General features: G+C 46.5%; 2 long non-coding RNA genes across 2 annotated transcripts; both read left to right on the forward strand.

Annotated features, from left to right (window-relative positions):
* Positions 1 to 7766: 7766 nt before the first annotated feature.
* Positions 7767 to 9252, forward strand: LOC118935838 (uncharacterized). The gene is made up of 2 exons (XR_005034018.2): positions 7767 to 8352; positions 8991 to 9252. It is a non-coding gene; the product is annotated as an uncharacterized LOC118935838 (long non-coding RNA).
* A 14983-nt stretch (positions 9253 to 24235) lies between these two features.
* LOC130680707 (uncharacterized) lies at positions 24236 to 44089 on the forward strand. Its single transcript, XR_008993771.1, has 2 exons — positions 24236 to 24442; positions 43857 to 44089. It is a non-coding gene; the product is annotated as an uncharacterized LOC130680707 (long non-coding RNA).
* Positions 44090 to 72089: the final 28000 nt, after the last annotated feature.

Below are 72089 nucleotides of genomic sequence, written 5' to 3' on the forward strand. Positions count from 1 at the left end.
AGTGACAGTTTAACTTCTTTTTTACCAATCTGGATTCCTTGTATTTCTTTGCTTTGTCTAATTGCTGTGGCTAGGACCTCCAGTACTATGTTAAATAACAGTGGGGAGAGTGGGCATCCCTGTCTTGTTCCCAATCTCAGAGGAAAAGCTTTCAGCTTCTCACTGTTCAGTATGATGTTAGCTGTGGGTTTATCATATATGGCCTTCATTATGTTGAGGTACCTGCCCTCTATACCCATTTTGCTGAGAGTTTTTATCATGAATGGATGTTGAATTTTGTCGAATGCTTTTTCAGCATCTATGGAGATGATCATGTGGTTTTTGTCCTTCTTTTTGTTGATGTGGTGGATGATGTTGATGGATTTTCGAATGTTGTACCATCCTTGCATCCCTGGGATGAATCCCACTTGGTCATGGTGTATGATCGTTTTGATGTATTTTTGAATTTGGTTTGCTAATATTTTGTTGAGTATTTTTGCATCTATGTTCATCAAGGATATTGGTCCATAATTATCTTTTTTGGTGGGGTCTTTTCCTGGTTCTGGTATTAGGGTGATGTTGACTTCATAGAATGAGTTTGGGAGTATTCCCTCCTCTTCTATGTTTTGGAAAACTTTAAGGAGAATGGGTATTATGTCTTCTCTGTATGTCTGATAAATTCCGAGGTAAATCCATCTGGCCCCGGGGTTTTGTTCTTGGGTAGTTTTTTGATTACCACTTCAATTTCTTTGCTTGTTATTGGTTTGTTTAAATTTTGTGTTTCTTCCTTGGTCAGTCTTGGAAGGTTGTATTTTTCTAGGAAGTTGTCCATTTCTTCTAGGTTTTCCAGCTTGTTAGCATATAGGTTTTCATAGTAGTCTCTAATAATTCTTTGTATTTCTGTGGGGTCTGTCGTGATTTTTCCTTTCTCGTTTCTGATTCTGTTGATGTGTGTTGATTCTCTTTTTCTCTTAATAAGTTTGGCTAGAGGCTTATCTACTTTGTTTATTTTCTCAATGAACCAGCTCGTGGTTTCATTTATTTTTTCTATTGATTTATTCTTCTCAATTTTGTTTATTTCTTCTCTGATCTTTATTATGTCCCTCCTTCTGCTGACTTTAGGCCTCATTTGTTCTTCTTTTTCCAATTTCGATAGTTGTGACATTAGACTATTCATTTGGGATTGTTCTTCCTTCTTTAAATAGGCCTTGATTGCTATACACTTTCCTCTTAGGACTGCTTTCGCTGCGTCCCACAGAAGTTAGGGCTTTGTGCTGTTGTCATTTGTTTCCATATATTCCTTGATCTTTATTTTAATTTGTTCATTGATCCATTGATTATTTAGGAGCATGTTGTTAAGTCTCCATATGTTTGTGAGCCTTTTTGTTTTCTTTGTACAATTTATTTCTAGTTTTATACCTTGGTGGTCTGAAAAGTTGGTTGGTAGACTTTCAATTTTTTGGAATTTATTGAGGCTCTTTTTGTGGCCTAGTATGTGGTTTATTCTGGAGAATGTTCCATGTGCACTTGAGAAGAATGTGTATCCTGTTGCTTTTGGATGTAGAATTCTATAGATGTCTATTAGGTCCATCTGTTCTACTGTGTTGTTTAGTGCCTCCATGTTCTTACTTATTTTCTGTCCAGTGGATCTATCCTTTGGTGTGAGTGGCATGTTGAAGTCTCTTAAAATGAATGCATTGCATTCTATTTCCTCCTTTAGTTCTGTTAGTATTTATTTCACATATGCTGGTGCTCCTGTGTTGGGTGTATATATATTTATAATGGTTATATCCTCTTGTTGTACTGCCTGCTTTATCATTATGTAATGTCCTTCTTTATCTCTTGTTACTTTCTTTGTTTTGAAGTCTATTTTGTTTGATACTAGTACTACAACACTTGCTTTTTTTCTCCCTGTTGTTTGCATGAAATATATTTTTCCATCCCTTGACTTTTAGTCTGTGCATGTCTTTGGGTTTGAGATGAGTTTCTTGTAAGCAGCATATATAGATGGGTCTTGCTTTTTTACCCATTCTAATACTCTGTGTCTTTTGATTGGTGCATTCAGTCCATTTCCATTTAGGGTGATTATTGAAAGATGTGTTCTTATTGCCATTGCAGGCTTTAGATTCGTGATTACCAAAGGTTCAAGTTTAGTTTCTTTGGTATCTTACTGTCTAACTTAACTCACTTATTGAGTTGTTATGAACACTGTCTGGTGATTCTTTATTTCTCTCCCTTCTTATTCCTCCTCCTCCATTCTTTATATGTTGGGTGTTTTATTCTGTGCTCATTTGTGTTTCCTTTGACTGCTTTTGTGGGTAGTTGATTTTATTTTTTGCCTTTAGTTAGTATTTGGTTGGTCTGCTTTCTTTGCTGTGATTTTATTTTCTCTGGTGACATCTATTTAGTCTTAGGAGTGCTCCCATCTAGAGCAGTCCCTCTAAAATGCCCTGTAGAGGTGGTTTGTGGGAGGCAAATTCCCTCAACTTTTGTTTATCTGGGAATTGTTTAATCCCTCCTTCATATTTAAATGATAATCGTGCTGGATACAGTATCCTTGGTTCAAGGCCCTTCTGTTTCATTGTGTTAAATATATCATGCCATTCTCTTCTGGCCTGTAAGGTTTCTGTTGAGAAGTCTGATGATAGCCTCATGGGTTTTCCTTTATAGGTGACCTTTTTTCTCTCTTTGGCTGCCTTTAAAACTCTGTCCTTGTCCTTGATCTTTGCCATTTTAATTGTTGTGTGTCTTGGTGTTGTCCTCCTTGGGTCCCTTCTGTTGGGAGTTCTGTGTGCTTCTGTGGTCTGAGCAACTATTTCCTCCCCCAGTTTGGGGAAGTTTTCAGCCATTATTTGTTCAAAGACATTTTCTATCCCTTTTTCTCTCTTCTTCTTCTGGTACCCCTATAATGCGGTATTGTTCCTTTTGGATTGGTCACAGAGTTTTCTTAATATTGTTTCATTCCTTGAGATCCTTTTATCTGTCTCTGCGTCAGCTTCTATGTGTTCCTGTTCTCTGGTTTCTATTCCATCAATGGCCTCTTGCATCTTATCCATTCTCCTTATGACATCTTCCAGAGATTGTTTCATTTCTGTAATCTCCCTCCGGATGTCATCCCTTAGCTCTTGCATATTTCTCTGCAGCTCCATCAGCATGGTTATGACCTTTATTTTGAATTCTTTTTCAGGAAGATTGGTTAGGTCTATCTCCTTCTCAGGGGTTGACTCTGTGATTCTGGTCTATATCAAATTCTTCTGCCTTTTCATGGCGATAGAGGTAGTTGTGTGGAGCTGGCGCGTGTTGTCGGCTGGAAGAACGTCCCTTCTTGCTGGTTTGTCACCTTCCTCTCCTGGGAGAATGGCAACCTCTAGCGGCTTGTGCTGGGCAGCTGCTCACAGACAGGGCCTCTGATTCTTGCCCAGCTACTGTGGAGTTACACTCTGTGGTTGCTGTGGGCGTGGCCGGCCTCAGTCTGCTGCTCCGATATGGCGGAGCTGTGTTGGAGGGGAAACAGGAAGGAGGCTATTTATCGCCGGGAGGGGCCTCTGAGCTGCACTGCCACCCAGAGGGTTAGGGTGCCCGGAGTTCCCTGGGATTCCCAGCTGCTGGGCTAAGTGTCCCGGAATGCTTCCATCCAACTGTGGTGTCCCTGTCCCTTTAAGACTTTCAAAAAGCACTTGGTTTTCTTTGTCCCCGGGGCGCCGGCTGCAGGGACCCGCTCACAGGTCTCACTGTCCTATTCCCCTAGTATCCAGCACCTCACGCACTGTGTCTGCGCTTCAGTGTGGATGGCTAGGGCTGGGTGTTTAGCAGTCCTGGGCCCCCTCTCCCTCCCCTCTCTGACTCCTCTCCTCCCACTGGGAGCTGGGGTGAGGGGCGCTCGGGTCCTGCCGGGCTGCGGCTTGTATCTTACCCTCTTCACGAGGTGCTGGGTTCTCGCAGGTGTGGATGTAGTCTGGCTGTTGTCCTGTGTCTTCTGGTCTCTCTTTTAGGAATAGTTGTATCTGTTGTATTTTCAAAAATATATATGGTTTTGGGAGGAGATTTCCGCTGCTCTACCCATGCCGCAATCTTGGCTCTGCCCCCAGTTAGATGGCATTTTTATGGCTCCTTTTTAAAGCCTGAACTTGGAGTTCAGGGCAGAACTCAATGCTTCCTGTTAGCTGCTCCCCCTACAGACCCAGCAGAATTCTCACTTTTCTTCTCTGTCTTAGAAGGGATCATCCTAAACATAATCACCCTCTATAGTACTTTTCAACAGCAACAGCCTGATTTGTGTGTCACCAGATAACTGCGTACTGGTGCCATTTACATCCATCTCATCCCCATCATCAACAGCCCTGTGACAAAAGTCCTGGTGTCCCTATTTTGTAGATGAAGAAACCAAAGCACAGATAGGTTAAGTGACTTGCTCAAGGTTACACAAGGAATGCAAAGGGCTGGAACTGAAATGTAGGCAGTTTGGTTCCAGAGTCTTTCTTAGCTAATGCATAATACTGGCCCTGCAAGATACTTTTCCTCCTCTTATTGGAGCTTGACAGCCCACCCATAAGCAAGGTAACACAGGTTTATTGTTACTGTTCCTATTAGTAGATGGGAAATTAAAGCTCAGAAAGGCCCTGAGCTCAAAACACCTCTTTTCAATGACAAAGCTGGAGTGATTACTAGAGATTTCTAACCAGACCCCATACCCATGGGCACTCTTCAAAAGGCCAGCAATAGCCCCTCTTCATCTGCGTTGAAGGTGACTGGGGAAGCCCCTCTGTGGAGACCATTTTCCAATTTCCAATTTCTACCTTTTCTCACCCACTCCCAGAATCAAAGGATTCACTCAGAGGAGGCTGAGCAAATGCTCATGATGCCAGACCAAGTCTGGAAAAGGTCAGCCCTGGCTTTATCATGGAAGGGTGGAAAGAGGCTTCCTTCTTCCCAGAGTCTTTCCTGATCACACCTAACTCAAGCCAGTCACACCTTCCTTCCAACTCCCAGGCATGCTTTGCTTTTTTGTGTTTTTTTGGGGGGTCCTCCCAGGTCCCACATTTTCTTTTTTCTTTTATAAAGGTATCACTGATATACACTCTTATGAAGTTGTCGCATGAGAAAATCATTGTGGTTACTATGTTCACCCATATTATCAAGTCCCCACCACATACCCCATTACAGTCACTGTCCATCAGCGTAGTAAGATGCCACAGAGTCACTACTTGTCCAGGTTTTCTTGTAGTTATTTGTGCCGTCCCTCTACCTAAGCATGCCCCTCCTGAGCACAGGGACAGGATCTCACTGTGGCACAGCATGGTGTAAAACAATGGGCACAAACTGCTGCAGCGGAACCCCCCCCCACCTGCTGGGCTGTTCTGCAGCTTTTGGTCTTGACATGCATCTGTGAAAACTGGGTGCACAGGCTGGGAATTGAGGAGACACTACCCTAACTCAGTCCCCCCAGAAAGAGAGACACTTAAGGTGTCTCCAGACACTGATACCCAGCCTGCCCTCTTGCCTGTGGGCAATTTGCAATGTTCCTTCTTGAGCTCTCTTCTCTATTTCCTAGGAAATAATTAAGTAAACTCAGTCACCCTGACTGAGTGATAGAATTTTGAAGTTGGAAGGAGGCTTATCAAAGTACAGTCAAGGAAATTGAGGCTGTGGAGTTTAAGCAGTAGCCCTTATGTGGTGGGAAGCAGTCCCTGCTGTGTCCCCTGCTGCTGCAGAGAGGCCCTCACCTGTGCTCCGCACTGGCCCAGAAATCCCCACGGAGAACACTTTGGGGTGATTTAGAGCCTCAAAGGTCACCCGCCCCAGGCCCCCTCCCAGCAGCGCAGGGGTGCTCTTCCTGCTGCCGGCCTTGGGAAGATGGGATTCAGTTTTAGTATTTCAAGAAGAAATTGTGTATTTACCTGAGATAAGGCTACAAATGTTATGAATACATTTTATTTAGTAGACAAATCCTTCCAAAGCACAGGTTGACAGGAGCAATAAAAAATGGCCATTTGTATTAAAAAGGCCAGAAACCACTGATGGAGTATTTCTGTCCCAAGTCATTTACAGAAGTAGGATTTGGGGTCAGCAGCCCTGACTAAGGTGTCTGGGCAGTGGCAGGGAGTGAGAACGGCTAGAGGACTCCCGGGAATCTTCACCTGACACCTTGTCCGGGTGAGCGCAGTGAGAAAGCCAAGGCATGGATGACGCCGAAGAAGCCAGAGGGCAGGCCTTCTGTCCTGGCAATGCTCAGTCAACCCCATGACTGGGCGTCTGACAGCCTGCAGTAAAACAAACATTTGCCAACACTGCCCCATGTATCCAGGGCATAAAAGAAATAAAGTAGTAAGTATAAAATAAATAAAGGGAACTGCTTTCTGCCTTTGTGTTTGATGGTTGTTCTTGGACTGTGACTTCAAGGGCACCTTGGTGTCCCCGTGGCCACCTGGCGCCGTGCCCACAGGCACTCTGACCTGCTCAATACCTGCTTCTGGAGTGGAGGGAAGAACACCACCAGATGGAACACCAAAAAGTTAGTGAGTAAGGAAAACAGGTGTCTAAGCATAGTTTTTAACCAATGACACTTCCATTCATTTCAAAAATTGGTAAGGACTATTCAGCCAAGCTCCAATCCCTGGTTGTAAAGGCTCTTTCTCTGCACATCAGTCTGTTGAGGGAAAATTACCCTTCCTGGGGTTCACACGGGCGGGCAACCCTGGGAGGGGCTGCTCACCCTGAGTCTATGTGACTGGTGTTCCCTGGCGCTGTGCAGCTGTACAAACTACAAGGCCTGACGTGGCAGCCCTCTTTGTTCCTGGCCCCACATTCACATGGGCTTTGCTCGATGCTGAAGTCTGAAGGCATTCAATCCTGTCTGGGGACAGTGTCAGTTGTTTGGGGCAACTGGAAAGAGCTTGCCCTCCCCTCAAGCCCCAGGTCTTTTGTCCTCAGTGGAGATGGGAGGCCCAACAGACAAGCTGCCTCTACACTTGTGTGGACCTGCCTGTGGGACGTCCTCTGGGAAGGAGATTATGGTGAACGGTAAGCATGCTGACCACCCTTCTATCTCATGTCCCTCTGGGAAGCAAGTTTGTTCTTTGTTGTCTGGCTCTGAAAGCAGACAGTGGAGGTAGATTCCAGGTAGGCTCGCCCCACCCTCCCCACAGTCCCTCAGGACAGAAGGTGGACCCCTGGACGGCACCAGCAGGTGGGGTCGCAGTTCCCTCTGGCAGCCTGAGTCCAAGGGCCTGGAAGAACAGAGGTGGAAGAACAGGAATCATGTGTCAGCACAGCAAACGCAGCACTCTGTGCACACCGGCGAGGGCCACAGCTGCCAAATCATGACAGTCTCTGAAACAGACAAGGTGAAAGGCCGTCTCCTCTCCCTCCGGAGCCATCTTGGGTGGGGGGCTCCAGTCCCCTCTGACTTTCCTTTTTTTTGTTTTTGTTTTTTGTGCCCTGTGACTTTTCTTCTCAGGCGTTTGTCATGATTTTCACAAGCTAGTCTTTGTTGCTGTCAACTCCATTTTCTGCACCTAAAAAAGTATTCTCTGGTGGCAAAGGGCCACCATGTGGTGCCTCCCCGTGTTCAGAACCTGCAGTCTGGTTATTCCATATCTGATTTTTCCTGTTTGTCTTTTAACATTTTTGTTTAAATGATACGTTAGAGTAGAAGTAATCCAAACAAGACAGAAAAGTACAAGAGAATAATAATCTTCTAATTCCCACCATCCATAACATTGCGATGAACATCCTTCCATAAACACAACAGTAATTATGTATAATTATAATAATTTTGCTGCCCTGTAACCTGACTTTTCCACTCCCAGTATGTCATGGGATTCCTTTTTATTCTTCAGCCGGATATTGGTGTTACCCACAACCTTAAACAAGAGACAGAGTCCTGCTGTTGTGGGGCAGTCTACCTCATGATGGGCCCTCTAGCTGAGAGCAGTACACATCCCCGACCCCATGCAACCTGGACGCTGGAAGGAGAACTCTGGGAGTCCAGCTTCTTCCACAGTGTGCTTAATTCTAATCGTCCCTTGCACTGATGTAGTACTTTACAACTTAAAGAACACCTTTATTTTATTTGATCACCACAAGTGAGATGATCAAAAGTGATATGATGATCAAGAGCTGGAAACAGAAAGCAAGCCTCCTAATAGCACCTTTCCATCCCACTGGGTGCAGAGGGCCCTGAGAAAGCCCAGCTCTCTTGCTGGCTGGAGAAAAGAAGACGTCATTCACCGGGAACTACAGCTCCCAGCAGACACCAAGGGGAAACAGGTCCGTGCCCCCAGTGCCCATTCCAGATTCCCAAATATGGAGAAGGACTGGGTTTTGGAAGAGGAACAGAATGCTCACCCTTGAAAGACAGCGAAGGAGGGTGAGGTAAGTGTGGAGTATTTGACTCTATCACCGACGCCTGGTCTTTGAAACATAGCAAAGTCATGATCTTTTAATAAGTCTTTCTAGAAGATTTCACTTTGTAGGTCAAGCAACTAATTCAGCAGCAGCCTGTTTTCTTCTAAGATCAGGTGTGTGTTGGTGGGCGATTGCCCTTCTAGGAGATCAGACACGTTTTCTCTGAGGCTGGCCGGCTTGTAAACGACGAGGACGGTGGTGAGAAGGGAACCGCGAGGGCAGAAGAGGCTGCTGCTGCCGGAGCGCACGTTCCCGGGCAGGGCTGGAGGCGTTCCGGAGCCCGGGAGGGGCGGCCCTGGAAGGACAAGGGTTACTCAGCCTGGGAGGCTGCTGAGCCCCCTAGTGGGAAAGGCAGGAAGGAGCGCTTGCCCCCGGTCAGTCTTCATTCTGTCAACAAATACTTCTTAAAACACCCATGCTCAAGGCCCTGAGCTAGATCCTGAGAGGGGTAAAAATCAGGAGACCAGATCGAGGTCCTCAGGACACTTATGACCGGGGGTGGGCAGGCACGAAAGGGCAGATGGGGTAAAGGGAAGAAAGGAACGAACGCAAGACAGTATTATTTATGCTCTTCACCCGACATTTAGTTACGCATCCCCCAACAGGACGCTTCAGCCCCGGGACGCGGTGGTGAGCACAGCAGACGCGCAAACCCGCCCCATCGGGCGTACGCGCCGGTCGCCCCTGACGCCCGGGAAAGAGTCCTCCGTGTCGAGGGGCAGCAGGGGCAGAGCCTTGAGATGGCTGTGGACTTGGTGGTTCGAGGGTATCCAGTGCAGCTAAAGGCAGGTGGATGAGGGCCGGGGCAGGAAGGAATGAAGGCCCAGAGCGAGGCTGGGCCTTCCAAGGATGGAAGTATGAATTTCATCCGAATGAAAACCATCGTTTTAAAGCAGTATCTCCCTGTGATCTGATGTAAAGTGCCAGCGAGGGGAACAGATTCCTAAAGCAGTCTGGAGAACAGAGGAGTGGTGTCACTGAGCTGGGATTCCCAGCAGAAGGGGATGCCAGCTGAGTGTCGGCGATCAGACAGGACTCCCCATGAGAGGGAAGACCTCCCGCCTGGGAGCCACTGCGCAAGGCCCGGAGACGGTGGGCGGTGGTCTGGATGAGCTCCCTGCGGCACAGGCGGCCACGTGGGGAGGCGCGGGGGGGGGACGGGGAGGTCTGCGGTCACTGTGTCAGAAGGTTTTGAGTCACAGGCTAACGGCAGAGGGGGACTCAAATGCACACTGGCGTTACTCACAGCAGAACCTGGTCTCCACCAGCCGGCTAGTGTTTCCCCTTGTTGCTTTGAAGGCTTTTGAATCCTACGTTGAAATCAAGGCAACCAAGCCACACAGCTCCTGGGGCCACCTTCTACATCGCACCATATGTGGGAGGTGCCCCATCCAATGGCATGAACCACCCGGTGCGTGGTGACGGCAGAGCCACTGATGAGCACAGAGGATAAGGTACCACCCTGCCGACAGGCGACACGGTGTACGGGGCGCTTCCACCACCCCTCAGCTCGAAGCCCAGCTGGACTGGCTGCCAAGCAAACGGAGGAATGGGGATGAGAAGAACAGGTTCAGAAAGAACCAGGAGGGGATGGAAGAGGAGGGACTGAAGGAAGAGGCAAGGGGAGGAGCCTCGTTCCGGTCAACCCGTGCCCGTGGGCCTGAGAGGCGCGGAGGACCAGGGAGAGAAGCTGCGCAGAGGCCTGCCCGAGGGCTGTGATGGTCCTCCTGCAGGAAGTGCCTCTCGTGGGACTGGTGGTCTGCGGGTCTCACAAGGCTGTCAAACTGAGGTGAGCAGTAATTTTGGGGGGGCTAATGAAGACCCTGCCTGAGGCAGACAGTCAGCCTGGCCACCCAGTCACTGGGCATGCAGACCACGCTGTTCGTCTGCACTAATCACCCTAGCTGCTTCTTTTCTACGTGAATCTGGAGGAACTGAAGTGCTGTCCCAGTAGGTCAAAGCAGAATAAACTCAAAGTGGGTGACATTCCCCTCTGCACCTACTCCCCCAGCCCTCAGCAGCCAAACAACAAGAGCATTTCAAGAAGAGAGAGCAGTAAAACGTGGCGTTTGTGCCATGCTTCGCCAGGAAAGGGCGGGGTGATGCGTTTGGGGTTATGTTCTGTGCCCAGTCTGATTCATTTTAAATTCTCGGTGATAGAAAGTAGCCATAAAACTGCCTTGGCTTGTCACGCTGAGGTCCCGCAGTCCCTGAGACGTGACAGGCCTGGCAGATCCTCACGTGAACATGTGCCCAGGTCCCAACAGCCTCACACGGCCAGCTGCTCCCGCACGGCCGCTGCATTTGGGGCACTATTGCTCCTTACTTGCTGCACTAACTCAGCCGCCCTGACCTGCCCGTGCCCGTTTTCAAGAGCCAGTGAAGAAATTCCTGACTCCAGCGTGGCAGCCTCAGACCCTTGGCTGCCCAAGCATCCAAGAATCCCGCAGCTCTGCCTCACGGTGATGCCCGCGGCCTGGCCTGGGCGGGGCTAGGGGCTGCCGGGGAGCACAGCCGAGAAGACTCCTCTGGGCAGAGGGCTTGACCGCCTCCTGGGAGTGCTTGCCCTGGGCCTCTGGGACCAGCCCCTGCCCTGTCCCAGCTGGGTTCCTCACGCCTGTCAGGCGGTCTGCCGCTTCCCTGGCCACCTGCTCTCCTAGCCTAGGGCTCTGGGAAATGCTTAAATCTTCTCGGAGGCCTGTCCTCCTCGTTGGATGGGTAACTCCTTTTAACTCTCCAGAGAGCAACGCAATTATCACCTCCTCTGGGAAGATGTCCCTGAATCCCTCCCCACGGATCCCAGGCAGACTAAGCCCCTTTCCGTGTTCTTGGAGGGTGGGGGGTACCCTCTACTTACCATGTTGTAGCTCACAGACCTTTGGTTTACTTAAGTGAAGCCCACACTAATCACTAACCCCTTCACGGTAGAGAGCTATGTGTTTTGTTTCTGTATTTCTGCCTCCGAACCCAGTGAAGGGGTTGTGATCACGTGCTGAATGAATGAACGGCCAGGATTCCTGCCTAATGAGTACAGGTCTCCACCAGTGAGGCAGAGTAAGACGCATCCCCTCCCGGAGACCTTCCCCACTCACAAGCGTTCTCCTGCCCCCAGGCATCACCCCCACATTTGCCGCCCTCTACCCTGAGGCTCCCCTTCAGTACCTGTCTGAGAAAATCCTGGTGTCTTTTTGGATCACCAAAAAGAGAGCCCATTGTGTCCTTGGACATTGACCTCCCTTTCCTTTCCCTCTTCCTCTTCTTCAATCAGGAAAACGTCAGCTGCTGACACCTTTCCGAATGGCATTGGACCGGCCTCCACCCCGTCCATGCCAGCTCCCAAGGGGGGATTCAAAGCCTCAAAGAGGGGCTATCAGAGAGGAGTGAATTCAGTTTGAAAAGTAAGATTTGTGCAAGCAAACACAGGCTGAAGTTATCAGCATCAAGCAAGGAGCTCTGGGGGAGGCTTGGTGGGCTGCCTTCCCATCTTAGCTCTTCCCAGCAGGATGGGGAAGTGGGCTGGACAGAAAGGGAAGTCAGACCTCAGCAGGTCTTCCTGGATGTGCGTGGAGGGTTTCTGCCTGGAGTGGGGTGCAGAGTGAGTGTGAGTGCCCAGGAGCCCCTCCTGCCCTGGGATTCCATCCTCAGGGCTGGCTGTGGCCTTCCCGGGACCCAAGTCCCATTCATGTGGGTATTTTTGATCTGCAGTAAATTAGCTAGTCAGGGGGGTGATGGGAAGCACCACTCCTAAAAGAGGCAATTCACTGGATCAGGATGCCCTGAGGCAACACTATGAGCCTACTGGGCCCCCAAACAATGGTCTCCAGTGTTAGGGATGCCCTGGGTTAAGTGGATAATCAATGCAGAGCCTGACCCTCCAGCAGACTGGGTGGGCCAGATCCTCAGTCCACTGCGCCCGTCACACTCATGTACGCAGCAGTGCCGCTGAGCACCAGCATGTGTGGAGCCCAAAGGGTCCTTTGTAGCTGGGCTGTTCATCCCAGCAAAACTGGAACTCCAAGGGCAGTGCAGGGAAAGCATTTTGGAGGACAGTTTGCACCTTGTGAGGTGTCTAGGCGGAGCAGAGGGAGTCCCAGCCTGGGTCAGAACATCCAGTTCTTTTTCTGGATAACAGAGAACAGGTTCCTTACCCTCCAATCCCCAGTTCCTCTACCAAGGAAGTGGGGAGGGGGCGAGCCTAGAGGGATTAGGAGAGTAAAGCCCACTCTACTGACCTCTCCAAGTTATAAAGGTAAAATGCAGTCATTGATGTAACAGAACATTGAGTGAATAAAGTACCACGAACAGTCATGTTTTATAAAAACCCTAAGTTCTACACTTGGAAGCCACCTGAAACTGAGGTATAACAGTAAACTTCAGGGGAGCACGTGCCTATGCCCAGGTGCACAAGCTCACCTCAGCCTCTGCGGCAGTCCTGTGGCAGCGGGTGGTGGGGAAGCTGGCCGCTGACTTCCTGCGGCTGGGCGGGTGCAGCATCACCGCACCCTCCCCTGGGAGAGCCACCTCCTAACTCTCATGTGTCCTCTTACCCACCACTACCTGACTACATAGCATTTTGTCTGTTCTCCACGGTGGCCATGGGCCTCTGTCCTTACTTCTGATAGTTAATATTAGTTGTGACTTGGATATACAACATGTAATTATCTGTTCATTAAAGCAATGTGTTCAAAAAAAAAAAAAAAAAGACCCTAAGTTCTTGTATAGTCAACTCTTCAGCTCAAAATATTTTATAGATATTCTTCAGGTATATTTTTTGGTGTCAAATGGCTCAACCTAAGGATTGAAGCATACTAGGGTTCTCTGTGATTCTCATTCGCCACCCAACCTCAGCCAAATCTTGGCAAGATCTGTCCCTACCTAGCTATCTCCCAACATGAACACTCTTGATTCCACTTTTCTGAACAAGTCAAGCTCTTTCTCATCACTGACCTTTGCAAATTCCATGCCCTTAACTTAGGATACTTGGTCTAATCACCCCCACCCCCACATCTTAGGTCAACATCCAAAAAGAGAGACCGTGTCTTGTTCGCACGGCCTGCTCGGCAGTTAGTGCAGGGCACAGCACACAGTGGGCAGTCAGAGAATGTTTGGAGAAAATATGGATTCATATACTATTCACATCCCACAGACTTCCCTCCCCATCCCTGCTTAGTTCTACATTGTTACCGAGATGGTGATCTGTATGATCTCATCCTGTGGAAATACCAGAGAGATCACTGATTCCCAGGGGCAAAGCTCTCCTGACACTGAGTTGATGTTTGACAGCAATAGCTGGGAGTGCAGGGACCCAGGGCAACAGTGGGGATGCCGTTCTCGTGCGGTCCTGACACCCAGCTGCCCCTGTTCCCCCCTCTGCACAGACACCAGCATCTGACCCTCGGTCATCACTGCTCCCTGGGCCCTGCTTTCTTGTCTTGGGAAGGCACATCTCAGGCTCTCAGGCATCCAGCCTGGAGGCTGACCCCCACCCCACCATCTCCTGGCTGCCTCTCCCTCTAGGGGCTCCTCTTGCAGCTCTGAAACCACTGAAGCCCTTGGAAGCCTGGCGGGATCTGGAGACTACAGTCCCCTGCTGCCAAGGTCCCCACCTCCTTGCCCTTTCCCTGATCAGATTGTGGGGGTCCAGGAATAGGAAGAAGGGCAATTTACTTACTTATTCTGTCTGACAGAAAAATGGAGTGGAATGGTCACTGGAAGGAAATAAGGCAAAGCGAAAGACCCACACCAGCTGGAGGCCACTGGGAAAACCAACGACTCCATTAATTATCCTGCTTATACCAGAAATAATACCCTGACAGTTTGTGCCTTTACTTAACAGACTGTGCCAGAATTACAGACCATTCATGAAGACAAATGCAGGAGGCTGCATCTGAGCCCCTCATCACTCAGTAAGGACTTTGGCACCAAGCACTGTCTTTTGCTACATGCCAAGTCTTTGTTATCATCCTGGGTAACTTCAATGTCAGAACAATTGTTTATAAACTAGGGGTCACATCTATAAGTGTGCATGAAATTAAGAGGGTTGCAACTAGATTTTTTTTTAAAGAAACAGAACAAATTAAAATATTCAGAGTACTTTACACATAGGAAGGGTGGTTTGGGGTAAAATACTTATTTTACTGATATGTATATTATTGTATGATAACATACTGGTAATATGTTATTTCAATAACATAATACATAAATACATGTGCACTAGATCATGACATAAAATAGAATTTCTTATTGTGAGCCATAATCAAAGGGTTACAAGGGATGGGAGTACCTGCAATAGAATATTATTAAGCCTTAAAAGGGGAGGAAATTCCAATGCATAAGCTACAACATAGATGAACCCTGAGGACTTATGCTAAGTGGAAGAAGCCAGTCACAAAAGGACAAATACTGTGTGATTCCACTTATTGAGGTCCCTCAAATAGTCACATCCATAGAGACAGAAAGTAGATGGGGGTCGCCAGGGGTCGGGAAGGGACCAGGGAGGGGGAGCCCCCTGGGGATGGAGCTTCAGTTCTGCCAGTGAGAGGTCCTGTGGGTGGGGTGGGAGCACAGCAAGATGTGTGTTTGCTGGCTCTCAGTACGCGTGCTGCTCGTAGCACAGCACACTTCACGCTCTTATAATGATTCAGAGAGTAAATTCACATTTTGTGCATTTTACCATAATTTTTTTTTAAAGCTGTAGGGAAAACAACCTTGACCTCCCTTTCAGTGGCCTGTGCCTGCCCGCATCCCCAGGGCCACGCCCTGGCCCCAGCATCCTCAGGCACAGGCCGTCTCCCAACCTCTGATCTCACCCCTGTCTTTCCTGCTTTTTTGTGCTTCTTACTCCCATTGTACCAAAGGCTCTTCCCAACTGCATCGCCTAAGTTCCGAGTCGCCCCGCCTTCCCCAGAGACCCCCTTCATCCCTTCCTGAGTTAGGGCTGCAGCCTCCTCGCTGTCTCCCTTTCAGGCCACCCCTTCCTTGAATTAGGCATGGCATCTCTGACATTCCCCTCTGATCTCACCGCCCTGTCCAAAGCCCTCCGCTGCACAGACAAGGCAGCTGCGACAAGGCACCCGTCAGCACGCCTCACTTGGTCCCTGTCCTCCTGCTGGTGGTGTGTAGCCATGACTTCACTTGGAGTTCTCCAAATTCACTATTTTTGCTTGCTTCCAAGCATTTATAACCACTGCTCCCTTGCCCCAACGTCTCCCCACCTCTCTCATCCTGCACTTGCCTAATTCCAGGACTGGGATAGCTATCACACCCCCTGAGAAGTTCCCTCCACCCTCATAAGGCTGGATAGGTGCTGGGGTGAGGTCCGGGAGCACCTTGCCTGAGCAGCTCAGAGCACTTGCCAGGCTGCACTGCAGTCACCTACCTGCCTCCCACCTGCCCACTGGCCGGTCCTCTGCCCAAAGTCTGGCCCAGTGTCTGGCTTGTGCCCATGCCCCCATGACACCTGTGGACTGGTGGGTACTCTCTCTGAGTGACGAGCAGGTGGGCAGACAGGAGGATGCTTGAGTGGATGGATTTCACAGGTTCAGTCAAAATTTTCAGCTGTAAACAACTTTGGTTAAGGCCTAAAGAATGGTTTGTCCAAATTAATAACAGTTACTATATTTGTATAGCATTCACCAGTTTATAGAACACTGTCATATTTTTTATCTTATTTGGCACACTTAACTTATGAAGTAGACAGGAAAACCATTGTTATAATCACATTATAACTGAGGAAACTACATGTTGTCCAACATTGGAAAGTCAGTAAGTAGCAAAAAGGACAAGTGCTTATATATATTCACTCCACTGCCGTCACCACGATGCATCCGCCTTCTGGGATGAGGAGGCAGAGTGATTAATCCTAGAATCAGGACCTTTCAGAAAACAAGAGTATATGTTTTCTGACTTTCACAGGGCCCTCCTGAGGTCATGGGCGCTGGGTGCCCCTGAGCCAGCTCCCCCACAACAAGACCTCCCTTGGGCGTCTTCTTGTGCCACATTTCCCAGCAGGAGAAAAGCCAGAGCTCCAAGGACCCGGTCTCACAGCGAGCTGGGAGTCTCCCTTACATCCACCCTACGACTGTGTGGCAAACCCACCCCAATCTTTTTGTTTCTCTGCAGAGAGAAATAAATAAAGCATGAGTGTTATTTATATTCCATCTGCAACCAAAAAGGGAGAAAACAGTGTGTTACTACTCCCCATATAAACACCCTCTTCTTCTGCCCTCTCCAGGCCCCATTAAACTGCTCTAAATCCATTGGCATGGGGTCTATTTCCCAAGCATTCAGTCATTTTACTTGTATTTATAGGGACCCTGTCCATTTGTTCCCAGTCTCTTTTTAATTTTAAAGGCAACGCTGGATGTGGTCACCAGTACGATTGTGGTTAAATTCAAGAATGACAGCAGGATGATTCCATGGGCTGTGGGCTTCGACCCCCATCTGCATTTTCATGCACCTCAGGCACACAAAATCCAGCCAGGAGCGTCCACAGCAGGGTGAGCACATGAGGCTCAGGGCTGCCGCCTTTCTCCCAGGGAAAGTACAGCAAGGTCATCCAGACTGCAGAGAGTTCTCTTCCTGCACACACCCCACAGGCACGGCTTCTCTGCAGCACGCTGATAACTGTCTTTTGCAGAGGAAAGCTGACCAAAGCCTAATACTCTAACTTCAGGGACACTGACAAGGCCCCACACGTATGTAATCACACATCCTGCCACGTGCAGAATTATCCAGACTTCAAAAAATCTATTTTGATTTGCCATAAACCATCAAATTATCCTAGAAGTTCCAACATTTCCTCTTCTAAATACACCTAAGAAGAAGCTTCAGGCATCTAAAATAAATTTTTTAATTTATTTTGGCAGATAATGTGTCCAAATTTTTTATTTAGAAAGGTGTGGCCAATGACTCCAAGTTTCTCAAAATGCATCCCCTTCTTGCTCTACCTACGGCTAGGGCTTCATTCCTCTTTATCTTACGGTGCTGTCAGGGTTATTTGTGAATTGATGTCCCTGTCTGTGAGAGATGTTATTTAAAAAAATTTTTTTCTTTTGGTATCATTAATATACAATCACATGAGCAACACTGTGTTTACTAGACTCCCCCCATTATCAAGTCCCCACCACATACCCCATTACAGTCACTGTCCATCAGCATAGTAAGATGCTGTAGAGTCACTACTTGTTTTCTCTGTGCTATATTTTCTTCCCTGTGCCCAATCCCCTTCATTATGTCTGCTAATCATAAAGCGCCTTATTCCCCTTCTCCCTCCTTTCCCACCCACCTTCCCCAGTCCCTTTCCCTTTGGTAACTGTTAGTCCATTCTTGGGTTCTGTGATTCTGCTGCTGTTTTGTTCCTTCAGTTTTTTTCTTTGTTCTTATACTCCACAGTTGAGTGAAATCATTTGGTACTTATCTTTCTCTGCCTGGCTTATTTCACTGAGCATAATACCCTCTAGCTCCATCCATATTGTTGCAAATGGTAGGATTTGTTTTCTTCTTATGGCTGAATAATATTCCATTGTGTATATGTACCACCTCTTCTTTATCCATTCATCTACTGATGGACACTTAGGTTGCTTTCATTTCTTGGCTATTATAAATAGTGCTGCAATAAACATAGGGGTGCATATGTCTCTTTGAAATTGGAATCCTGCATTCTTAGGGTAAATTCCTAGGAGTGAAATTCCTGGGTCAAATGGTATTTCTATTTTGAGTTTTTTGAGGAACCCTCCATATTGCTTTCCACAATGGTTGAACTAGTTTACATCCCCACGAGCAGTGTAGGAAGGGTTCCCCTTTCTCCACATCCTTGCCAGCATTTGTTGTTCCTAGTCTTTTCGATGTTGGCCATCCTAACTTGTGTGAGGTGATACCTCATTGTGGTTTTAATTTGCATTTCCCTGATAAATAGCAATGTAGAGCACCTTTTCATGTGCCTGTTGGACATCTGAATTTCTTCTTTGGAGAAGTGTCTGTTCATATCCTCCACCCACTTTTTAATCGGGTTATTTGCTTTTTGGGTGTTGAAGCATGTGAGTTCTTTATATATCTTGGATGTTAACCCCTTGCCAGATATTTCATTTACAAATATATTCTCCCATAGTGTAGGATGCCTTTTTGTTCTGCTGATGGTGCCCTTTGCTGTACAGAAGCTTTTTAGTTTGATGTAGTCCCATTTGTTCATTTTTGCTTTTTGTTTCCCTTGCCCAAAGAGATGCATTCAGGAAAATGTTGCCCATGTTTATATTTAAGAGATTTTTGCCTATGTTTTCTTTTAAGAGTTTTATGGTTTCATGACTTACATTCAGGTCTTTGATCCATTTTGAGTTTACTTTTGTGTATGGGGTTAGACAGTAATCCAGTTTCATTCTCTTACATGCAGCTGTCCAGTTTTGTCAACACCAGCTGTTGAAGAGGCTGTCATTTCCCCATTGTATGTCCATGGCTCCTTTACTGTATATTAATTGACCATGTATGCTTGGGTTTATATCAGGGCTCTCTAGTTTGTTCCACTGGTCTGTGGGTCTGTTCTTATGCCAGTACCAAATTGTCTTGATTACTATGGCTTTGTAGTAGAGCTTGAAGTTGGGGAGCGTAATCCCCCCCACTTTATTCTTCCTTCTCAGGATTGCTTTGGCTATTCAGGATCTTTTATGTTTCCATATGAATTTTAGAACTATTTGCTCTAGTTCATTGGAGAAAGCTATTTAAAATTTTTATCAGTCATTTGTAACTTGGAATGTGTTTTAAATTCTTTGCTGAAAGCAAAGTTTGATCAGGAGAGAGGGAGACAGAGCATGAGTCTAGGAATGTGTTTCTCAGCCTTTTGTAATAATCACACCTTAAAAACATGTTTTTAAACATCTTTTTCTTGATCATTACCCCTCTCCATGAGACTGTAATACCACAGATACATTGTGTGTCTGTTTGTGTGCTGTATATAATAAGTGTTTTATATATAAAAAGAGTACCTTTTTCTTCAGTCCCAAGAACCAATCCCCCTACTTCTGGGGAGTATTGCCCCACTGAGAAAGCACAGCTGAGAAGCCGCCATCCAGGGGAGATAGCGATGTAACTAAGAAGTTGAGGGGCTCTCAAAATGAACTCTTTGTGTGGCCCTGCTCTGCTTGGCAGGGCCAGGCTACCTCTGCATCCACACCAACCATCCCCAGCCATGAGAGCAGACGTTAGCCTCACACAGTCACTCCCCAGCTTGCAAGGTTCTTTTGTGGGGGCCCTGACAGGCCCCAGGTTAATGGGCCTCAGAAAGAGACGCTGCTAGCAAGTAGATGCACCAACAGTGCTTGTGACTCCTGGTAGGGCCCCAGGAGGTGGTCAGGTGTTAGGCCAGAGGTCTGCATGAACCATCTGCATGTTTCAGCCTTTGGTGGATGAGGAGAGAGCCTGGTATCAGAAGCACATGACTGTCAGAAAAGGGGAAGGAATACTGCACTCTACCCCCCTGGGGGAGCAGAGGCTACCGGGAAAAACCATCGCAAAGTGCCTATCTGCAGCCAAGATTGTCTATTTTTTAAATCAATACTAGTTACTGCCTTGGTAACTAGAAAAGGCAAACTGTCTGATTGTAAAAGTGCCCCACAGATGAAAGCTAAGAGAAGAAAAACAGAGGAGTTAGAAATCCAAGGCAGCAGAGAACAGCAGATAAAAAGCTGTCCCACAAATGCAAATCCAGAGGAAGAGAAGGTAAACAAGATAATGCCAGTATGGTTGTCCAAGGAAACAAGAAAGGGTTCCACAAATACAAACAGAAAAAAATATTTGTCATAGTTGATGAGATCACCACACATGGTTCATGACTGGAATCTTCTGTTGCTCCCTTAATTGAAGCTTGGAAGAAAACAGAAAAGAGAGCAGAAATCAGACTGGCCCACACATCTGTATTCCAATAAGCCATTCCATTTTTAATCAAATGCAGCTGAAGTTATTCAGACTCCACACCATCAATCTGGATCATGGCCTATGTTTTCACTGACATGCTGGCCCCCACCTTTTCCACCCATACCCACCCCAGCAACAAACTGGCTAGCAGTTTACCCACAAAAGCAAATGGGGACAAAAGCAGGAAGAGGCAGATGGCTGTGAGTCAGACACAGGCCTGGGGCAGGGAAGACGGAACAAAGCCTCAGCCTCCACTCCCCATTGGGCTTCATCTTCCTCTAACAGACGCGCACCATGTGAGCAGGAGTGGACAGGGGCTGGAGTCCTCCCCGGTGTCAGTCACTGCTCTGTGCCAAGTAGAGTTCTAGGCATTGGGAACATGGCAGTGAGCAAAGTCCTCTGCCTTCAGGAGCTTACGTTTGGAGCTGGGCTGGGAGACAGTGGGCAGCTGGAGAAAGAGCACAGATAGAGATTATATGAGCTGACTCCACATGCTAGTAAGTGCTCTAAAGAACATAAAGTGGAGACAGAGTGGCTTGAGGGGTTCTTCAGCTCAGGAGGTTGGGGCAGGCCTGTCTGAGTAGGTGTTGCAACCTGAAAGACAAGGAGGCAGTCATGTGCAGGGAACAGGGTTCCCAGCAGAAGGAACATAGTGTGCAGAGCCACCAAGCCGGAAAGAACCTGCCATGTTCAGAGGACAAACGAAGGCCAGACAGGCAGAAGCACAGCTAAGAAAGGGACAAGAGAGGTAGGTGCCTGCGGAAGTTAGCAGGCCTCCCAGGTAGGGCTTCCCAAGCCGTGCAGAGGAGTTTGGATTCTGAGAATAGTTTTAAGGAGGACACTGCTATGATGCAGTGTCCATTTTAGAAAGAGCATTCAGGCTGCTGTGCAGTGGATGGGCCAGGCCAGAGTGAGCCACAGTAGGGCAGGAAAGCCAGGTAGGGGCCACAGCCAAGGCAGAGAAATGCATTTTGAAAGGCAAAATGGAGGGGAAGAGCCCCGTGAGATACAAGAGAAAACAGAGAGTTGAGGATACTCCTCGGCTTCTGTCCTGAGCAACAGGGTGAAGAGTGGGTTCACTTAATAAGAAGGAGAAGACTAGGACATAAATGGGTCTGTAGTGGGAAGGAATCATTGTTCAGTGTCAGGCCCATGAAGTCTGAGATGCTTGCTCTGTATTCTTTTAGACACCAGGAGGGCTTGGTGAACTTCACGTCTCCATTTCCTCATCTTTATAATATAACAGTGCCTCTAACTTATAGGGCTGATGTGAAGATTAAATAAGTTAATATGTATAAGGCAGTTAGGATGGTTCTTGGCACAGAGGAGGAGCATGATATAAGGGTTGGGTATTAATAGAAAGATAATTTTGTTGGTTTAATTGCAAATGATGACGGGGAGGAAAGAGAGAAAGAAAAATAGAAAATTAGGCATAGAAAGGCAAGAAGCAGATGAAGCCTTTGCAGAGACAAGAAATGATGCCAGAGTCCAAGTGGAAGGTTCACCTCAGGTAGGAACAGGGACATGTCTGTGCAAATGAGGAGGCGACAGGCCTACGCAGGACAGATGTGGGAGGGCTGAGGGCATGAGGGGAGGGAGTCCTCTGAGCACACCGATTTTTCCCCATGCAAAGCTAGGTCATCATCCAATGTGAAGGGCACAGAAAGGTGGCAGTGAGCTCACTGGGAAAAACTGGCAGAAAGGTAACTAGTAAGGTCAGGCTGAAATCCATCCACAACTCTACCCTGACAGTGGGGCCCACATTCTTGTTCCTTGCATGGTACAACAGTCTATTTTGTTATCAATAATTAGCAGCCTTGTCTAGTTCTGGGGACAGACTTCCTCTGAGGCCCTTGGGACAAACCCCAGCAAAGGGTCATAAAGGACTCCACTGCCTTCCACACATGGCAAATGTACAGACTCATGGCTATACCCCGACATTGTGTTACTCACAGTATTCCAGGCAGAAAGAGTCAAGACCATCTGTGCTTGCAAAGTTATTTTTTAAACTGGAATTGCTGGTAAGGCTGCTTCCCTAAAAGGCAACTCGAATCCCATCTTCTGCTTGCCCTTCCCTGGAGCACTGGCTCTCTGCCATCAGGCTGCTGCTGGGCCTTCTCCAGACTCTCTAAGGGACAGGATTGGTCTGGCCCAATCTCTCCCATCTCAATCCCTGAACCTCCCACTCAGCCACCCTCAGCCCATCCAGGACAAAATGAAACATTTGGACAGCTTTTCCAATAATGAAAAGTAAAGTGAAGTAAAACACCAGCAGTCCCATGTGGTGCAGGCTGTAGCCCATACCTTCAGACTCTGAACAGCACAGGTCCAGGCCCCTCAGAGACCCTGAAGCTGCTCTGCCTTCATACCCCTGTGTCATGTCCAGGATGCCACTGGCCTCCCAGAGCACTCAGAAGTCAGATGCATGTGGTCATCTTCCCTGCATCCTCCAAATGGGTGTGACCCAGGGAATTAGAGAGGGTACACAGCCTAAAAGAAAGATGGGTGCCCAGGGGGCTGTGGACACCGTCTGCCCTGCCCTCTGGAAACTGGACTGGTGAGACATGCAGGATAGGTAGGGGAGGTGCTGCCGCCCGAGCCCCCCAGGTTCTCTGGGGAGAATGATCACACACTCTCAGGTTCTGGAGAAAGGATTCTTTTATGTACTCTCATTAGCTCATTTAGATTTCAGGACACCTACAGTTCCTCTTCAAAGACATCGATTCAAGATGCAACTCTGGGTAGAGCATGCACTGGGCCCAGAGAACGTGAGTCAAGGCTTTAGGAAAATATAAGAGGTCTTTTATGAGCTACTAGTACCATTTTTAAGTCAGTGCTCTGCTGGAAAGTGCTATAAAGATTAATAAAGACGTAATCAGACAGACCATGGGTCTCCTGGGCATTGTTGTCTGTGGGGAGTCGGCAGAATAGCCAATCTTCTGCAGAAACATTAGTTTTAGCTCAATGATTTGGCCCTTCAAGCTGATCTGACTGTAACTTCTTCCTTCTACAAATGATTTTCTGATTTTGACCCAACTGCAGGCTCTCCTAAATGCTACCTTGATAACACCTTAAGTTCAATAAGTGAAGGCAAATTGCCATCTTACAGAAAAATGGCATCAGTGTAGGTTTTCAACAGCATAACTCGGTATATCAAAAGAAAGGCTTACCGATCATTAGTTTATGGATTTGTAGACTGTCGGGGCCTCAGGAGCCTTAAACATCACATAACAGATGAGGGAATCAGGTCGCCTGCCCAAGAGCACACAGCAGGGTGCAAGGCAAGGTTGAGGTCTTTTTTGCCACTCGATACCATAGCATTCCAGGTTCACTAGAAGATACCATGATAACATTAAAGAGCTGAGAGATTATGACCAATTCTAATGCTGTATAAAGCACATAAAAATAATTTTCATATTGGTTCAGCTTATTATCCAGAAAAAAAATGACAGCCAAACAGAAATGTCAATAAAAGCCTGACTCTTTGGGGGTGTTAGTGGCACCTGACAAGTAGCAAAGGCTGGCAAGTAATGTCTTAAAAGCTCAGTCTGCCACCTTAAAAATAAATTGAATACTGCCAGTATTTTTAATAGTTAACTGTTCTTTTCATACACATCAGCAGGATGTGTGACATCTGTCCCTTTATTTATGTAATAATATTTTTATAGTGCTTTGTTTTTGTATTTTTCATTAGCCACTTTTTTAACTCCATTTTATCCCTGAGAGAAAGGGGACGTGGAAGCAAGTGTTGTTACAAAATCAAGCCCAGGAAAGTCAAAACGACTGATTTACATTCCACAGGGACTGAGCTGTGGATCTGTTGGATCTAGAACCTGGGGTAGAACCGAAACTTCAGAAGGAAGTAAAGGGTGTACAGGGGGTGAGTCTGGAGAAGTAAGAGGGGGGGGGAGGGGCTTGGTGCTACTTGCCCTGGAGTCCTCCCAGCCAAGCGTGGAAGAGCATCGTGTGCAGAAAGGGGCCACACCAGGCTGCGATATTCAGCCCTGGGCCCGCCCTGCATCTAAGAGTGTTCTGGGCTAGTCCTGAGGTCAAGTCATGCGGCCTTATTCACCTTCCAGGCCTCACCCCCACCAAAGGGCCTCCTGTCCCCCGTCTCCCCAAAGCGTGAGCTCTCCTGGAATTCAGCCTGTCGGTAAGAGCAGCCCTCAATCCCTCCGGGACAGCAGGAAGGGCACTGGCCTCCTGAGCTGCGGGGAGGAGTGGAGAGGGTAAGGAGGGCAGGGGGGTACGTTCACCTCCGGGGTTCCTTCCTGCGCCCCTGCGGGGTTGGGGGCCCCTGCCCTGGCTCTGGCCTGGCTTTGGCCTTTGTATCCCTGCTGCTTCTCCTGGCACAGTGGGAGGCTTTCAGTGCTGTGCTTTCAGAGTCACGTGGCTTTGCACAGCTGCCTGGGGAGGAGAGAATGAGGGGGAGACTGGGAGAGAGGGCGCGCCTGCGCCATCTGGACCGTAGGTGAGGCTGTAGTTGCTATTGGCATGTCTGAAAGCCCATCGACCCTCAGCCCCAGTTAGACAACAAACCACCTCTCACTCCACACGGCTCGCACCCACATCATCCTCTGCCCGCTGCACACGTGCCCCTATCCACCCCTGAGCGCGCGCGCACACACACACACACACACACACACACCATGAAGGACATCTACTGAAAGAAAAGCCAACATTTTATAAACAACCCAATAACTTCTGCACCTGATGTTGGATAGTTTGAATTTTTTTTTAGAAAGGATATGTGGCTCTGTCTGTTTATACACGGACATGACAACACAACCGGCCTTTCCATACTACCTCCAAGTTTCACAGTCTATGTCCTTAACCCCTCTTCAATATGAACTCGTGAGCTCCCGCTGCCTGTCTCCCACTAATGCCGAACTTTCCCCATCTGAAAAGCTCCCTGCTGTGACCAGACTTAACACAGACCCACACTCAGGTCGCTCCAGCCCCCAGGAGGAATCTTTCCCCAAGGCCCTGGCCACTGCTGTACTGTTCCTGTGAATCTGTACCACTCTTGAGGCCCTTGTCAGTCACCCAAAGCAGCAGCAGTGAGGACCCTGCCACTCAGCCTTCCTCAAGATGCTCTTCACTAGCTTCATACACTGGGCAGTCAACAGGAAACGTGGTCCTACAAAGTATGGTTACGAAGTAAGATGGTTGATTTTTTTTTTTTTTTGTATTTTCTCCCTTCTCCACAGATTTTTTTTTTGGTATCATTAATCTACAATTACATGAAGACCATTATGTTTACTAGAGAACCCCATTCACCAAATCCCCCCACATACCCCATTACAGTCACTGTCCATCAGCGTAGTAAGATACTGTAGTATCACTACTTGTCTTCTCTGTGTTGCACAGCCCTCCCCGTGCCCCCCACACACATTATACATGCTAATTGTAAGGCCCCCTTTCTTCGCCCCACCCTCTTATCCCTCCCTTCCCACCAATTCTCCCCAGTCCCTTTCCCTTTGGTAACTGTTAGTCCATTCTTGGGTTCTGTGTTTCTGCTGCTGTTTTCTTCCTTCAGTTTTCTCTTTGTTCTTATACCCCACAAATGAGGGAAATCATTTGATACTTGTCTTTCTCTGCCTGGCTTATTTCACTGAGCATAATACCCTCTAGCTCCATCCATGTTACTGCAAATGGTAGGTTTTGTTTTCTTCTTATGGCTGAATAATATTCCATTGTGTAAATGTACCACATCTTCTTTATCCATTCATCTACTGATGGGCATTTAGGTTGCTTCCATTTCTTGGCTATTGTAAATAGTGCTGCAATAAACATAGGGGTGCATCTGTCTTTTTCAAACTGGGCTGCTGCATTCTTAGGGTAAATTCCTAGAAGTAGGATTCCTGGGTTAATGGTATTTCTATTTTGAGATTTTTGAGGAACCTCCATATTGCTTACCACAATGGTTGAACTAATTTACATTCCCATCAGCAGTATAGGAGGTTTCCCCTTTCTCCACATCCTCGCCAACATTTGTTGTTGTTTGTCTTTTGGATGGTGTCCATCCTTACTGGTGTGAGGTGATACCTCATTGTGGTTTTAATTTACATTTCTCTGATGACTAGCAATGTGGAGCATCTTTTCATGTGTCTCTTGGCCATCTGAATTTCTTCCTTGGAGAACTGTCTGTTCAGCTCCTATACCCATTTTTCAATTGGATTGTTTGCTTTTTGTTTGTTGAGGTGTGTGAGTTCTTTATATATTATGGATGTCAACCCTTTATCGGATCTGTCATTTATGAATATATTCTCCCATACTGTAGGGTACCTTTTTGTTCTATTGATGGTGTCCTTTGCTGTACAGAAGCTTTTCAGCTTGATACAGTCCCACTTGTTCATTTTTGCTTTTGTTTCCCTCACCTGGGGAGATATGTTCATGAAGAAGTCACTCATGTTTATGTCCAAGAGATTTTTGCCTAGGTTTTTTTCTAAGAGTTTTATGGTTTCATGACTTACATTCAGGTCTTTGATCCATTTCGAATTTGCTTTTGTGTATGGGGTTAGACAGTGATCCAGTTTCATTCTCTTACATGTAGCTGTCCAGTTTTGCCAGCACCAACTATTGAAGAGACTGTCATTTCCCCATTGTATGTCCATGACTCCTTTATCATATATTAATTGACCATATATGTTTGCATTAATGTCTGGTGTCTCTACTCTGTTCCACTGGTCTGTGGGTCTGTTCTTGTGCCAGTACCAAATTGTCTTGATTACTGTGGCTTTGTAGTAGAGCTTGAAGTTGGGGAGCAAGACACTGCCCACTTTATTCTTCCTTCTCAGGGTTACTTTGGCTATTCAGGGTGTTTGGTGTTTCTACGTGAATTTTTGAACAATTTGTTCCAGTCCATTGAAGAATGTTGTTGGTAATTTGATAAGGATTGCATCCAATCCGTATATCGCTTTGAGCAGGATGGCCATTTTGACAACATTAATTCTTCCTAGTTTCCATTGTTAGTGTCCTCTTTAATTTCTCTTAAGAGTGTCTTATAGTTTTCAGGATATAGGTCTTTCACTTCCTTGGTTAGGTTCATTCCTAGGTATTTTATTCTTTTGATGCATTTATGAATGGAATTATTTTCCTGATTTCTCTTTCTATTAGTTCATTGTCAGTGTATAGGAAAGCCACAGATTTCTGTGTATTAATTTTGTATCCTGCAACATTGCTGAATTCCGATATAAGTTCTAATAGTTTTGGAGTGGACTCTTTAGGGCTTTTTATGTACAATATTATGTCATCTGCAAATAGTGACAGTTTAACTTCTTCTTTACCAATTTGGATTGGTTGTATTTCTTTGTTTTGTCTAATCCTGTGGCTAGGACCTCTAGTACTATGTTGAATAACAGTGGGGAGAGTGGGCATCCCGGTCTTGTTCCCGATCTCAGAGGTAAAGCTTTCAGCTTCTCACTGTTCAATATGATGTTGGCTGTGGGTTTATCATATATGGCCTTTATTATGTTGAGGTACCTGCCCTCTATACCCATTTTGCTGAGAGTTTTTATCATGAATAGATGTTGAATTTTGTTGAATGCTTTTTCAGCATCTATGGAAATAATCATGTGGTTTTTGTCCTTCTTTTTGTTGATGTGGTGGATGATGTTGATGGATTTTCAAATGTTGTACCATCCTTACATCCCTGGGATGAATCTCACTTGGTCATGGTGTATGATCGTTTTGATGTGTTTTTGAATTCGGTTTGCTAATATTTTGTTGAGTATTTTTGCATCTACGTTCATCAGGGATATTGGTCTGTAATTTTCCTTTTTGGTGGGGTCTTTGCCTGGTCTTGGTATTAGGGTGATGTTGGCTTCATAGAATGAGTTTGGGAGTATTCCCTCCTTTTCTATTTTTTGGAAAACTTTAAGAAGAATGGGTATTATGTCTTCTCTGTATGTCTGATAAAATTCTGAGGTAAATCCGTCTGGCCCTGGGGTTTTGTTCTTGGGTAGTTTTTTGATTACTGCTTCAATTTCATTGCTGGTAATTAGTCTGTTTAGATTTTCTGTTTCTTCCTTAGTCAGTCTTGGAAGGTTGTATTTTTCTAGGAAGTTGTCCATTTCTTCTAGGTTTTCCAGCTTGTTAGCATATAGGTTTTCATAGTAGTCTCTAAAAATCCTTTGTATTTCTGTGGAGTAAATCGTAATTTTTCTTTTCTCATTTCTGATTCTGTTGGTGTGTGTTGATTCTCTTTTTCTCTTAATAAGTCTGGATAGAGGCTTATCTATTTTGTTTATTTTCTCAATGAACCAGCTCTTGGTTTATTGATTTTTTTTCTATTGTTTTATTCTGCTCAATTTTATTTATTTCTTCTCTGATCTTTATTATGTCCCTCCTTCTGCTGACTTTAGGCCTCATTTGTTCTTCTTTTTCCAATTTTGATAATTGTGACTTTGGATTATTCATTTGGGATTGTTCTTCCTTATTTAAATACACCTAGATTGCTATATACTTTCCTCTTAAGACTGCTTTTCCTGCGTCCCACTGAAGTTGGGGCTTTGTGTTGTTGTTGTCATTTGTTTCCATATATTGCTTGATCTCTATTTTAATTTGGTCATTGATCCATTGATTATTTAGGAGCATGTTGTTAAGCCTCCATGTGTTTGTGAGCCTTTTGTTTTCTTTGTACAATTTATTTCTAGTTTTATACCTTTGTGGTCTGAAAAGTTAGTTGGTACAATTTCAATCTTTTGGAATTTACTGAGGCTCTTTTTGTGGCCTAGTATGTGGTCTATTCTGGATAATGTTCCATGTGCACTTGAGAAGAATGTATATCCTGTTGCTTTTGGATGTAGGGTTCTATAGATGTCTATTAAGTCCATCTGTTCTAGTGTGTTGTTCAGTTCCTCTGTGTCCTTACTTATTTTCTGTCTGGTGGATCTATCCTTTGGAGTGAGTGGTATGTTGAAGTCTCCCAAAATGAATGCATTGCATTCTATTTCCTCTTTTAATTCTGTTAGTATTTGTTTCACATATGCTGGTGCTCCTGTATTGGGTGTATATATATTTATAATGGTTATATCCTCTTGTTGTACTGACCCCTTTATCATTATGTAATGTCCTCCTTTATCTCTTGTTACTTTCTTTGTTTTGAAGTCTATTTTGTCTGATACTAGTACTGCCACACCTGCTTTTTTCTCCCTGTTGTTTGCATGAAATATCTTTTTCCATGCTTTTACTTTTAATGTGTGCGTGTCTTTGGGTTTGAGGTGAGTCTCTTGTAAGCAGCATATAGATGGGTCTTGCTTTTTTTATCCATTCTACTCCTCTGTGTCTTTTGATTGGTGCATTCATTCCATTTACATTTAGGGTGATTATTGAAAGATATGTACTTATTGCCATTTCAGGCTTTAGATTTGTGGTTACAAAAGGTTCAAGGTTAGTTTCTTAACTATCTTACTGTCTAACTTAACTTGCTTATTGAGCTGTTATAAACACTGTCTGATGATTCTTTATTTCTCTCCCTTCTTATTCCTCCTCCTCCATTCTTTATATGTTGGGTGTTTTATTCTGTACCCTTTTGTGCTTCCTTTGACTGCTTTTGTGGGTAGTTGATTTTATTTTTTGCCTTTAATTAGTATTTGGTTGGTCTGCTTTCTTTGCTGTGATTTTATTTTCTCTGGTGACATCTATTTAGCCTTAGGAGTGCTCCCATCTAGAGTAATCCCTCTACAATACCCTGTTGAAGTGGTTTGTGGGAGGCAAATTCCCTCAACTTTTGCTTGTCTGGGAATTGTTTAATCCCTCCTTCATATTTAAATGATAATTGTGCTGGATACAGTATTCTTGGCTCAAGGCCCTTCTGTTTCATTGCATTAAATATATCATGCCATTCTCTTCTGGCCTGTAAGGTTTCTGTTGAGAATTCTGATGATAGTCTGATGGGTTTTCCATTGTAGGTGACCTTTTTCTTTTCTCTAGCTGCCTTTAAAACTCTGTCCTTGTTTTTGATCTTTGCCATTTTAATTTTTATGTGTCTTGGTGTTGTCCTCCTTGGGTCCCTTCTGTTGGGAGTTCTGTGTGCTTCTGTGGTCTAAGCAACTATTTCCTCCCCCAGTTTGGGGAAATTTTCAGCAATTATTTCTTCAAGGACACTTTCTATTCCTTTTTCTCTCTCTTCTTCTTCTGGTACCCCTATAATGTGGATATTGTTCCTTTTGGATTGGTCTCACAGTTCTCTTAATGTTGTTTCATTTCTGGAGATCCTTTTATCTCTCTCTGCATCAGCTTCTATGCATTCCTGTTCTCTGATTTCTATTCCATCAATGGCCTCTTACATCTCATCCATTCTTCTTATAAATCCTTCCAGAGATTGTTTCATTTCTGTAGTCTCCCTCCCTACTTTGTCCTTTAGCTCTTGTATTTTTCTCTGCAGCTCCATCAGCATGGTTATGACCTTTATTTTGAATTCTTTTTCAGGAAGATTGGTTAGGTCTGTCTCCCCAAGCTCCTCCTCAGGGGTTGTCTCTGTTAGTCTGGTCTGCATCAAATTCTTCTGCCTTTTCATGGCTATAGAGGTAGTTGTGGGGAGTTGGTGCGTGTGTCAGCTGGGAAAACGTCCCTTCTTGCTAGTTTGTGGCCTTCCTCTCCTGTGAGAACGGTGACCCCTAGTGGCTTGTGCTGGGCAGCTGTGTGCAGACAGGGCCTCTAAGCCTGGCCCTGGTGGCTGTTGTGGGTGTGGCCAGTCTCGGGCTGCTTCCCTGCTATGGCGGGGCCATGCCGGAGGGGGATTGGGTGGGAGGCTGTTTATCACCATGAAGGGCCTCAGTGCTGCACTGCCTCCCAGAGGGTTAGGGCGCCTGGAGTTCCCCGGGATTCTCAGCTGCTGGGCTAAGTGTCCCTGGACACTTCTGCCCAGCTGTGGGGTCCCTGTCCCTTTAAGACTTTCAAAGAGCACTCGCTTTTCTTTTGTCCCAGGGGTGCCGGCTGCGGGGACCCATTCTCAGGTTTTACTGTTCCGTTTCCCTAATATCCAGCACCCCACACACTGTGTGTCTGCACTCCAGTGCGGATGGCTAGGGCTGGGTGTTTATCAGTCCTGGGCTCCTCTCCCTTCCCACTCCGACTCCTCTCCTCCCACCGGGAGCTGGGGTGAGGGGTGCTTGGGTCCCGCCAGGCTGTGACTTGTATCTTACCCCCTTCGCGAGATTCTGGGTTCTCGCAGGTGTGGATGTAGTCTGGCTGTTGTCCTGTATCTTCTAGTCTCTCTTTTAGGAAGAGTTGTATTTGTTGTATTTTCAAAAATATATGTGGTTTTGGGAGGAGATTTCCACTGTTCTACTCACGCCGCCATCTTGGCTCCTCACTCCTGTACCCATTTTGATGGCAGATGGTTTCTGCCAACAGTAGTCATTCCTCTTGTACCCTCTTTAAACCAATCTCCTTTTCTGTGTTCTCCTTTCCTCCTACTAACCTGGCATCATCAGAGCCTCAGGATGTCTTGCCTAGACTTCCCCACCCCCTTTCTCTGGTAACCATTGTTCTCATCTTGTTTCATGAGGTCAGCTTATTTAGATTCCACATGTAAGTGTGATCACGCAGCATTTATCTCTGACTTATTTCACTCAGCATAACACCTTCAGGTCCATCCATGTTTTAGGAAATGGCAGCATTTCCTTCTTTCTCATGGCCAAGTAATATTCCAAAATCTGTAATATATCACACCTTCTTCTTCAATTATCCATTGACATTTAGGTTGTTTCCATAAATTGGCTACTGTAAATAAATGCTGCAGTGAACACAGGGGTGCAGATCCCATTTCCATTTCCTTCAAAGGTCCAGAAGTGGGATTGCTGGATCATATGGTAGTTTATGTTTGTTTGTTTTTTTGTTTGTTTTTTGAGAAAACTCCAAAGTGTTTTCTATAGTGGCTGAACAAATTTACATTCCCACCAACAGTGCACAGTCATTCCCTTTTTTCCCACATGCTCACCAGTGCTCATTTTCTCTTGTCCTTTTGATAATGGACATTCTAACGGTTGTGAGGTGACATCTCATTGTGACTTCGATTTGCGTTTCCCTGATGATTAGTGATGTTGATTACCTTGTCATGTACCTGTTGGCCATTTGTATGGCTTTTTTAGAAAAATCTATTCAGTTCCTCTGCACATTTTTTAAATCAGGTTGCTTGGGTTTTACTTTTTGTAGTTGTTTATTTGTTTTTGATGTTGATGCTATTGAGTTGTATGAATTCTTTACACATTTTGGATATTAGCCCCTTGTCAGATATATGATTTGAAGATGTTTTTTCCCATTCCATAGGCTGCCTTTTCATTTTGTTGATGATTCCATTTGCTGTGCAGAAACTTAAAGTTTGATGTCGTCTCACTTGTCTATTTTTGCTTTTGTTGCTTTTGCTTTTGGTATTGAATCAAAATACTCATTACCAAGATCAATGTTAAGGACTTACCTCCTATGCTTTCTTCTAGGAGTTTTGTAGTTTTAGGTCTTATGCTTAAGTCTTTAATCCATTTTGAGTTGATTTTGTGTATGGTGTGAGAAACGGGTCCATTTTCATTCTTTTGCATGTGGATATCCTGTTTCCCTAGCACCATTTATTGAAGAGACTTTCTTTTCTCCACTATATATTCTTGGCTCTTTGTCGTAAATGAATTGGCTATTTATGCATGGGTTTCTGTCTAGGCTCTCTATCCTGTTCCCCTGGTCTATGTGACTGTCTTTTTTCCAATACCATACCGTTTTGATTACTGTAGCTTTGTAATATGGTTTCACAACAGGAAGTGTGATATGCCCTGCTTTGTTCTTTCTCAAGAAAGCTTTGGCTATTTGGAGTCTTTAGTTCAATAGAAATCTTAGGATTGTTTATGCTACTGCTGAGAAAATGTCATTGGAATTTTGATAGGGATTGCATGGAATCTGTAAATCATCTTGGGTAGTACAGACAGCTTAACAATATTAATTCTTCCAGTTTCAGTGGAATATCTTTTTCCATCCCTTCAGTTTCAGTCCATGTGCGTCCTTACATCTGAAGTGAATCCCTTTTTGGCAGTATATAGATGGTCTTGTTTTTCATCCATTCAGCCACTGTCTTCCTTTTTATTGTAGAATTTAGTCTGTTCACACTTAAATTAATTACTGACAGGTATGGGCTTACCTCTGACATTTTGCTAATTGATTTACAGTTGGTTTGTAATTCCTTTGTTCCTTTCTTACTCTCTTTGTGATTTCATGACTTTCATCAAGTGGTATACTTTGATTCCCTTCTCTTTCTCTTTTTGTATCTACTATAAGTTTTTGCTTTGTAGTTACCATGAGGCTTATATAAAACATTTTTTAATTTGTAACAGTACATTTTAAGCTGATACAACTTAACTTTTCATACAAAAGCTCTACATTTTTATACTCCTCCCCACCATTTTATGTTTTTGATATCACCATTTACTCCTTTTTTACATTGTGTATCCCTTATTATAGTTATAGTTATTTGTAATATTTCATTCTAAAGTTATAAGTGATTTCCCCAACACCATTAAAACATCAGAGTATTCTGAATTTAATTATATGTTTACCTTTACCACTGAATTTTATACCTATATATGTTTTCCTGTTACCAATTAACATCCTTCCTTTAACATTTCTTATAAGGCCAGTTTACTGGTGATGAACTCCTTCAGCTTTTGCTTATCTAGAAAACTCTTTACCCCTCCTTCAGTCCTGAAGGATGCCTTTCCTGGGCAGAGCATTCTTGGCTGGCAGCTTTTTTCTTCCAGTACTTTGAATATATTATTCCACTCCGGCCTGCAGAGCTTCTGCTGAAAAATATGCTGCTGATCTTAAGGGGATTTTTTTGTACATAAGTTGTTTTTCTCCTGCTGCTTTTTAAATTGTCTCCTTGTCTTTAACTTTTGACAATTTAACTACAATATGTCTTGGTGTGGGTCTTTTTGGAGTCATCTTTTTTGGGATCTCTGGATCTAGATGTGTTTCTTTCTCCAAGTTAGGGAAGTTTGCAGCCATTATTCTTTTGAATATACTTTCTGCTACTTTCTCTCTCTCTCTCTCTCTCTCTCTCTTTCCTTTTGGGAACTCTGTAATATATATATTGGTTCACTTTATGATATCCTAAAGTCCTCTCTTTTCATTTTTTTTTCATTCTTTTGAATGAACTGTTTTTCATTCTTTTTTATTTTTGCTCCTCTAATTGGATGAATTCCTCTGCCTTGTCTTCTACTTTGCACATCCTTTCTTCCAATTGATGTAGCCTACTGTTGAACTTCTCTATTGAATTTTCTAATTATGTTATTGGATTCTTCAGCTCTGGTTTCTTTTGGGTACTTTCTTATATTTTCTGTCTCTGTTAAAATTCACATTTTGTTCATTCATTATTATGAACTTGGTGAGCATCTTTATGACTATTATTTGAACTCTCTATCAGGTATATCACTTATCTGATTCATTAAAATCTATTTCTAGAGTTTTATCTTGTTCTTTTGTTTGGAACATATTCCTCTGTTCATTTTCCTTGACTCTCTAAGTTAATTTCTGTTCATTAAATAAAACAGCCACCTCTTCCAGTTTTGAAAGAGTGGTCTTACATAGGAGATTAACTTTGTCAATTAGCCCAGCCAGAGCTCTTGGTTATCTCTCAAACCTCTGTGATTTTCCAAGCCACCTTTTCTGTTCTTAGTGGCTCCCAGTAGTTGGGATTGTGCCAAGACCCATCAGTGTACCAAAGGGGAGGATCTCAGTCAGCACCTAGGTGCTGGCTGGTTGGAAGCCAGATGGTCAGGTAGTGGCTTGGAAAGTGTGTGTAGTTAGATCCCATCTAGGCAGAAGCTAGGAAGTGGTCATTTTTGCCTGTTCCCTCTCTGCTGGGCCCTGGTATAAAGCCACAGTGGGTGTGTGCTCCTGAGCCCATTAAGAACTTCTTTTTTTGCTGTATAGCACATCGCAACTCCTGAATTCATGCCCCACTGACTCTAGAGCCAGGTGATCTGGGGGTCCATCCCTCAGATGACAGCCACAAAAGCTGGAGGGCCAGACCTGCGTACAATTGCCTTTCAGGGGGATACTGGCAACCTGGGGTAGACTAGACAGGGAGGGCCAGAGAGGTGTCTGTAGGCTTCTCTGATCTCTGGAGAGGATTACAGTCAGCTCCTAATTGTTAAGTTAGAATCCTGACCCTCAGGCAGCTTTTAAAGTATGGAAATAACCCCTGTAAGGGAAAGACTAGGAGATGGGCATTTCTGTCTGCTCCCCTGTGCTGAGTCTGAGGCGGGTGGCTGGTTAGGGTCTACTTCCCAGTTTGCTATTGTCCTGAGGGACTCCTGAGTGGAAGCCCCATTGGCTATCAGAGCCAGGTGATCTGGAGGCCCATGTCTTGGGGCTCCCATAAAAGCTGTGGTGCGGGGGGGGGGGGGCGTCGCCAAGATGGTGGCATGAGTAGAGCAGCGGAAATCTCCTCCCAAAACAACATATATCTATGAAAATATAACAAAGACAACTCTTCCTAGAATAAAGATCAGAGGACACAGAACAACATCCAGACCACATCCACACCTGCGAGAATCCAGCACCTCACAAAGGGGGTAAGATACAGGCCCCGGCCCGGCGGGACACGAGCGCCCCTCCCCCTGGTTCCCGGTGGGAGGAGAGGGGACAGAGCGGGAGGGAGAGGGAGCCCAGGACTGCTGAACACCCAGCCCCGGACATCCGGACCAGAGCGCAGACACAGTGCATGCGTGGGGCCCTGGACACTAGGGAAACAGGGCAGCAAGAACGGTGAGCGGGTACTGGAGGACATAAGAAAAGCAAGCAGCCATTTTTTTTCTGTTGTTGTTGTTGTTCTTGTTGTTTTGTTGAGGTGAGTGCTTTTTGGAAGTCTTAAAGGGACAGGGACCCCAATACTAGGGAAACAGGGCAGCAAGACCAGCGAGCAGGTATCAGAGGCTGGTGCTGGAGAACAAAAGAAAAGCGAGTGGCTATTTTTGTTGTTGTTGTTGTTTTGTTTTGGTGAGCGCTTTTTGGAAGTCTTAAAGGGATAGGGACCCCAATACTAGGGAAACAGGGCAGCAAGACTGGTGAGCAGGTGCCTGAGGCTGGCACCAGAGAATAAAGAAAAACGAGCGGCCATTTTTTATTTTTTTATTTTTTATATTTTTTAATTTTTTTTCTTTTTGTGGTTGTTGTTTTGTTTTGGCGGGTGCTTTTTGGAAGTCTTAAAGGGGCAGGGTGGGACACTTAGTCCAGAGGTAGGGAATCCAGGGATCTCTGGACACTCTAATCCCCTGGGCTGCAGGGAGCAGGGAGGCCCCTTACGGAGATAAATAGCCTCCTGGCCGCTCCCCCTCCAATGCGACTCCACCACTTTGGAGCAGCTGCCCAAGCCAGGCCACGCCCACAGCAACAGCAGAGATAAACTCCATAGAAGCCAGGCAGGAAGCAGAAGCCCTGTCTGCACGCAGCTACCCAGCACAAGCCACTAGAGGTCGCTGTTCTCCCAGGAGAGGAAGGCCACAAACCAACAAGAAGGGAAGTTCTTCCAGCTGTCACTCATCCCAGCTCTGCAAACTATTCCCATCACCAAGAAAAGACAAAATTACAGGCAAACCAACATCACAGAGACACCAGAGAAGGAGACAGACCTAACCAGTATTCCTGACAAATAATTCAAAATAAAAATCATAAACATGCTGACAGAGATGCAGAGAAATACGCAAGAGAAATGGGACGAAGTCCGGAAGGAGATCACAGATGCCAGAAAGGAGATTACAGAAATGAAACAAACTCTGGAAGGATTTATAAGCAGAATGGATAAGATGCAAGAGGTCACTGATGGAATTGAAACCAGAGAACAGGAATGCATAGAAGCTGACATAGAGAGAGATAAAAGGATCTACAGGAATGAAACAATAATAAGAGAACTGTGTGACCAATCCAAAAGGAACAATATCCATATTATAGGGGTACCAGAAGAAGAAGAGAGAGGAAAAGGGATGGAAAGTATCTTGGAAGAAATAATTGCTGAAAACTTTCCCAAACTGGGGGAGGAAATAATCGAACAAACCACGGAAATACACAGAATCCCCAACAGAAAGGATCCAAGGGGGACAACACCAAGACACATAATAATTAAAATGGCAAAGATCAAGGACAAGGAAACAGTTTTAAAGGCAGCTAGACAGAAAAACATCACCTATAAAGGAAAACCCATCAGGCTAACATCAGACTTCTTGACAGAAACCCTACAGGCCAGAAGAGAATGGAACGATATATTTAATGCAATGAAACAGAAGGACCTTGAACCAAGGATACTGTATCCAGCACGACTATCATTTCAATATGATGGTGGGATTAAACAATTCCCAGACAAGAAAAAGCTGATGGAATTTGCTTCCCACAAACCACCTCTACAGGACATCTTACAGGGACTGCTCTAGAAGGGAGCACTCCTAGAAAGAGCACACAACAAAACACCCAACATATGAAGAATGGAGGAGGAGGAACAAGAAGGGAGAGAAGAAAAGAATCTCCAGACAGTGTATATAACAGCTCAATAAGAGAGCTAAGTTAGGCAGTAAGATACTAAAGAGGCTAACCTTGAACCTTTGGTAACCACAAATTTAAAGCCTGCAATGGCAATAAGTACATATCTTTCAATAGTCACCCTAAATGTAAATGGACTGAATGCACCAATCAAAAGACACAGAGTAATAGAATGGATAAAAAAGCAAGACCCATCTATATGCTGCTTACAAGAAACTCACCTCAAACCCAAAGACATGTACAGACTAAAAGTCAAGGGATGGAAAAACATATTTCAGGCAAACAACAGAGAGAAGAAAGCAGGGGTTGCAGTACTAATATCAGACAAAATAGACTTCAAAACAAAGAAAGTAACAAGAGATAAAGGACACTACATAATGATAAAAGGCTCAGTCCAACAAGAGGATATAACCATTCTAAATATATATGCACCCAACACAGGAGCACCAGCATATGTGAAACAAATACTAACAGAACTAAAGGGGGAAATAGACTGCAATGCATCCATTCTAGGAGACTTTAACACACCACTCACCCCAAAGGATAGATCCACTGGGCAGAAAAGAAGTAAGGACATGGAGGCACTGAACAAGACAGTAGACCAGATGGACCTAATAGACATCTATAGAACTCTGCATCAAAAGCAACAGGATATACATTCTTCTCAAGTGCACACGGAACATTCTCCAGAATAGACCACATACTAGCCCACAAAAAGAACCTCAGCAAAATCCAAAATATTGAAATTCTACCAACCAATTTTTCAGACCACAAAGGTATAAAACTAGAAATAAATTCTACAAAGAAAACGAAAAGGCTCACAAACACATGGAGGCTTAACAACATGCTCTTAAATACTCAATGGATCAACGAACAAATTAAAATAGAGATCAAGGAATATATAGAAACAAATGACAACAATAACACAAAGCCCCAGCTTCTGTGGGAAGCAGCCAAAGCAGTCTTAAGAGGAAAGTATATAGCAATCCAGGCACACTTGAAGAAGCAAGAACAATCCCAAATGAATAGTCTAACATTACAATTATCGAAATTGGAAAAAGAAGAACAAATGAGGCCTAAAGTCAGCAGAAGGAGGGACATAATAAAGATCAGAGAAGAAATAAACAAAATTGAGAAGAATAAAACAATAACACAAATCAATGAAACCAAGAGCTGGTTCTTTGAGAAAATAAACAAAATAGATAAGCCTCTAGCTAAACTTATTAAGAGAAAAAGATAATCAACACAAATCAACAGAATCAGAAATGAGAACGGAGAAATCAAGACAGACTCCACAGAAATACAAAAGAATTATTAAAGACTACTATGAAAACCTATATGCCAACAAGCTGGAAAACCTAGAAGAAATGGACAACTTCCTAGAAAAATACAACCTTCCAAGACTGACCAAGGAAGAAACACAAAAGTTAAACAAACCAATTACGAGCACAGAAATTGAAACGGTCATCAAAAAACTACCCAAGAACAAAACACCCGGGCCGGACGAATTTATCTCGGAATTTTATCAGCCAACATCACCGTAATACCAAAACCAGGCAAAGACCCCACCAAAAAAGAAAATTACAGACCAATACGCCTGATGAATGTAGATGCAAAAATACTCAATAAAATATTAGCAAACCGAATTCAACAGTATATCAAAAGGATCATACACCATGACCAAGTGGGATTCATCCCAGGGATGCAAGGATGGTACAACATTCGAAAATCCATCAACATCATCCACCACATCAAAAAAAGAAGGACAAAAACCACATGATCATCTCCATAGATGCTGAAAAAGCATTTGACAATATTCAACACCCATTCGTGATAAAAACTCTCAGCAAAATGGGAATAGAGGGCAAGTACCTCAACATAATAAAAGCCATATATGATAAACCCACAGCCAACATTATACTTAACAGCAAGAAGCTGAAAGCTTTTCCTCTGAGATCAGGAACAAGACAGGGAAGCCCACTCTCCTCACTGTTATTTAACATAGTACTGGACGTCCTAGACATGGCAATCAGACCAAACAAAGAAATACAAGGAATCCAGATTGGTAAAGAAGAAGTTAAACTGTAACTATTTGCAGATGACATGATATTGTACATAAAAAACCCTAAAGACTCCACCCCAAAACTACTAGAAGTGATATCGGAATACAGCAAAGTTGCAGGATACAAAATTAACACACAGAAATCTGTAGCTTTCCTATACACTAACAATGAACCAATAGAAAGAGAAATCAGGAAAACAATTCCATTCACAATTGCATCAAAAAGAATAAAATAACTAGGAATAAACCTAACCAAAGTGAAAGACCTATACTCTGAAAACTACAAGTCACTCTTAAGAGAAATTAAAGGGGACACTAACAAATGGAAACTCATCCCATGCTCATGGCTAGGAAGAATTAATATAGTCAAAATGGCCATCCTGCCCAAAGCAATACACAGATTTGATGCAATCCCTATCAAATTACCAGCAACATTCTTCAATGAACTGGAACAAATAATTCAAAAATTCATATGGAAACACCAAAGACCCTGAATAGCCAAAGCAATCCTGACAAAGAAGAATAAAGTAGGGGGGATCTCACTCCCCAATTTCAAGCTCTATTATAAAGCCATAGTAATCAAGACAATTTGGTACTGGCACAAGAACAGAGCCACAGACCAGTGGAACAGACTAGAGACTCCAGACATTAACCCAAATATATATGGTCAATTAATATTTGATAAAGGAGCCATGGACATACAATGGCGAAATAACAGTCTCTTCAACAGATGGTGCTGGCAAAACTGGACAGCTACATGTAGGAGAATGAAACTGGACCACTGTCTAACCCCATATATAAAAGTAAATTCAAAATGGATCAAAGACCTGAATGTAAGCCATGAAACCATTAAACTCGTGGAAAAAAACATAGGCAAAAACCTCTTAGACATAAACATGAGTGACCTCTTCTTGAACATATCTCCCCGGGCAAGGAAAACAACAGCAAAAATGAACAAGTGGGACTATGTTAAGCTGAAAAGCTTCTGTACGGCAAAAGACATCATCAATAGAACAAAAAGGAACCCTACAGTATGGGAGAATATATTTGTAAATGACAGACCCGATAAAGGCTTGACATCCAAAATATATAAAGAGCTCACACGCCTCAACAAACAAAAATCAAATAATCCAATTAAAAAATGGGCAGAGGAACTGAACAGACAGTTCTCCAAAAAAGAAATACAGATGGCCAACAGACACATGAAAAGATGCTCCACATCACTAATTATCAGAGAAATGCAAATTAAATCTACAATGAGGTATCACCTCACACCAGTAAGGATGGCTGCCATCCAAAAGACAAATAACAAATGTTGGCGAGGCTGTGGAGAAAGGGGTACCCTCCTACACTGCTGGTGGGAATGTAAATTTGTTCAACGATTGTGGAAAGCAGTATGGAGGTTCATCAAAATGCTCAAAACAGACTTACCATTTGACCCAGGAATTCCACTCCTAGGAATTTACCCTAAGAATGCAGCAATCAAGTTTGAGAAAGACAGATGCACACCTATGTTTATCGCAGCACTATTTACAATAGCCAAGAATTGGAAACAACCTGAATGTCCATCGGTAGTTGAATGGATAAAGAAGATGTGTTACATATACACAATGGAATACTACTCAGCCATAAGAAGAGGGCAAATCCTACCATTTGCAGCAACATGGATGGAGCTGGAGGGTATTATGCTCAGTGAAATAAGCCAAGTGGAGAAAGAGAAATACCAAATGATTTCACTCATCTGTGGAGTATAAGAACAAAGGAAAAACTGAAGGAACAAAACAGCAGCGGAATCACAGAACCCAAGAATGGACTAACAGGTACCAAAGGGAAAGGGACTGGGGAGAATGGGTGGGTAGGGAGGGATAAGGGGGGGAGAGGAAGAAGGGGGGTATTAAGATCAGCATACATACATGGGGGGTGGGAGAAAGGAGAGGGCTGTACAACAAAGAGAAGACAAGTAGTGATTCTACAACATTTAGCTATGCTGATGGACAGTGACTGTAAAGGGGTTTATAGCGGGGACCTGGTATAGGGGAGAGTCTAGTAAACATAATATTCTTCATGTAAGTGTAGATTAAAGATAAAGAAAAAAGAAAGAAAGAAAGAAAAGGGGGACTACTCCATTATAGGATAAAACTAACTGTAAATCAACGATTAATGCATGCTTTAAATATCCTTAATTTTGATCACTTAAAGGGTGTCATGAATGGCTATGGAGGTATGCTTTTCTGATAATATTCCTTTCTCTTAAAAAAAAAAGCAGTTCCTGTGTGGTGACCTCCAATGAGTTCTACACATTGGTATAAAGGGCATATCAAAGTGTGGGCAAAGGGTCTGTTTGTGTTTATACAGAGGATCAAAGCCTAATTTGGCTACCCAGAAAATGAACTAAGATACGATATGAAGAAGGACTTCCAACATCAGCACTCTCTGGAAGAGTCATACCAGAAGATGATCATCAAAAAACCTCAACAAAAATCCAGCCAATGCTGCAGTTGTAGCTGCATTCATCCCACCGGTTCCTGGACTTGCCATTGGAATGAAGAAGGAGATATCTAAGCTGGCCTGTGCATACAGTAAAACAACAAATTTGACTGGATCTACACTGTTGGAACTCAACCAAGAATTAGGAGAAGTGCAAGTTGTAGAGCTCCAAAATCTTACAACTACAGACTATCTACTGTTAAAAGAACATATGGGATGTGAACAGTTCCCAGGAATGGGCTGTTTTAATTTGTCTGATTTCTCTCAGACTGTTCAAGTACAGCTGGACAATATCCATCATATCATAGACAAATTTTCACAAATGCCTAGGGTGCCTAACTGGTTTTCTTGGCTTCACTGGAGATGCTGGTAATTATAGATCTGCTTTGGTTATGTAACTGTATTCCTATTATGTTAATGTGTGTGTGCAATTTAATTAGTAGTTTAAAACCTATACATGCTTAAGTTACTCTACAAGAAGATATGTCAAAGAAATAATCAATCTTCCCATGTTTTCTTCTGTCTGCTACCTCTATAGCTTTTCTTCTTCCTTCCTAATTACAACCCTTAAATAGAATTCGTGCCTCATACCAAATTTACCGAGTATCATAATTCCTCCAAGTGGTAAAGATACCTCAAGACAAATGCTGGGCATAGAAGTCACAGGGCATAAATCTGCAAAGAAGTAAAAAGCTAACCTTTTCAAACAATATAGCTTCTCTCTCACTTACCAACTTTACATCTCCCTGTATGGCCCCGGAAGATGACTGGTTAGTCAGAGACGGGTAAGATTCCTCAAGGGAGGAACAACCTAAGACAGGCACAGTTGCAGGGGGGCCATCAGGTGAGAAATTGAGGATCAACGTAAGTGAGGCTTAGAACCTCAACCCCCTGTTTTGAGAGAAATATTCTGCATCCGTGGATGTTTTATTGCCCTTGTCTAGCTTGGATTAACACATAGTCTACAGGCACACACCTGATCATCTACATTTGCTCTTTTACAACACTAAACTAAGTTTTCTACCTTTATCTTACGTCTACCTACCACTTCAGCATTTTATTAAAAATAATAATAATAAAGGGAGAAATGTGGGATCTACGTATAAATCAAGTATAAAAATCAAACAAATATTCATATTTGACCTGATTGTTTATAGTTCATAATGCGTGATCAAAAGTGAAAGTGTCTGTGATGACTGCCCTTGTACTGTTCACCATGTAAGAACTTATTCACTATGTAAGAATTTGTTCACCATGTAAGAACTTATTCATTATGCTTCAGAAGATTGGAGACTGATGAGAATTAGGCTTGAGGTGGATTAATGATTGTGCATTGAGCATTGACTCCCCTATACAGAATTCTATTGTTGTTAACAACCATTTGATCAATAAATATGAGAGATGCCCTCTCAAAAAAAAAAAAAAGCTGTGGTGCAGACATGGGTATAAAGCTTCTTCCAGGGAGATACTGCTTATTTGAGATACTGATTATTACCAGCAGGTGAAGGGCAAAGGAGATGTCTGATGGCTTTCCTGGTCTCTGGGAAGGATTGCAGTCAGCCCCTGGATGCCTCCTGAAGTGGAAGACTGACCCCTCCACCAGGCAGTAGATGTTAAAGAATGAAAATGGACCCCATTCAAGGAAAGGCTGGGAGAGTGGTTCTGCGGGCTCCCCTGCACTGAGCCCTGAGGTGCACGCCTCTGCCTATGAATACTTCTTTGTTTACTGTGTTCTTGTGGATCTCTGGATGCAACCCTATTGGCCTTCAGAGCTAGATGTTTTGGGGGCCTGTTGCTCTGGTGGAAATCTTAAAAGTTGGGGTACACAATGAGGGACCAATCCTTCCACTCCTCAAGGGCAATCTGGGAGTTGGGGCTCCCTCCCAATCACATGGTGCTGCGCCAGTTGTGTCAGTTATGGTGAGAGTGTGTCTCGGCCTTTCCTATACTTTTCAATGTGGATGTTTTCTCATTCACCTGATGCACGGGAGTCACTCAGTTATTTCTAGGTTTCTTGCAGAGGGGTTTGTTCCATGCAGGGCTGTTCATTTTGTATATCCATGGGAACGAGGGATTCTGGAGCCCCCCATGTCACCATCTTTAAAGTCTGCTCCCAAGCAAGACTAAATTCATTGTTAATAAGTAACAAAAAGTACAAAAATATATCCAATGAAAAATGTCACCTTTGCATCTGCCTTCAGACACCCCACTATCCTACCCAAGACAACTACTGCTTCTTGACTAGCCTTTCAGAGGTAGTCTATGCATTTCCAAGTACATATATATGTGCATATGTCTGTCTGTGTAATATTTTATTAGAGGAAATGGCAGCTATTATATATACCATTCTGCATCTTTTCTCACTTAACAGTACATCTTAAGGTTCATTCCACCTCTAGCCAGATTTGTCTAAAACTCAGGTCTGACCATGTTAAATGCTGCTTAAAATTCTTCGGTGGCTCCACATTCCCACGCAGAATGAAGTCCCTGCTCCTCAGCTGAGCTTCAAGGCCCTCTCTGACTTGGCTCCTCCCAGCTCTGTCTTCTCTCCCACCACCTGCTGCTTCCTCACATCCTTATGTCAGATCGCTTGTGGCCTGCCCTCCACTCACTACCCGGCCGCACGCCCCCACCTCCGCAACGCCCCTCCCGCCTTTCCTTGCCTCGGCCACATCAACGTATCCAAGGGAACCACAGTGATTCTCACCCAGAAGCCTTCCCTTCATTTGAAGCCTGACCCAGGTATCACAGTCTTAATCATATTAGGTTGAAAGAATCTGTTTATGTGTACATTTTCATCACTCAACTGCCTCAAAACAAAGACTACTATTTTGGTTCATTTTTGTACTCCCAGGCCCCAGCACCACGTCCACCAGATAGTAGAAAGTAAATAAGTATTTATTGACAAGGACTGCTTTGAACTATTGAACTGACTCTGTGCTAGGGTTAGAATCCTTTTTGAAGGCTAAGAGAGGAAATAGTATACATTTCCAGAAACAGTGAGTTGTGGCTCACAGTTTGGGATAAGGCTATACAGAAACTTTCTTGAAAGTTGATTTCAGCATGTTGAAGGTGAGCACCAAATCCTGCACAGGAAATGACCAGTGGGCAGGAAATGTAGAAATCTAAGAGGTATCAATGAAAGGAGAGAAATGAGTGAAGGGGGTGTAGCAAAAAGAGATATTAGGCCATAAGTTGGGCATGCTAGGGATGAGGTAGCAAGAGGGGCTTCTGCCTGTAGCTTCCAGGGTAGGGACTTCATTCTCTAGCAGGCAGTCTGGGTGTCCATAGAGAATGGACCTGCACACTGCCATCTCCATACTTCCAAAGTGGCCTTCTTTTCTCCACCCTTCACTCCCTGATGAAGGATAACTCTCTCAATAGTCTAAAAAATAAAAGATGAGTGCTGGTAATATGAGCAAAGAAGATGACATTGAACTAATTAGCTACAGGTGTGGTTAGTGCTCCTTCTGGGGGCTGCAGGTGCCTTGGGCACCTATAGTCAGGGAAAGCCTTCTCAAAGGGGCAGGGCAGGGTCCCTGAGGACAGGTCCCAGCTGAGATCTGGAGGCTGAGTAGGAGCCAGCTAAGCAAACTGTAGGATGAGAGAAGGGGGAAGAAATGTGTTTGATGCAGAGGGAAACAGCATGTGCAGAGGTTTGCATCAGGAAGATGGGAGGCTTATTGGAGGAAACAAATAAAGGAGGTATGGAGAAAATGGCAGAGGACAGGCTGCTGAAGTTGGCAGAGTCCCATCACGCAGGGCGAGAAGGATTTTGTACTTTATCCCAAGAGCACTGGGAAGTACCTTAAGGTAAAAGACAGGATGTGATTTGTGTTTGTAAAATATCACAGTTGTCCATCAACAGATAAACGGATAAACAAAACATGGCATATACATACAATGGACTAATTAATATTCAGCCTTATAAAAGGAAGGAAATTCTGACACATGCTACATGCAACATGAATGAACCTTGAAAACACTCTGCTAAGTGAAATAAGCCAACACAGGACAAGTATGATTCCATTTACATGAGGCACCTACAATAGGCAAGCTCCTAGAGACAGAAAGTGGAATAGTGGCTGCCAGGAGCTGGAAGGGGGACAGGGAATGGAAGTTATTGCTTAAAGAGTTTCAGTTTGGAATAATGAAAAAATTCTGAAAATAGACAGTGGAGATGGCTGCACAACATAGGGTGGACGAACATAATGCCATTGAATTGTACACTTAAAAGTGGTTTAAATGATCTCAAAGGACTGTGAATAGCCAAAACAATCTTGAGAAAGAAAAACAAAGCTAGGAGTCACATTTCCTGATTTCAAAGTATATTACAAAACTACAGTAATAAAAAACTAGCATAAAGACAGACATATGGGCCAATGGGGCAAAATAGCCCAAAATAAACCCTCACATATATGGTCATATGATCTTCAACAAGGATGACAAGACTACACAATGGGGAAAGGATATCTCTTTAGTAAATATGTTGGGAAATCTGGATATCTACATGCAAAAGAATGGTGGTGGACTCTTACCTTATACTATATACAAAAATTAACTCAAAATGGATTCAAAATCTAACTGTAAGACCAGAAACTATAAAACTCCTCAAGGAAACATAAAAGAAATCTGCATAACATTGGATTTAGCAATGATTTCTTAGATATGACACCAAAACCCTAGGCAACAAAAGCAAAAATAGGTAAGTTGGACTCTACATCAAACTTAATTCAGAGCAGCAAGGGAAACAATCAACAGAGTGAAAAGGCAACCTCTGGAATGGGAGAAAATATTTTCAAACCACATATCTGATAAGGAGTTTGTATTCAGAATATATAAAGAACTCCTACAACTAAACAACCAAAAAACAAACAGTCTGATTAAAAAATGCACAATGGACTTAAATAGACGTTTCCCCCAAAGACACACAAACGACAAGCAAACACCTGAATAGATACTCAGTGTCATTAATCATCAGGGAGATGCAAATTAAAGCTACAGTGAGATATCACCTCTCATTAGTATGGCCACTGTAAAGAAAGAGATGGAAAATAACCATTGATAAGGATATGTAGAAATCAGAACCTTTCTGCACTGTCAGTGGGAATGTAAAATGTTTTGGCTGCTGTGGAAAACAATATGGAAGTTCCTCAAAAATTAAAACTAGATTTCCCATATGATCCTGCAATCCCACTTCTGGATGTTTATCCAAAGGAACTGAAAACAGATCCCAAAGAAATATTCACACACCCATGTTCATTGTGACCTTTTTCACAAAGGGCAAGAGGTGGAAGAAATCTTTGTCCACTGATGAAATAATGGATAAAGAAAATCCATATATACACACAATGGAATATTATTCAGCCTTTAAAAAGAAGGAAATTCTGTCATATTCTACAACATAAATGAATCTCAAGGACATTATGCTAAATGAAATAAGCCAGTCACAAAAAAACAAATACCACCCAATTCCATTTATATGAGGTGTTTAAAACAGTTGAATTCTCAAAAAGTTGAATGATGGTTGCAGAGGCTGGGAGAAGGGGGGAAATGAGAGTTGTTTGATAGGTATAGAGTTTCAGTTTCGCAAGAGTTACAGATCTGCTATATATAACAATGTGCATATAGTTAACACTACTTTACATTCAGAAGGGTTTAGATGGTTTATTTTATGAATTTTTACCACAATAAAAAATGGTTAAAATGGTATATTATATGTTATGTGTATCTTACTGCAAGAAAAAGAAAGGAAAAAAGACAACATTCTAACTACAGGATGAATTCAAGGAGTAAGGACTTTGATCAGGTATCTGTTAGGTCTCAGCAAAGAGATGATGAAGGCTGGTACCAGAAAAGCTGGAAAAAAAAAAGATGAACAGGTTAGAGATATGTTTTGGAGGTAAAAGAAATAGGACTTGGTGGTTGATTGGATGGAGATTGACAGGGAGGTAGATGTCAAGGACGCTGCCCAAATTCTGCGGCCTTTACAACTGGAGTGGCAGAAAGGCTAGGTTCCTGGCACTCGGGAGTCAGGATGTGTGGGTTTCAGTCCCAGCTCTGCCCCTGCTTCTGGGACACTAGGAAAATCACTTCCTCTCTATAGGTTATAGTCTCCTTCTCTGTAAGATAAATGTTAAACTAAATGATTTCTGAAGTTCCTGCTAATAAATGGTTTTACAATTTACATCTTAGTGTAAATTCAGTTCTGATATTGATTTCTACCACAACCCTAGCTGAGATGTGATGCAGGCTTTGAATGGGAAAAGGAGATGCAGGGGAGAAGGAAAGAATAATCTGAGAGGGAGGGTGCTGGGGGGACAGCCCAGAGGAAGCCCGGAGGGAGGGTGGTGGGGATGTGAGGGGGTGCAGAAGTAGATAGCACAGAGAACACAAAGCCACCTGGTCTCCATCAGATCAGCCAAGGGTCAGCCCTCTCATAGACAGAAGGTCATAAGGAAGGAATTTGGACAATGATTAGAAAGTTTCAGTGGGAGAGAAAAGCTAAAATTCAGTCAGGAAGAAAAAAACAGCAGGCAAATTAAAATCTGATAGGATTTCATAAACTCTTCCTGTAATCTGCTCCCTTCAACTTTATAAATGATTAAGTTTTAGCCAAAGAATTCTCCCCAAGTCACACTGTCACTATCCAATTCCATTGCTCACACTTGCTTCAGGTGCCCTGCATCCTCAAGGGAAGTGCACATTCCCAGAGGAGTGACCCTATGATCTTCCTCTTTTACACCCTCATTCTGTGCCCATAGCAAACACAGCACGTCCGGGAAGTCGCCGTGGAGGGTCCGGCCCCGACTGACCAGGGGCACAGGCTTCAGGCCTTTTCCTCATAAGCAAAGTGATTTGCCCAGCAGGCCGCTGTACAGCGGAGCTCTGGGGAGGAAGTGAGTCTTCTGTGTAGAATCTGAGGTCCTCTGCCTGCCTCTGGAGTCCACAGGCTTTCCTCAGGCCGGGGAGACCCAGGGTGGAGTAAGGAAGGAAGAGCTTCTCGCTTCCTGGTGAAGGGGTGGCTGAGGGACGGCCAGGGAGGCGGAGGGGGGACGGACTCGTGAGCTAGACCGCCACTGAGCTAGCTCAGCTCTAGCCCCCGTGTTGCAAAGAGGCCATCAGAACATGGAGCACCTACAGTGTTAGCCCGCAGATGAGGACCACGTTGCCAGAGAGAAGAGAGAAGCACAAATGGAGGCACAGGTTTTCTCTAGACCAAATAAAATACTAGGGGGACCACAGATTTGTTTGAAGGCTGAGCCTTGCTTACGTGATTCCATGCCTCTGCCAGCAGCATCCTGAAAAGAAATCCAAGTACGTAGACATAAAGGCTTCTCCATACATGCCTTTGTGAGTGTGTGTGCAGCGAGAGTCAGCTTGCTCAGGTTACACATGTGCTTATGTATACTGACGACTATCACACGCAGGGGCCTGTGCACCTGCAGAAGCCAGTGCCTGTGTGTGTGTGTGTGTGTGTGTGTGTGTGTGTGTGTGTGTGTGTGTGTGTGTGTGTGCTCGCGTCAGGACAGAGCGGTGGGGTACAGAGAAGGAGGGCTTTGAGCTGAGCTCTCCTCGGTGTTCCCATTTCGGGGCAGGAAGGGAAGCAGGCAAAGTGAAGGACTCTGGCTGGCAGTCCTCCAAGCGCCTCCTGGCATCAGCTATAACCATGCCAGGGCTCAGCCTGCCCTGCCCTCTCCGCCTGCTGATGAGGGAAACAATCCCATCTGATGGGATCCCTGTCTGATAACCGAGACTGAGAGGGCCTGGCCCCCAGGAGAGCGCTGGGTGGGGAGCCGTGTGGGGGTGCCATAATAGAGGAGATGGGGCTACCTGGGACCAAGCTGCAGGCTGCCCCTGCTTCAGTCACCAGGCACATCTAACTCCTCCCCTCCAAGTACCCTTCTTTCAATCAGAAGATGTTTGATTCCGTAAATTTTAGACTCAGAGACAGGATTCCTGCCCATTCATTCAAGACCTCCCATTTCCCCCCAATTCAGAATCTCTGCCTCAGTAGCCCTGGGCATTTCCTGCCTCCAGGTCTCTGCTTGCTTGCTCCCCCAGGTCCAAATGCACCTTTTCCACTACCTTCATTTCCAAACACGTGCCAGTCCCTTCCTCCTAAGACACTGCCCTCCCTGCCCTGGGGAGCTCTGGCCTCTCAGAACTGTGCTGGGCCTTGTCCCTGTCGCTCATCCGCCCACCCTGCCATCTGCTGCTCACAGTCCCACATAGGTCTACCCAGGCGCATGTCTTGCCCCTCCTCAGACCAGATTATGAACTCAGCTTTCTCAAAACAGGCCCTGATGCATCCAACCAGAAGCCTGTTGCCTTTGCCCTGTGTCTGTAAGTGTTGCCCCCATGCTGTCACGTAGCCTTTATGCACTGCACATGGGAAACAAGCAGCCCAGTGAAACACCTGCTGAGTACATGTGGCCCATGGCCAGTTTCTAATCCTTGACTTAAGCCAAAAAATCATCAATTAAGAGTTTCTTGTTCTGGATCCCTCAGGAAGACCAAAAGTCTTTGTTTCTCTCATTCTTTACTCAAATCACTAATCCTACTTAATAATCCTCTCTGGAAAATCATTTACAGGGATCAATTTGGGTTCCGTTTTTGCTTTTTTTAGTCTGCAGAATCACCTCTAGGAACCAGTGGATATTAATTTGGGACCCAGGATCTTGGGTTCTGCCCTTAGTTACCAATTATACTTAATTCTCTAAGTGTAAAGAAGTGCAAAGAGCATCAAAAGTCAGGAAAAAGAACTAATAAAACCTAGCTAAACCCTAGAGCAAGAGCCACCCAGTTTTCGTAGAAACTACCCGAAGCTAACACGCCTGCCCTAAGTTAGATAACCAGAGGTGGGCAGTAGCCTCGGGACATAACCCATGGTAAGTCATGAAGACATGCTTGTGTGAGCTAGAGATTACAGGAAGCGGTTAGGTAACTGGGGCATTCTCGTTTCAACTCCATTGGTTAAAATATAGAATGTGTTTTAAAATTGTTGGTTGTAGAAATGCGCGGACTTCGGTGCAACAGCTGTGAAAATCCTATATAATCCCTACCTAAAGTTGCCTGGGGGTTGGCAGCTCGGACTTGGCCTGCGTGTCAGGGGAGGTGCTGTCGGCCCCAGCTAGCTGGCTGAATAAAGACTTTGCTTGGATTTACATCTCCGTGTCCGTGTGGTTTGTTCTCTGGGGAAAACCCGGAGGCCTGGACCCTAACACTTTGGGGGCTCGTCCGGGATCTGAGTGGCTTCCCTGAGAACAAAGGATGGCTGGAGGCAAGGTCTAATTGTCCAGACGGGGCAGTGTAATTCGAGGGTCACCCCCTCGTGTCTGCATAAATCCATTATAAAGTGGGAGTCGCCATCCTGTGTATGGTCTCGGGTTAGTGACCCCGAGTGAGGAAGTCCGGGTTGGTAGTCCAGGCCCCCAGGTTAGCGACCCTGGGTGAAGTCCAGGTAACCAATCCTGGCCCTGGGGTCCGAGTGACTCGGCGTTGGGAAGGCAAGTCTGATCGGCAGGAACCTGGCGCCCAAGGAGGAAAAGATCGAGATCATCACGCTGCGGCAGTCCGAGTGGACACCTTTCGGGAGAATCATGAGAGTTTTTGAGGATCCTGAAAGTGGTGAGTGTGGTGTGCACCAGAGTGAGAGAAGGACCGGTCCGAGCGAGTGCGATCAGATGTGGTGTGTGTGTTTAGTGTTATTGTGGCTTGTTTTATTGTGTTTTGGTTTATATTTCTTTCTGCGCTTTTCATTTTAAGTTTCTCCTGTTTTTTCCGACCCTCCTTTCTGCCACTAAACATTCCCCTGCGGGCACGGGTGGGGCAATTAAGAGTCTTTAGGGCGCCCGCCGCTAGAAGACTCCCGTGACAGGATAAGGGGGGTCACAGCCGCGAATCCCAGATAAACTCGCATCGCCCACAGAAGAAAAACTGCAACAATAGGCACCGTTCACAAGCACATACACCAGTCATCTTGTTTAAAGTGGAATCTCTATCCCTCGCCTCTGTCTTCCTCGCATTTTCACTATGGGCCAGACTCAGGCTACTCCTAAAGGTCTGATCCTTTCCCATTTTCCGAAGGTCAAGGAACAGGCCTTAAATACAGGTCTTAGCATCAAGAAAGGCAAGCTCGACACCCTTTGCTCGGCCGAGTGGCCTTCCTTTGAAGTAGGCTGGCCAATGCAGGGGTCTCTTTCCTTGGACCTTATCGGCAAAGTCAAAGCCATTATCTCCTGGCCAGACCCTGAGGGCCACCCCGACCAACTTCCTTATATTCTTGTCTGGAAAAATTTGGCCGAGAATCCCCCTTCCTGCCTGAGGCCCTTTTGGTGGGGAAACCTCACACCGAACCACTAAAGACCTCCGTCCTAGTTGCCCGTGAAGATTTAAAGCCCTCTGATGGCAGGGCCAGAACCCCGAGTGTGCCGCACGTTCTCCCGGACAGTTCTCCCCTCCACCCCCCTCTGCCAATTGAGCGACCACCCCCGTATGCGGCTCCGAGGGAGGAATGGGGTGAAGCCGCCGGGGAGGTAGAAAACGAGGTGGGGAGCCCAGCAGGGACAAGGCGGACACAGCTTCCCCAGAATCTTCAGCAAGAGAAGATAGGAGGCCAGGGACAGCGGGAGGAATGCAGTTAAGGCCTCGGGAGGCCAGGGAACAAGAAGGGGAGGCTCCCTCCTCCACCTCAGAAGGAGCAGTGCCGGTTCTGCCTGTGCATGCCATCGGTGCAGGCAGCCCGGACAGAGCTCAACAATATCAGTACTGTGGCCGTTTTCATCTAGTGACCTCTATAAATGGAGGACTCAGAACCCTCTCTTCTTGGAGGACCCCAAGTGTCTTATAGGTCTGGTGGAGTCCATTATGTTTACCCATTGTCCCACATGGGACGACTTCCAGCAATTGCTCCGCACCCTCTTCACAACGGAAGAGCGAGAGCGTATCCTCAATGAGGCCAGGAAAAAATGCCCTAGGAGAAAATGGAAGACCCACTACCCTCCAGCCCATCATAGACCAGGCTTTCCCACTTGGACGCCCAAATTGGGACTTCGGGACTGCAGAAGGTAGGGAGCATCTCCAGGTCTACCGCCAGACTCTGATGACTGGTCTTCAGGCGGCCGCCAGGCAGCCCACTAACCTGGCTAAGGTAAAAACTATTGTTCAGGGGGAAATGGAAAGCCTGGCTGCGTATCTGGAAAGGCTGTTTGATGCTTACAGGCAATATACCCCCATAAACCCAGAAGCAGAGGAACATAGATCAGCTGTAGTCCTTTCATTCATCAACCAGGCAGCCCCCGATATCCAGAGGAAACTCCACAAGCGGGATGACCTGGGGGAAATATCTATTAGAGAAATGCTGCAGCAAGCGGAGAAGGTCTTCAATGCTAGGGAAATCCAGAAGACAGTGAACAAAGGCTGAGGAAAGAGAAATGGGTAATGCAGGAGAAAAATAGGAAAGAAGACAGAGAATTTCAGAAGAGGGAGAATAAGAAGCAGAGGGAGGAGATGGCCAGGATATTCCTGGCCGGGGTGAAGGAGAGCCCTAGATCACCTCGAAGAACGGGGCCGTGCCAATCCCGACTAGGACGAGATCAATGCGCCCTGTGTAAGAGATATGGGCATTGGAAGAGGGAGTGCCCCAAAAGAAGGGAACAAGGCGGAGAGAACCCCGTTAAGACCCTACACGTAAGAGAGGAGAATTGATGGGGACGGGGCTCGGCACCCCTCCCCGAGTCCTGGGTAACCCTGTGCGTGGAGGGGACTCCCATTGGGTTCATGGTAGATACTGGGGCACAGTATTCAGTTCTCAACCAAGCCCATGGTCCCCTAAACCCAGGACGCACAAGTATAGTCCAAGGAGCGACAGGGTCCAAGAGATGTGCCTGGACTACTAACAGAAAAGTGGACCTAGGAAGGCATCAGGTCGCTCACTCATTTCTGGTTGTACCCGAGAGCCCCGCACCATTGCTGGGCAGAGACTTACTAACCAAGGTCGGGGCGCGCATCCATTTTGAACCCGAGGGGATAAAGATCATGGACAAAGAAGAGCAGCCCTTACAACCGGTACATGTGTTGACTCTATCCCTGGCCGATGAACATTGCCTCTTTCAAGCGGATCAAGAAGAGGGGGGCCAGGGAGAACAGGGAGAAATTGACTTTTGGTTGCAGAGGTTCCCTTCCGCATGGGCCGAAACCGGAGGAATCGGTCTCGCCAAACATCTGCCCCCGGTTGTTGTTCGACTCAAAGCCGTGGCCCTACCCGTCCGGGTCCGGCAGTATCCAATACCAGAGGAGGCTAGGAAAGGGATAGCACCCCATATCCACAGACTGTTGTGGACAGGAATCCTTAAACCCTGCCGATCCACATGGAATACGCCCCTGCTTCCAGTAAGGAAGCCTGGCAGTGGGGATTACAGACCGGTGCAGGACTTTCAAAAGGCCAATGAGAGAATAGAAGACATCCACCCTACAGTGCCCAACCCTTACACCCTACTCAGTCACCTGCCACCCTCACATGTGTGGTATACTACTCTGGACCTGAAAGATGCCTTCTTCAGTATCCCACTGTCTGAAGTTAGTCAGCCTTTGTTTGCCTTTGAGAGGCAGGAGCCAGGGGGAGGAAGAAATGGGCAACTTACCTGGACTAGACTGCCACAGGGCTTCAAGAACTCTCCCACCTTATTCAATGAAGCCCTAAGCCAGGACCTGGAGCCCTTTCTCAGGAGCCACCCCCGCGTGACACTGCTGCAGTATCTGGATGACCTGTTGCTGGCCACAGAAACCCGTGAGGAGTGCGAAGAAGCCACGGGGAACTTGCTGGCTGAACTAGGTGCACTGGGATATCGAACCAGCGCCAAGAAAGCCCACATCTGTCAGAGGTCAGTGGTCTACATGGGGTATAAAATATCTAATGGAGCCAGGTGGCTAACGCAGGCCATGAAACAAACTGTCCTGACTATCCCAATCCCTTCCTCACCCAGGGGAGTGAGGGAATTTCTTGGCTCAGCCGGGTTCTGCAGGCTCTGGATTCCAGGATACGCAGAAATAGCCCAACCGCTATATGAGGTGACCAAAAAAGGGCCGGGCTGGCAATGGAATCAGGAACAACAAGAAGCTTTTGACAGACTGAAAGAAGCTCTCCTCCGGGCCTCCGCCCTATCTCTGCCAGACCCAGAAAAACCCTTCATCCTGTTTGTAGATGAAAAGAAGGGAGTGGCTAAAGGAGTCCTGGCTCAGCAGCTGGGCCCATGGAAGAGACCTTTGGCCTATTTGTCCAAGCGGCTGGACCCAGTGGCCTCTGGGTGGCCACCTTGTCTGTGTATCCTAGCAGCCATCGCTCTACTTGTAAAAGAGGCAGACAAGCTGACTTTTGGCCAGAACCTGAAGGTAACAACCCCACATACTGTAGAGGGGATCCTCAGGCATCCTCCAGGAAAATAGATGACGAATACAAGACTCACCCACTACCAAGGGCTCCTACCTTATTCTCCACGAATTGTCTTCTCTGACTCGGTGACCCTAAATCCTGCCACCCTTCTGCCGGACCCAGATCTGTCGACCCCCATCCATGACTGTAGAGACATCCTTTCCGAAATTATACAGGTGCGAGCAGACCTGAAAGACACACCGTTACCAAACTGTGAGCTAAATTGGTACACAGATGGGAGCAGCTTTGTGCAGGAAGGGGTCAGGAGAGCAGGGGCAGCGGTAGTGACCCACGAAGGGGAAGTTGTCTGGAGCGCAGCTCTGCCCCCTGGCACCTCAGCACAGAAGGCGGAACTTACTGCTCTCGCTGAGGCCCTGGAAAGAGCCGAAGGCAAGCGGGCCAACATCTACACAGATAGCAGGTATGCTTTTGGCACTGTCCATGTCCACGTTGCCATCTACCGAGAAAGAGGATTCCGTTCCGTGGAAGGAAAGGAACTGAGGAATCTACAAGAAGTCCAAAGACTACTAGCCGCTATTGAAAAACCAAAGGCGGTAGCAGTTATACATGTACCGGGCCACCAACAAAAGAAGACACCTGAGGCCATCGGCAACAACCATGCTGATGCGGAAGCTAGGAGGGCAGCCCTCTCGGACTCCCTTGTACTTGTAGCCCTCGAGATACCCATACCTGAACTGCCGGCCCTGCCACCCAAACCTGAGTATTCCCCTCAGGACCTCGAGTGGATTAGGAAACAAGTCTCGGGGAAAGTGTTTGGGGAAACAAATTGGGGTAGAGACCAAGAAGGTAGATTGATTCTGCCAGAAGCATTAGGACAGTATATGCTTGCTAATCTGCATACGTCCACCCATCTAGGCTGGAAAAAGCTGCTCAGCCTTTTCCAGTCTGCACAGTTGGTGTTTCCCCACCAGAATGAAGCAGCTCGTCAGATCACGAAAGAATGTAGTAGCTGTGCAATGCTAAGACCAGCCCCAAGAGAGCTGCACCCGACAGGCACTCGGGAAAGGCGGAGGGCTCCAGGGAGGAATTGGGAAATAGACTTCACCGAAGTAAAACCAGGGAAGTATGGATATAAGTATTTGCTGCTTATGGTGGATACCTTCTCAGGGTGGGTGGAGGCTTTCCCAACCAATCATGAGACTAGCAAGGTGGTAGCAAAAAAAATAATTGAAGAGATCGTTCCCAGATATGGGGTCCCTGAAGCCATAGGTTCCAATAATGGCCCGGCTTTCGTTAGCAAAGTCCTGCAGGGACTAGCCCTGGCTTTGGGGGTGGATTGGAAGTTACATTGTGCTTACAACCCACAAAGCTCTGGGCAGGTAGAGAGAATGAATCGGACCTTGAAGGAGACCCTTTCTGAATTGGTATTGGAGACTGGCGGGGACTGGGTGACCCTCCTTCCCTTAGCCATCTTCCGCGCTCGGAACTCCCCCTATGTACATGGTTTAACTCCATTTGAGATAATGTATGGGGCCCCTCCACCCATAACTCGGCGAGCGCAGCTTCCCGGTGCAGAGGACCTGGCCCCTGACTATCTGAATGTGTTGCAATCTCTTGCTAAAGTGCAGCAGGAAATCTGGCCCCTGATCAGAGCATATTATGAGGACGGGAAAATTCCAAGCCCGGAACATGGCATAGTCCCATGGGGTATGGTATGGGTCAAGAGACACCAAGTGAGGACTCTCAAGCCCAGGTGGAAGGGACCTTATGTTGTATTGTTTACCACCCCCACTGCTCTCAAGGTTGATGGTATCGCTCCCTGGGTGCATCACACCCACGTTCGGAAGGTCCTGCCTCATAAAGATCCAGGGGCCCGCAAGGAAGAGTGGAAGGTGCAGCAGCATCCTGCGAATCCCCTGAAACTACACCTAAGCCGAAGATGAAGGGGATCCTGCTGATAAGCACCTTAATATGGACCTTCAAGGGAACCACACTCGAAGGCACCAACCCCCCTCAGCCATGGGACCTGACCTGGATGCTGGTTAACGGCGCAACTGGGGAGGTCATCAGTGCCACAGAACACACTGCGCCACTCGGAACCTGGTGGCCTGACCTGTTTTTCTGCCTTCGACGGATCAACCAAGGTTACCGAACCCTTTGGGGGCAGCCCAACGTCCCTCAAAACTTGGATCGCTCCCATGGATTTTATGCTTGCCCAGAAGCAGGTAAAGGAGAGTCATGTGGGTGGGAGCCCTTCTGGTGTGCCAACATAGGGGACTGTGTGACCTCGAACGATGGGGATCGGAGATGGCCAGTTACAAAAAAGGATGCTGTCAAATTTTCTTATGTCAACCAGGGCATCCCTCGTCACGTGCCTATGGACAAGGCTTGTGACCGAAGGGACCAGGATTGGGTACGAATTCAATTCACCGAGACGGGAAAAAAGACTGAGGTATCGCGTTGGATAAAAGGACTAAAATGGGGGATAAAGTACTATAAATATGGGGGACATGGGGAACATGAAGGCTCAGTCCTCACCATCAAATTAGCCGTGTCAAGTCCCAGCACTGCTGTACGTCCTAACCCGGTTACAAATCCCCAGACACCTTCGATCCAGGACAAGGGCCTGGGCCAAAGGGACGAGAAAATGTCGACCGGACGTACACCTGAGCCTCATGCCCGGCTCAGCTCCCCGAGGGGCGCCCTGGCGGGCACCAACAGCTACATCCGCCGGCCAACCACCGGAACACATGCCCCGGACCCACCTGTAGTAGTAGCCGGGGCCGTAGCCGTAATAGCCATGGGGCGAGTCGTCGGAGCCGCCATAGCCTGGCCCACAGTAGCCCTGCTAGTAGCCGTAGCCCTGGTTCCAGTAGGTGCTGTAGCCCTGATTCCAGAGCCCACAAGAAGACCGGGTCTGGGTCCCTCCGGGTCAGATAACCCCATGTGGGAAATGGTGCAGGCAGTAGCAGAGACTCTTAACCACACCACTCCCTCCCTCACCTATCCCTGTTGGCTATGCTACCCAGGTTCACCCCCCTTCTATGAGGCAATCGGGATAAATGGCTCCTACACTATCAGCAACTCTCATCCCACTTACTAGGACGGGAAACCGTGGGGACTTACGATCGCTCAAGTTTCAGTCGCTGGTACGTGTGTAGGCACAGTCTCGACGGCCCAGGGCCAGTTATGCTCTTCCTACGCTTACACCACGTGAGAGCAGGAAAAGTGGATTATACCCTCCTCGGGCTAGTGGCTCTGCTCAAAGACAGGCCTCACTCTGGCCCTATCCACCTCTGTGTTCAATGCTAACAGTGAGTTTTGTGTGCTGGTGGCCATTCTACCTCCCCTAATGTATCATTCTCATGAATCTCTCCTTTCTTATTGGGAAGAAAGGCCGAGCCCCCACCGGAGCAAGAGGGAGGTTGTTACCGCCCTGACCATTGGGACCCTCTTCTCCCTAGGGATAGCAGGGGCAGGCACTGGGGTCACAGCCCTTGTAACTCAGGAAAAAGAGCTCACAGCCCTGAGGCTATCAGTCGACAGGGACCTAGAACAACTCCGACAGTCAATATCAGACCTGGAGCAATGCCTCACCTCCTTGTCAGAGGTGGTCCTACAAAACCGAAGGGGGCTGGACCTCTTGTTTTTAAAGGAAGGTGGACTGTGTGCAGCCCTAAAGGAAGAGTTCTGTTTCTATGTAGATAAGACCGGTGCAGTCAGAGATTCCTTAGCCAAACTAAAAACGGATCTAGAGAAGAGGCGTAAAGAATATGAAAGTAACGAAAGCTGGTTTGAGTCTTAGATCAAATACAAGCCTTGGCTCGCTACCCTCCTCTCGGCCGTTGCGGGGCCATTAGTCATGCTGTTGTTGTTGCTTACAATCGGTCCGTGCATAATAAACAGGCTGCTTAGGTTTGTACGGGAGAGGGTTAACACCGTCCAACTTCTGGTCCTTCGTCAAAAGTATCAGGCCCTAGGTGCCGCTGTGGAAGATTCCTCAGTCTGATCAAGGAAAGGGGGGAATGTAAAGAAGTGTAAAGAGCAGCAAAAGTCAGGAAAAAGAACTAATAAAACCTAGCTAAACCCTAGAGCAAGAGCCACCCAGTTTTCGTAGAAACTGCCCGAAGCTAACACGCCTGCCCTAAGTTAGATAACCAGAGGTCGGCAGTAGCCTCGGGACATAACCCATGATAAGTCACGTAGACACGCTTGTGTGAGCTAGAGATTCCAGGAAGCGGTTAGGTAACCGGGGAGTTCTCGTTTCAACTCCATTGGTTAAAATATAGAATATATAGAATGTGTTTTAATATTATTGGTTGTAAAAATGCGCGGGCTTCGGTGCAACGGCTGTGAAAACCCTATATAATCCCTACCTAAAGTTGCCTAGGGGTCGGCAGCTCAGACTCGGCCTGCGTGTCAGGGGAGGTGCTGTCGGCCCCAGCTAGCTGGCTGAATAAAGACTTTGCTTGGATTTACATCTCCGTGTCCGTGTGGTTTGCTCTCTGGGGAAACCCCGGAGTCCTGGACCCCAACAGTGTTTTCCAAAAGGAAGGGTGAGGGAGTGTGGGTGGGGAGGGAGGGAGAAGTAGATTAAAGGGTATTATGTTTAGTACACATGGTGTGGTGGGTTACGGGGAAAATAGTGTAGCACAGAGAAGGCAAACAGTGAATCTGTGGCATCTTACTACACTGATGAACTGTGATTGCATTGGGATATGGGTGGGGACTTGATAATATGGGTAAATGTAGTAACTACATTGGTTTTTCATGTGAAACCTTCATAAGAGTGTATATCAATAGTACCTTAATAAAAAAATATATTTTTAAATAAAGAAAATGTTCTATGTGCACTTGAGAAGAATGTGCATCTTGTTGCTTTCGGATGGAGTGTTCTGTAGGTGTCCGTTAGGTCCATCTGTTCTAATATGTTGTTCAGTGCCTCTGTCTCGTTAATTATTTTCTGTCTGGTTGATCTGTCCTTTGGAGTGAGTGGTGTGTTCAAGTCTCCTAAAATGAATGCATTGCATTCTATTTCCCTCTTTAATTCTGTTAGTATTTGTTTCACATATGTCCGTGCTCCTGTGTTGGGTGCATGGATATTTATAATAGTTATATCCTCTTGTTGTACTGACCCCTTTATAATTATGTAATGTCCTTCTTTGTCTATTGTTACTTACTTTGTTTTGAAGTCTATTTTGTCTGATACAAGTACTGCAACTCCTGCTTTTTTCTCCCTATTAGTTGCATGAAATATCTTTTTCCATCCCTTTACTTTCAGTCTGTATGTCTTTGGATTTGAAGTGAGTCTCTTGTAGGCAGCATATAGACGTGTCTTGTTTTTTTATCCATTCAGTGTCTCTGTCTTTAATTGGTGCATTCAGACCATTTATATTTAGGGTGATTATCGATAGGTATGTACTTATTGCCACTGCAGGCTTCAGATTCATGGTCTTCAAAATGTCAAGGGTAAATAACTTCCTATCTAACAGTCTACTTTAACTCACATCATGTGTTATTACAAACACAACCTTAGGGTCTTTTTTTTTTTTCCTCCTTTTTCTTCCTCCCTCATTCTTTATATATCAGGTATCATATTCTGTACTCTTTGTCTATCCCTTGATTGACTTTGGGGGTAGTTGATTTGATTTTGCATCTGCTTAGTAATTAATTGTTCTACTTTATTGTGTTTTTATTTCCCCTGGTGACAGCTATTTAGCCTTAGGAATACTTCCATCTATAGCAGTCCCTCCAAAATGCACTGTAGAGGTGGTTTTTGGGAGGTAAATTCTCTCAGCTTTTGCTTATCTGAAAATTGTTTAATCCCTCCTTCAAATTTAAATGATAACCTTGCTGGGTAGCATATTCTTGGCTCGAGGCCCTTGTGTTTCATTGCATTAAATACATCATGCCACTCCCTTCTGGCCTGTAAGGTTTCTGCTGAGAAGTCTGTGTTGTGCCCAAAGTCACGAATCCCAGAAGACCACCAAGGAGCCAACACCGATGCAAAAGCAAAGAGCCTTTATTTGAGCTTGCTCGAGCTCAATCTCTCATCTACACCAACACAGTGGCAAGATACCAGAGGAAGAGCGCGTTTTCCCCAGAACAAAGCTTTTATGGGTTTCCAGGGCAGTTTGGGGGGGGTGATGGCCGTGGCTCTGGCTGATTGGCTGGGTCTGGGGGTAGTTGGGGGGGTGATGAGTCATGGCTTTGGTCAGTTGGCAGGGTCTAGGGGTGGTGGGTGTATTTCTTGCTGACTGGAGAGAGACTAAGCTCCGATTGGCTGAAATAGGATCTGGGAGCTTGCCCTTTCAATCTGATGATAGCCTGATGGGTTTTCCTTTGTATGTGATCTTTATTCTCTCTGTAGCTGCTTTTAAAAGTCTGTCTTTACCCTTGATCTGTCTATGGCAATCTTAAAGATTTTAAAAAAAGAGTGGAAGGAAATAGGAATATTAATCATGGTTTTCTTTGGTAGGGTTATGGATGACTTGTATTCCTTCATGTTTCTATATTTTTCAAGTTTTCTAAAATAAACATTTTATTTCTTCTAAAAAACAGTTAAAATACATAAAATCAGTAAACGAGAAGTGGGAGTGTAACTACATGGAGGAAACTTTCCCAGCTGTGGGTAAAACTGTAATATTTCCAGAATATCTTGCCTGGCCTTAGTGCATCTGCATCCTCAGGGATGGTGAGAAGTATGGTTTTCGTGCATATGCATATCAACAGGAGTTCCCTGAAGGGTGGAGAGCTCATCTCCTTATGAATGGATAATTACCTGGGCAAAGGAGGGCTTATCTGAACCTGAGAGGTGAGGGGGAGGGCTGGTTTTGCTTCTGCCAGAACAGGAAAGAGAGATGGCTCCGGACTACAGTTTGTAAGCAAGAAATGGATTTTACACTTTATTTCTCCCTTCGACTAATTTCGGTTTTAGAGGTATTTTGTCCTGGGATTTCTTCTCCCTGGAGTTATAACAGCCCAGGGCAAAATACCCCTGAAACTGAAATCAGCCAAAGGGAGAAATAAAGTGGGAGAAACCTATTTATTCCTTACAAGCGGTCATCCACTTCTGCTTGCCTGTGTCTCTTGCAACCCAACTTCAAAAAGGGGACCCCACCCAACCCATCAGATGTGCTCTGGCTCTCCCTTGTAATTACCCATTGATTTGGAGGCGACTACTCTCCACCCCTTGGAAATACCTATTGATATGGAGATGGAGAGATTCTGGAAGTATTTCAATTTCACCCACAGGGAGAAATTATCAGTCATTCTGGACATTCCAGGAAGTTGTCTCTAACAGCCGTCTGGGCCATACCCAGATGGCCTCTCACCTTCAACCAGCAGGGCAAACAGAACTGGGTGGGAATTTCAGCTTTACCACCTACCTAGCTGAACATCTTACACAAGAAAGTAACTTATCCTTGTGCTTTTATGTTCTTACTTTTTAAAATGGTGTTGTAAAATCTCACAGGTTAACAGGCATATTAAATGACATAGCTCATGAAAAATCCAGGCACTTTGTCAGAGCCCGGTGTTAGGGTCCGGGACTCCGGGATTTCCCCAGAGAGCAAACCACACGGACATGGAGATGTAAATCCAAGCAAAGTCTTTATTCAGCCAGCTAGCTGGGGCCGAAAGCACCTCCCCTGACACGCAGGCCGAGTCTGAGCTGCCGACCCCTAGGCAACTTTAGGTATGGATTATATAGGGTTTTCACAGCCGTTGCACAGATGCCCGCGCATTTCTACAACTAATAATTTTAAAACACATTCAATATATTCCATATTTTAACCAATGGAGTTGAAACGAGAACGCCCCGGTTACCTAACCGCTTCCTGGAATCTCTAGCTCACACAAGCGTGTCTACGTGACTTATCATGGGTTATGTCCCGAGGCTACTGCCGACCTCTGGTTATCTAACTTAGGGCAGGCGTGTTAGCTTCGGGCAGTTTCTACGAAAACTGGGTGGCTCTTGCTCTAGGGTTTAGCTAGGTTTTATTAGTTCTTTTTCCTGACTTTTGCTGCTCTTTACACTTCTTTACATTCCCCCCTTTCCTTGATCAGACTGAGGAATCTTCCACAGCGGCACCTAGGGCCTGATACTTTTGACGAAGGACCAGAAGTTGGACGGTGTTAACCCTCTCCCGTACAAACCTAAGCAGCCTGTTTATTATGCACGGACCGATTGTAAGCAACAACAACAGCATGACTAATGGCCCCGCAATGGCCGAGAGGAGGGTAGCGAGCCAAGGCTTGTATTTGATCTAAGACTCAAACCAGCTTTCGTTACTTTCATATTCTTTACGCCTCTTCTCTAGATCCGTTTTTAGTTTGGCTAAGGAATCTCTGACTGCACCGGTCTTATCTACATAGAAACAGAACTCTTCCTTTAGGGCTGCACACAGTCCACCTTCCTTTAAAAACAAGAGGTCCAGCCCCCTTCGGTTTTGTAGGACCACCTCTGACAAGGAGGTGAGGCATTGCTCCAGGTCTGATATTGACTGTCAGAGTTGTTCTAGGTCCCTGTCGACTGATAGCCTCAGGGCTGTGAGCTCTTTTTCCTGAGTTACAAGGGCTGTGACCCCAGTGCCTGCCCCTGCTATCCCTAGGGAGAAGAGGGTCCCAATGGTCAGGGCGGTAACAACCTCCCTCTTGCTCCGGTGGGGGCTCGGCCTTTCTTCCCAATAAGAAAGGAGAGATTCATGAGAATGATACATTAGGGGAGGTAGAATGGCCACCAGCACACAAAACTCACTGTTAGCATTGAACACAGAGGTGGATAGGGCCAGAGTGAGGCCTGTCTTTGAGCAGAGCCACTAGCCCGAGGAGGGTATAATCCACTTTTCCTGCTCTCACGTGGTGTAAGCGTAGGAAGAGCATAACTGGCCCTGGGCCGTCGAGACTGTGCCTACACACGTACCAGCGACTGAAACTTGAGCGATCGTAAGTCCCCACGGTTTCCCGTCCTAGTAAGTGGGATGGGAGTTGCTGATAGTGTAGGAGCCATTTATCCCGATTGCCTCATAGAAGGGGGGTGAACCTGGGTAGCATAGCCAACAGGGATAGGTGAGGGAGGGAGTGGTGTGGTTAAGAGTCTCTGCTACTGCCTGCACCATTTCCCACATGGGGTTATCTGACCCGGAGGGACCCAGACCCGGTCTTCTTGTGGGCTCTGGAATCAGGGCTACAGCACCTACTGGAACCAGGGCTACGGCTACTAGCAGGGCTACTGTGGGCCAGGCTATGGCGGCTCCGACGACTCGCCCCATGGCTATTACGGCTACGGCCCCGGCTACTACTACAGGTGGGTCCGGGGCATGTGTTCCGGTGGTTGGCCGGCGGATGTAGCTGTTGGTGCCCGCCAGGGCGCCCCTCGGGGAGCTGAGCCGGGCATGAGGCTCAGGTGTACGTCCGGTCGACATTTTCTCGTCCCTTTGGCCCAGGCCCTTGTCCTGGATCGAAGGTGTCTGGGGATTTGTAACCGGGTTAGGACGTACAGCAGTGCTGGGACTTGACACGGCTAATTTGATGGTGAGGACTGAGCCTTCATGTTCCCCATGTCCCCCATATTTATAGTACTTTATCCCCCATTTTAGTCCTTTTATCCAACGCGATACCTCAGTCTTTTTTCCCGTCTCGGTGAATTGAATTCGTACCCAATCCTGGTCCCTTCGGTCACAAGCCTTGTCCATAGGCACGTGACGAGGGATGCCCTGGTTGACATAAGAAAATTTGACAGCATCCTTTTTTGTAACTGGCCATCTCCGATCCCCATCGTTCGAGGTCACACAGTCCCCTATGTTGGCACACCAGAAGGGCTCCCACCCACATGACTCTCCTTTACCTGCTTCTGGGCAAGCATAAAATCCATGGGAGCGATCCAAGTTTTGAGGGACGTTGGGCTGCCCCCAAAGGGTTCGGTAACCTTGGTTGATCCGTCGAAGGCAGAAAAACAGGTCAGGCCACCAGGTTCCGAGTGGCGCAGTGTGTTCTGTGGCACTGATGACCTCCCCAGTTGCGCCGTTAACCAGCATCCAGGTCAGGTCCCATGGCTGAGGGGGGTTGGTGCCTTCGAGTGTGGTTCCCTTGAAGGTCCATATTAAGGTGCTTATCAGCAGGATCCCCTTCATCTTCGGCTTAGGTGTAGTTTCAGGGGATTCGCAGGATGCTGCTGCACCTTCCACTCTTCCTTGCGGGCCCCTGGATCTTTATGAGGCAGGACCTTCCGAACGTGGGTGTGATGCACCCAGGGAGCGATACCATCAACCTTGAGAGCAGTGGGGGTGGTAAACAATACAACATAAGGTCCCTTCCACCTGGGCTTGAGAGTCCTCACTTGGTGTCTCTTGACCCATACCATACCCCATGGGACTATGCCATGTTCCGGGCTTGGAATTTTCCCGTCCTCATAATATGCTCTGATCAGGGGCCAGATTTCCTGCTGCACTTTAGCAAGAGATTGCAACACATTCAGATAGTCAGGGGCCAGGTCCTCTGCACCGGGAAGCTGCGCTCGCCGAGTTATGGGTGGAGGGGCCCCATACATTATCTCAAATGGAGTTAAACCATGTACATAGGGGGAGTTCCGAGCGCGGAAGATGGCTAAGGGAAGGAGGGTCACCCAGTCCCCGCCAGTCTCCAATACCAATTCAGAAAGGGTCTCCTTCAAGGTCCGATTCATTCTCTCTACCTGCCCAGAGCTTTGTGGGTTGTAAGCACAATGTAACTTCCAATCCACCCCCAAAGCCAGGGCTAGTCCCTGCAGGACTTTGCTAACGAAAGCCGGGCCATTATTGGAACCTATGGCTTCAGGGACCCCATATCTGGGAACGATCTCTTCAATTATTTTTTTTGCTACCACCTTGCTAGTCTCATGCTTGGTTGGGAAAGCCTCCACCCACCCTGAGAAGGTATCCACCATAAGCAGCAAATACTTATATCCATACTTCCCTGGTTTTACTTCGGTGAAGTCTATTTCCCAATTCCTCCCTGGAGCCCTCCGCCTTTCCCGAGTGCCTGTCGGGTGCAGCTCTCTTGGGGCTGGTCTTAGCATTGCACAGCTACTACATTCTTTCGTGATCTGACGAGCTGCTTCATTCTGGTGGGGAAACACCAACTGTGCAGACTGGAAAAGGCTGAGCAGCTTTTTCCAGCCTAGATGGGTGGACGTATGCAGATTAGCAAGCATATACTGTCCTAATGCTTCTGGCAGAATCAATCTACCTTCTTGGTCTCTACCCCAATTTGTTTCCCCAAACACTTTCCCCGAGACTTGTTTCCTAATCCACTCGAGGTCCTGAGGGGAATACTCAGGTTTGGGTGGCAGGGCCGGCAGTTCAGGTATGGGTATCTCGAGGGCTACAAGTACAAGGGAGTCCGAGAGGGCTGCCCTCCTAGCTTCCGCATCAGCATGGTTGTTGCCGATGGCCTCAGGTGTCTTCTTTTGTTGGTGGCCCGGTACATGTATAACTGCTACCGCCTTTGGTTTTTCAATAGCGGCTAGTAGTCTTTGGACTTCTTGTAGATTCCTCAGTTCCTTTCCTTCCACGGAACGGAATCCTCTTTCTCGGTAGATGGCAACGTGGACATGGACAGTGCCAAAAGCATACCTGCTATCTGTGTAGATGTTGGCCCGCTTGCCTTCGGCTCTTTCCAGGGCCTCAGCGAGAGCAGTAAGTTCCGCCTTCTGTGCTGAGGTGCCAGGGGGCAGAGCTGCGCTCCAGACAACTTCCCCTTCGTGGGTCACTACCGCTGCCCCTGCTCTCCTGACCCCTTCCTGCACAAAGCTGCTCCCATCTGTGTACCAATTTAGCTCACAGTTTGGTAACGGTGTGTCTTTCAGGTCTGCTCGCACCTGTATAATTTCGGAAAGGATGTCTCTACAGTCATGGATGGGGGTCGACAGATCTGGGTCCGGCAGAAGGGTGGCAGGATTTAGGGTCACCGAGTCAGAGAAGACAATTCGTGGAGAATAAGGTAGGAGCCCTTGGTAGTGGGTGAGTCTTGTATTCGTCATCTATTTTCCTGGAGGATGCCTGAGGATCCCCTCTACAGTATGTGGGGTTGTTACCTTCAGGTTCTGGCCAAAAGTCAGCTTGTCTGCCTCTTTTACAAGTAGAGCGATGGCTGCTAGGATACACAGACAAGGTGGCCACCCAGAGGCCACTGGGTCCAGCCGCTTGGACAAATAGGCCAAAGGTCTCTTCCATGGGCCCAGCTGCTGAGCCAGGACTCCTTTAGCCACTCCCTTCTTTTCATCTACAAACAGGATGAAGGGTTTTTCTGGGTCTGGCAGAGATAGGGCGGAGGCCCGGAGGAGAGCTTCTTTCAGTCTGTCAAAAGCTTCTTGTTGTTCCTGATTCCATTGCCAGCCCGGCCCTTTTTTGGTCACCTCATATAGCGGTTGGGCTATTTCTGCGTATCCTGGAATCCAGAGCCTGCAGAACCCGGCTGAGCCAAGAAATTCCCTCACTCCCCTGGGTGAGGAAGGGATTGGGATAGTCAGGACAGTTTGTTTCATGGCCTGCGTTAGCCACCTGGCTCCATTAGATATTTTATACCCCATGTAGACCACTGACCTCTGACAGATGTGGGCTTTCTTGGCGCTGGTTCGATATCCCAGTGCACCTAGTTCAGCCAGCAAGTTCCCCGTGGCTTCTTCGCACTCCTCACGGGTTTCTGTGGCCAGCAACAGGTCATCCAGATACTGCAGCAGTGTCACGCGGGGGTGGCTCCTGAGAAAGGGCTCCAGGTCCTGGCTTAGGGCTTCATTGAATAAGGTGGGAGAGTTCTTGAAGCCCTGTGGCAGTCTAGTCCAGGTAAGTTGCCCATTTCTTCCTCCCCCTGGCTCCTGCCTCTCAAAGGCAAACAAAGGCTGACTAACTTCAGACAGTGGGATACTGAAGAAGGCATCTTTCAGGTCCAGAGTAGTATACCACACATGTGAGGGTGGCAGGTGACTGAGTAGGGTGTAAGGGTTGGGCACTGTAGGGTGGATGTCTTCTATTCTCTCATTGGCCTTTTGAAAGTCCTGCACCGGTCTGTAATCCCCACTGCCAGGCTTCCTTACTGGAAGCAGGGGCGTATTCCATGTGGATCGGCAGGGTTTAAGGATTCCTGTCCACAACAGTCTGTGGATATGGGGTGCTATCCCTTTCCTAGCCTCCTCTGGTATTGGATACTGCCGGACCCGGACGGGTAGGGCCACGGCTTTGAGTCGAACAACAACCGGGGGCAGATGTTTGGCGAGACCGATTCCTCCGGTTTCGGCCCATGCGGAAGGGAACCTCTGCAACCAAAAGTCAATTTCTCCCTGTTCTCCCTGGCCCCCCTCTTCTTGATCCGCTTGAAAGAGGCAATGTTCATCGGCCAGGGATAGAGTCAACACATGTACCGGTTGTAAGGGCTGCTCTTCTTTGTCCATGATCTTTATCCCCTCGGGTTCAAAATGGATGCGCGCCCCGACCTTGGTTAGTAAGTCTCTGCCCAGCAATGGTGCGGGGCTCTCGGGTACAACCAGAAATGAGTGAGCGACCTGATGCCTTCCTAGGTCCACTTTTCTGTTAGTAGTCCAGGCACATCTCTTGGACCCTGTCGCTCCTTGGACTATACTTGTGCGTCCTGGGTTTAGGGGACCATGGGCTTGGTTGAGAACTGAATACTGTGCCCCAGTATCTACCATGAACCCAATGGGAGTCCCCTCCACGCACAGGGTTACCCAGGACTCGGGGAGGGGTGCCGAGCCCCGTCCCCATCAATTCTCCTCTCTTACGTGTAGGGTCTTAACGGGGTTCTCTCCGCCTTGTTCCCTTCTTTTGGGGCACTCCCTCTTCCAATGCCCATATCTCTTACACAGGGCGCATTGATCTCGTCCTAGTCGGGATTGGCGCGGCCCCGTTCTTCGAGGTGATCTAGGGCTCTCCTTCACCCCGGCCAGGAATATCCTGGCCATCTCCTCCCTCTGCTTCTTATTCTCCCTCTTCTGAAATTCTCTGTCTTCTTTCCTATTTTTCTCCTGCATTACCCATTTCTCTTTCCTCAGCCTTTGTTCACTGTCTTCTGGAGTTTCCCTAGCATTGAAGACCTTCTCCGCTTGCTGCAGCATTTCTCTAATAGATATTTCCCCCAGGTCATCCCGCTTGTGGAGTTTCCTCTGGATATCGGGGGCTGCCTGGTTGATGAATGAAAGGACTACAGCTGATCTATGTTCCTCTGCTTCTGGGTTTATGGGGGTATATTGCCTGTAAGCATCAAACAGCCTTTCCAGATACGCAGCCAGCCTTTCCATTTCCCCCTGAACAATAGTTTTTACTTTAGCCAGGTTAGTGGGCCGCCTGGCGGCCACCTGGAGACCAGTCATCCGGGTCTGGCGGTAGACCCGGAGACGCTCCCTACCTTCTGCAGTCCCGAAGTCCCAATTCGGGCGCGCTAGTGGGAACGCCTCATCGATGATGGGCTGGAGGGTAGTGGGTCTTCCATTTTCTCCGAGGACATTTTCCTTGGCCTCATTGAGGATACGCTCTCGCTCTTCCGTTGTGAAGAGGGTGCGGAGCAATTGCTGGCAGTTGTCCCATGTGGGACAATGGGTAAACATAATGGACTCCACCAGACCTATAAGACACTTGGGGTCCTCCAAGAAGGGAGGGTTCTGAGTCCTCCAATTATAGAGGTCACTAGATGAAAAGGGCCAGTACTGATATTGTTGAGCTACGTCCGGACTGCCTGCACCGATGTCACGCACAGGCAGGACCGGCACTGCTCCTTCTGAGGTGGAGGAGGGAGCCTCCCCTTCTTGTTCCCTGGCCCCCCGACGCCTTAACTGCATTCCTCCCGCTATCCCTGGCTTCCTGCCCTCTCTTGCTGGAGAGCCTGGAAAAGCTGCGGCCAATCCTCCCGCTCTCCCTGGCCTCCTGTTTTCTCTTGCTGAAGAATCTGGAGAAGCTGCGGCTGCCTGTTCCCTGCCTGGCTCCCCAACCTCGTTTTCTACCCCCACGGCGGCTTCACCCCATTCCTCCCTCGGAGCCGCATACGGGGGTGGCCGCTCAATTGGCAGAGGGGGGCATAGGGGAGAACTGTCCGGGAGAATGGGCAGTGCACTCGGAGTTCTGGCCCTGTGATCAGAGGGCTTTAAATCTTCCCGGACAACTAGGACGGAAGTCTTAATGGGTCGGTGTGAGGTTTCCCCTCCAAAAAGGGCCTCAGCCAGAAAGGGGGTTTCTCCGCCAAATTTTCCCAGACAAGAGTATAGGGAAGTTGGTCGGGGTTTCCCTTAGGGTCTCACCAGGAGATAATGGCTTTGACTTTGCCGATAAGGTCCAAGGAAAGAGACCCCTGCATCGGCCAGCCTACTTCAAAGGAAGGCTACTGGGCCGAGCAAAGGGTGTCGAGCTTACCTTTCTTGCTGCTAAGACCCATATTTAAGGTCTGTTCCTTGACCTTCGGAAAATGGGAAAGGATCAGACCTTTAGGAGTAGCCTGAGTTTGGCCCATAGTGAGGAAGACAAAGGCGAAGGATAGAGATGCCACTTAAAACAAGATGACTGGTGTATGTGCTTGTGAACGGGTGCCTCTCATTGCACAGTTTTTTTTCTTCTGCGGGGGACGTGAATTTATCTGGGATTCGCGGCTGTGACCCCCTTATCCTGTCATGGGAGTCTTCTAGCGGCGGGTGTCCTAATGGCTCGTAATTGCCCGACCCGTTCCCGCGGGGAATGATTTAGTGGCAGAAAGGAGGAACGGAAAGAACAGGAGAACCTCAGAATAGGGGAAACTTAAAATGATAAGCGCAGAAAGAAATATAAACCAACACACAATAAAACAAGCAACAATAACACTAAACACAAACACCACATCTGATTGCACTCGCTCGGACCGGTCCTTCTCTCACTCTGGTGCGCACCACACTCACCACTTTCAGTATCCTCAAAAACTCTCGTGATTCTCCCGAAAGGCGTCCACTTGGACTGCCGCAGGGTGATCAGCTCGATTTTTTCCTCCTTGGGCGCCAGGTTCCTGCCGATCTGACTTCCCTTCCGAACGCCGAGTCACTCGGACCCCAGGGCCAGGATTGGTTACCTGGACTTCTCCCAGGGTCGCTAACCTGGGGGCCGGGACTACCAACCGGGACTTCCTCACTCGGGGTCACTAACCTGAGACCATACATAGGATGGCGACTCCCGCTTTATAATGGATTTATGCAGACACAAGGGGGCGACCCTCGAATTACACTGCCCCGTCCGGACAATTAGACCTTGCCTCCAGCCGTCCTTTGTTCCCAGGGAAGCCGCTCGAATCCTGGACGAACCCCCAAAATGTTAGGGTCCATGACTCTGGGGT

The sequence above is a fragment of the Manis pentadactyla genome, chromosome 14 (assembly GCF_030020395.1).
Source record: "Manis pentadactyla isolate mManPen7 chromosome 14, mManPen7.hap1, whole genome shotgun sequence".
NCBI classification, from domain to species: domain Eukaryota; kingdom Metazoa; phylum Chordata; class Mammalia; order Pholidota; family Manidae; genus Manis; species Manis pentadactyla.